Source organism: Apis florea, unplaced genomic scaffold (assembly GCF_048593485.1).
Source record: "Apis florea isolate Af1SG1 unplaced genomic scaffold, ASM4859348v1 contig_3585_pilon, whole genome shotgun sequence".
Taxonomy (NCBI): Eukaryota; Metazoa; Arthropoda; class Insecta; order Hymenoptera; family Apidae; genus Apis; species Apis florea.
In genome coordinates this window covers 85,321-148,737 of record NW_028256788.1, presented here as the reverse complement: position 1 = coordinate 148,737, position 63,417 = coordinate 85,321, and the positions used below count along the sequence as shown (strand labels likewise).

Below are 63,417 nucleotides of genomic sequence, written 5' to 3'. Positions count from 1 at the left end.
ATCAATTTCACATAAGTTTCCACGCACACACAATCCTCGGGTTCATTCTCAAATCAATGGAGGTCTCGAATCAAACCCGCTCAAGCTCGCACAGCCGTGAACATAACGTATAAAACAATAAAAGCGAAACGACATTGTGCCGTAATCGCCACTCTTACACATCCACGCAATCCTTATAATTCCCACAAGGGCCTCCCACGATTCTCGAAGGGAAACAGTTAACGCCGCCGCGTCTCACGGGAGACACGACACGAAATTTCAGCCTTTCTATGCAAATACATACCTGCTCGACTCGGCCTGGCCCGACTTACCACCGTTTTCTTTTTCCCTCGCCAATAAAACGGCGGCCTCCCTATCGCGGGTCCCTCGTGTGTCAGCCACGCGCACCTTCGTAGCGGTCAGGGCCCCATAATGGATGCACGAGGCACGCCTCGTTTTCTTTTCTTCTTTTTCCACCTTCTCCCTTCTTCCTTCCCTCTTCTCCTGCTTCGCTCCTCTTTATTCTCCCCCTCTCCTTCTCTCCGTTCATTTCACCACCGAAATGGAACCCACCCCTCCCCCCTCTTTTTTCCGCGGCATTATGGGGGATATCCACCGACGACGACCAAGGACCAACAGCGACGGAATATAAGGCGAAAAGGGTGAAGCGAAACGCGAATCGCAGAAACGTGGGAACTCGGGCCAGGTGAGCCATCAGGTCTGAGCCGAAGGAGCGGGCCGGCCACGAACTTCTGCGAGCCGGGCTGAGCATTCTCCGGAAAAAGGAGGGAGGGTACCGTAAGAATGGGGTGGCTACGCGCACCTCGAAAGGGGTAAGCGTGTAGATGCAACTGCTAGAAGAGAGACTTTTTCTCCGTGGATGATCTCGTTGAGAACTCGGGATGCTCAGTTGCTTTGAGGTGTGGAAGATAGGTGGGGAAGATATTGGTTGAACGAAGGATTGGGCATACGTGATGATAAATTTCTATAATGTATTTTGGACGTATTGGTTGATTGGTAAATCCGAACAACTTGATGATAATGATAATTTTTCGTCTTTAATGAAAGTTACGAAAATTAATAATAATAATAATCATGTTTTGTTAGATGAGATAAGTATTTTTCGTTTCATAGATACGAAAATGCGAAGGAATTTTTTTTTTTTTTTTAATGTTGTGAAATGAAATCTTTGACACGTGTGGCTGTTCAACATGGGATTGGTTTAATATAAGAATGGCTGTAGCGCGTTTTAAGAGGTACATTACCTGGCCGAATTCGCTATTGTAATCGTTTTCCTTGCGTGTGTCCAGCACACGACCCGATTCCCAGCGGCGCGGCACACTGACCCAATTTGGCTGAATGGGGTTCTTCTCTCGATTTACGATCGGGATTTTTAGCATTGTTCGATGGATCTTCGAATTACTTTCAGGCGAATCGAATGACACCATGCCATCGAAAAAAAAAATCTTCGTAGCATTCATTGTGTTGCGATAAAGGACAAAGAAAGGTATTGGGAAATTACGAGAGAGAAGAAATAATTTTAAAGAATCCAGAAGAGTTTTAGTTGTGAGAAGAAATGTTTGGTAGCATATGTAAAACAAACGGACAGCTGATTTTTTTTTAATGCAAGAGAATTCATGGGAATTTTACCCCAACTCGAAACAAACTTGAAACAAATACCCCCTACCTATTATAAATGGCACCGTATGCTACGCGAACGAGACATTTTTTTCATTGAACTCTCACGGAAACGAGTTATATTTTTCCTGTGTTCCACAATCTAGGCGTTTCCCTGTGACGACAATCCACCACAGATGTCGGCTAAAAACGACCCCACGCGTGCATTTTTCTTTTTTTTTTTTTTTTTTTTTCGAACCGATCTAGCATTTCTGGTAGATAGACATGCCGCTTTCGTGCCACAATTAAAATACGTTTATGCTTATTGTGCGTGCAATGAAATAATTCAACCTGAGTAAAAAGTTCTAATTTAACATAAATAATATATCGAATATACTAATTTTTAACATTTTTTAAATCTTTTCTTTAAAAATTAATCCTTTAAAATTTTTTAAATTTTCAAAAATAATATTTCGCCATTAAATAAATTTCTTTTTAAAAAATTGGAAGGAATAATTTCTATAACTGAGAAAATTAAAAAATTGTTTTTCGATAAAATCTTTGTTCCGCTTGCAGCTACTTAAACTTAAATCAACCTTACTTGCTTACTTTTATTCGCTCGATATTTTTTTATGGAATAAGATTCACAGTATTCTTTACAATTTTCTCATCTTAACATCCTTTCTCACACTACGAAACTGTACACCCTCCGTGCGCAAAAAGCCCTCCTTTTTTCGCAATTCTCGGTTTCACCCAATCTCCATACGTTTCACATCCCGATACTTTCACACCCTTTATACCCAATTTACACCGAGCCCGTAAGACGATCGTAAATAATACGTCCGCAAGATTAATCGTGCGAGACTAAATTAATTTGGGGGCAACCGGTGTGGAATCGAGCCGAGGAAGAAAATCGATTAGCCCGATTCCCTGTCAGACTATTACCACTACTACTACTAAGATTTTAACCAGCGGAAACGAAGATTTCAAGATTCTAGGGGTACGATGTTTCCTTCCTGTCGGATCACCTCGTCGGGTGCAGGTGTATGCCAGGATCGATCCTCGGCAGCAGAGGGTGGGCGTTCCAAATTTAGACTCTCCTTCTCGATCTTCCTCAAGAGGTTTGTGGTCAAGCGAACCACTCGAGCCTCTCTCTCTTTCTATTTTATTAAGCAGCCTCTTGGGGTTAATGAGAAGGTCGTGACATCTGACCGATCTGAACCTCCCGTTATGACAGCTAGTCTGAAATATTTATGGGAAATTGTGGATCATGGGAATGGAAATATCTCGCGAGAGAATTTTCTGATTGGCGGTGCTTGGTCTTGAAAATTCTTGCGATCGTTGTAATTTATATATATATATATTTTTTTTTTTAGATGGGAGATTAAATATTGTTAATATTTTTTTCCTTTCGTTGAAAAGAAAAATGCGGAACATTTGCATCATGGCTATTTCATGTACACGTTTCGAACGATAAGTACAGTCTTCTGATAAGAAATGAGAATGAGAACAGTCAGTACGAACCGTAAACGGTAATTCGTGACTGAAGGAACGATAAAAATTAAAAAGAAAATTCAAGGTCGCGGCCTGTTTCATTGTGGAAGCCAGTCTACCCTCGTCGAAACTTCCGAGTCCGGAGTTTGCAGATGCAGAAGCAAGAAGGGGCCCAACCTCTCTTTGCCTCGGCCCTCTTGTAACTCAGGGGTCCTTCATGGCTATGCAATAATATACCAGTCTCAGGGACAAAGCTGCAGTTTAACGTGGCACATTATGCATTTACTGATGTTAGGTATATATATAAATAAAATCGAAATAAAATTCTTTTTCCTGAATATGACAAATTTGTCAGAGGATCGAATCTTGCTCCAGAAAATTTTGCCTCAAGATAAGATTTTTTGGTAGTGAAATTTATATTTATATATCGGTAGAATAGATTTTTTTCAAAAATTTATCGAATTCATCTAATTTTTAATATCTTAAGACACAAAGTATATTTTTACGATATTTCATATTTTTAATTATATTAGAAAATATTTACAAGGAACAAAGATCAGTCAAATACAAATCCTTTGAACACACATCTCTCAGGATTGATCTCCATTCAATCTAGAATTCTATGTCACGTGAATTCACGTGGCCGAGTCGAGAAAACAAAAATGCACTCGACTTTGGTCGAGTCTAACAATATTCGACCAAGACCAAACTCGATAACAATCGACCTATAGCTATAATACAATAATACAATAATTACCCCACGAAATTCACAAACCATCCAAAGTTTAATGCGCGCACACACCCCTTTTTATCCGTCGATCAGTAAAATAATTCGAGTCGATGAGCGGCAAAGCTAAGAGAAACGAAGGGGCGGACCACCCCTTCCTTCGTTTCTCTTCGAGGAAACGTCATCCTTTATTCGTTCGACGATTCGTTCGCCTGGGTTTGATCTTGATCATTATTCGATTAACAGAGTGAAAAAGATCTCGAATCGCGTGATTTCGTGCATCTGCCACGCACTCACTCGTAGTGGCGTAAAGAGTAATGTTAACACGGAAGTTGGTGGAGCAAGGGCACAGCTGGTTTCAAGAACTCGATTTATCGCGGAGTTATCGCGGCGTGCACGCATATTGTGACGAAATCACGTGACAGAAAATTATTTTAACCGTAATCGTAGCTTGCCTACTTATCGTGTCACGTTTGGAGATTATGATATATATATATATATGGGCTCGATAATTGATTCAAGAAACAATAATAGCTTACAATAACGAATTTCGAGCGATGACAAAGGAAAGAATCACTCGTGCAAAAAAAAAAAAAAATAGATATATATTATTATTATCTACTTAAAGGACACGAATATCGTAAAAATTAGACTATTAATTCAATTGGGCTATCATGAGATCGTAGATCGTGATATTTAATATTTTTTTTTTCTATTTTTTTTTATTTTAGAATTAGAAAATTTTCCTTCGTCGTATATTATCTAATCTTTCTATCGCTATTTATTGTAATTATATGGGTTGTTTTTCAAGATAAAATATTGGAACTTTAATCCAGTTATGTTGGATCGCGATAAACACGGGCGCAATCTGTGAAATTCGGCCAAATATCGAATAATGAAAAGCGTGTTGAGTCCGTGGCGTGCAAATTTAATTTTTCGACAAATATCACGCCGATTAGTGAGCTGGAAATTTGTCCGCTTCCCATTGCCGGTGATCAGTGTCGTGGAAAATTGTGATGCGGGTTCAGTCGAAAATGCTCAACCGCGAGAAAATTTTATTTGAAATATATGTTTTGGTTTTAGCTCAACTCTCGAAACGAAGTTTTTGTTTATTTCGTAGGTAACAGGCTGATTTTACGCGTGAAAATAAAACGCAATTTCTCGATAAAATGGACTTTTAATCTGAAAAATATATACGTATATACGTAAAATATTTATGTCGAAACAATTAAATCTGAATGGTAAAAATTTTATTTTCACGTCACTAGTCTCGATTTCGTACGTTTCAATATGAAACGTGAATAAAGATTCGTCCAGAAGACAGAAATTATTCGATTAAAAAGAAATCTTATTAATTGTGTACAAATACATGAAAGAAACTTGATCTTTTTAAAATTTGTCAAAAGTTCCAAAGTTTTTACAAACTTTTTTTAACATCGACCATTATTATTGTTTAAGGAATGACTAAATCCGTCTTTATTCCAAAATCATGAAGGTCTACCTGACCGGAAGAAAACGAAATAAATCATCGGTCGAAGGGACGTTTACACTGTGTAAAATCGGCACTAGTTAGCCGTCAGTCCTGAGCTCTGTAAAAGTAAAAGTTTTCCGGTACAATAATCGCGGATCATAAAGGTTTATCTGTTTATTGCGGCAGCCATTGCCTCTTGAAATGGTCTGTAACTGATTTTGTCAACAAAACGAACATTCCTCGTTTATTGCGATCTATGGTGTCTACACGTTTTGCCGTTTCATCATAGACGATCCTCGTAAGGCAACGATGTTTCCTTTCCTTTTTGTAGTTTTACAGTTTTTAATTTATTGACGAGATTTAGTGTTTGCATGTTAAATCTCGTAGAGAATTTGTGTAAAAATTTTGCGAACCTTTATTAGAAATAACATGGATTCTATGATATAAATAAATATACAAATATTTGAAAAAAGTTTAATAAAATAAAATTAAAATAAATATTTCACCGAATAAAATTATTTATTTTAAACTGATTAATTTTTTTTTGTTTTTTTTTGTAAACATATTGCGAGCAATTTTATTCTATCTAATATTTTGTGATTATTTATATTTTTATGTTTGCACTCGAGTATAAGAGTTATGAGTCAACGAAATAAATTTTAGTTTATTATTTCTGTATCATATTATCATGTATTATAAAAGATCGAAATTTCAAAAAGGTAGAGAAAAAACGTATTGAGAGGGTTAAGAAAACTTTCCATTTCCCGTATGTAATCAAATTTTACAATCATTTACAATTTATATTTCATAATTTATTTATAATAACTTGATATAACATCTACATCGAAAACATTCTATTCTATTACATTAACATATACAATACTCTCTTGCTTCCAATACCAATGGTTTTGATTTTAAAAAATATTTTTTTTAAAAAACACTAAAAACTCTCACAACTATTTATTCACCATACACCATACTTTGTTTAATTTTTTATTCGAGCACGTCAATTCATGTTTTCAACAATTCTGCAATACACGGTCAAAAAACAAATTACAAAAGAAAGTATTGCGCATAGATATGGAGAACCTGATATTCAAATATTCAAATGATATATAAATTTCCAAACTGAAATCAAATTAAAAAAGAGAGAGAAAGAAAAAGAGAGAGAAAAGTAATATCGTTGTACACAAAAGGATTTGCAAGAAACTATCTCGATCGTGTAATGGCGTGCGCAAGACTATGAAGGAGGGAGGAGGAGGGAGAAAGAGGGAACCGTACCGTGTGCCGGACGTGTGTGTTCGTGCGTCATAAGTGTGGCTGGCGCGCGCAACGCGATACGACGGCAACGATGCATATACGGGACGATGGGGGCCCCTGTGTGGGAATTCTTCTGAAACGTTAAACAGTGTTTACTCGACGGGGCCGTGCACCGCGAATGCTGTTGCACGCCGGCCTCATCAATGAACTCTTTCTTTTACGCAACGACCCTGCGTGGAGGAACGCCGCGGTGTGTGCACGCAACCCCATGGGAAAACGCGATATCGTGCGCGATTACTTCAGGCGGCGGAAACTTGCGTGCAAAAAAAAAAAAAAAAAAATTTGCGTCGGTGGGATCTCGAAGTTTTCGCTGATAAGAATTGAGATTGGACGTGGACGTGTGGAGATCATGGTATATAAATTTATAAAAGATTTAAGAAAAAATTTGGGAATTTTCTGGTTAATTTATTAAAATTTGGAACGAATAAATTGTAAGATTTTTTTTTTTGATATGGTAAAAAATAAGAGAAATCTTTTTTAATTTTTCTGGTAGATTTATATATATATATATATTTTTCTTAGAGATACGAGATAATGGTAGATATTCGCAATTGGCCTTGCTTGTGATAATAAAAGATTTATCAGGATACATTTCATCGATACTATCAACATTATAGTACGTTGTATTTGTTATCTAACTATTATTATTGTCTTATATAAAACGACTATGAAATTACTATACAGTACCGTAACGTTAATTACTTTTAATTATATATTATTGTAATTATGAAACGAGATTTTTTTATGTAGATTATATATACGTTGTTTCAGATTCTTTGTATATTCTATAAAGAAAATAAACAATTCTAATATTCTTCCCTCGATATTTTATACGTACGAAAATTTTATTTATTCTTTCATTATTTAATTTATTTTCAATCTCCATTAAGATTCTTTGTTCTCTCTATCCATTTTAAATTTCTATTTTCTAAAACTAAAAATCACCACGTTTATCCAAGAAAATCCCTTGTCCAATATAAAAGTTCGTGCAGAGTTCACGTAGAACGACACGTAGCACTACTACTCATCTTTCTCCAAATTTTTTTTTCTCCTTCGCGTCTCCCATCGAGGAAAAGAGGTGCGTGTAAGACGATGAAAGGAGCACCAAAGGAGAGAGACTCAAATTTCGAAGGAGACTATATCGCCGTGTCCCAGGGGACGGCGTGAATTCCCACACATCAACAGGTCTCAGGAGGACCCGAGGACCTCCCCTCTACTACGATTCTATCCCGGAACCCCACTCCAGAACGCACTTCACCCCACTCTAGACACGGTGAGTGCATCGGCATGCGGTCTTCGAAATCGAAAACGTCAAACAGTTACCCTCCACACCCCAAGAGGGACGTCGCCGGTAGCCGGCGATCATCCCCTTTCACCGCAAACTTCTACCAAGTTTCGCTCGTTTCAACGATGAGAGGTGGGAATACGTGAAAAATCACTCGTGCGAACGCAACGAACGAAAATTCGAATTCGAAAAGTGCAGCATCGCAACTTTGATTCCCAAAGTTCACGCGGGATTTTGGATTATAGGATCTTGGAGAAGAGAGAAAAAAAAAATAAATAAATAAATAAAAGACGATTCAGACACGTGTTGGAAATCGTTTGTTCGTGTTGTGTGGTGTGATACGTTATAGTGATTCGATCGACTACTCGAAGAGTGCATCAATGGTGGATTATTATAATTACAAGATGTCAGGCAGCGAGGAGGAGCTTGAATCTCATACGCAGTCAGGAATGACCAAGGCGGAGTTGCGCAGGGTAAAAATTAGTTTGGATTTTTTGTTTTTTTTTTTTTTTTTTTTTTCTAAGGCCGTGGAATCGTGGAGGATGGATGCGTAAAACGCGGAGATTTAGTCGATAGTGTCACTGCAGAATTTTTCATCGTTATCTTTTTTCGGATGGATATGTTCAGTGCTAAAAATTCGAGAATAATTGCCCGTTCCTTTTTCAACATTTTTTTTTTTTTTTTATTTATCTAAAAATAGATACGTTTTGCCAATTTATTTAAAACAGATGATATAGCGAGACAAACTGTGTCTATTTTTACAATGTCAAACTATTAACAAAAACTAGCTTTGCAAGTCGACCAAAGCGAACATCCATTTATTTTAAATTTTCATTTTCTCTCATTCTTTCGCCTCGACCAAACAAGCAAATTCTCGCGCCAATCCCAATCAAACAAATCACTCGTATACGCTTCGAAACCGACCGATCGAAGTCTAAAGGAATACGCGTCCCATAACCGAAATAATTCCCCAATTGCAGAGCAACAAGCCGATCATGGAGAAGAGGAGGCGTGCACGGATAAATCAATGCCTGGACGAGCTGAAGAGCCTGATACTCGAGGCGATGAAAAAAGACGTGAGTAGCATAGATTGTCCATCTGTCGTGCCTCATTTATCAGACCCTCGATAACAGTGATTTTCGCGGCATCGATCGAGCCAATTACACGTCGCGTGATCGCGAACACAAAGTGTTTTAATCGCTTAATCTCGAAACGACGAGGAATTCTTCGCCAGGGACGATGAGAGAGGAGGGGGGAGGGAGAGGGGGAGAGCGTCTACACGCGTGATTACAGTCAAATGCTCACGGTATCCACATTGTCACCGGCGTCCGAAACGTGTCGCGCGAAACGTGACCGGTGCACGACTTTATCTGGTGACGTGATACGGGTTTGCAGGAGATAACGCGAAAATATGCGCAACCTCTCTTGTCAACCGGAACGAAACAAGAGATTTTTTTTTTTTTCTCGAGTGATGGAGATTTCATTGATGGATATCGCGATTCTCCCCCCCATGATTTTTGATACGTTTCGGAACGAAATCGTTGACTATTTGCCCTGTCGATGTTATTCTTTGATTTCTTTTGTTATTTCTCCCTCGAATTGCTTGGTTTTCTTTTATGAAACTTATCTCTGAGATAAGTTACGTTTCTGATGAATGAATTCACGAAAATACGAATTATACGAGAGCGGCTAAAAATAGTCGAGGAATATGGTTCGTAAAATATGGAACGTTGAATCAGCAGAATAGGATCAGTGAATATCAGAGCGCAGGGACTCTTATTAATAATTCGTCACGAAATTGAAATTTCTTTGGCCAATTCCGTTTCGTATGACGATTCGCAAACACGGAGCAGTGTTCTCAAGTGACAATTGAAATTGGTCGAAATAATAATCGTCAGATGAGTTATATGGGGCATGAACCGGTCGAGATTGTTTCGGTACTGTTGGCATAAAGGTCAAGAGTCGATCTTCTAATTAAACTGATAGGAAGAGGCCGCAGCAGCGGATGTTGGCTAGAAGTGTTTGATCAGGCCATCTCCTTTTTCTCTCGCCGCCTTCCTCTTGCGCGACATCATTTGATTTTTTAATCGTGGATAGGTATAGAATCGGGGATCTAGCGGTAGCGGGAGGTGGACAGGTTTTGTTTTAGCGTTTTAGATGCCTCGCCGTGGGAACGGATGGTGGATGTCCTCTACCAACACCGTAATCTCCGTTGGAGACTCCAGAATGGCACTCGACGATGTTGGCCCGACCGGTGTTGGCCACATTCCGCTTTAACCAGATTTTAATTATGTCGGTTTCGAATTTTGAACAAGCTCAACTGGACAATTTTAATATATTTGCTAGTATATTTGAGAAGCGAAAAATTCGTTGAGTCAAGAAGATATTGAAAATATTGAAAAAGAAGTCTCGATCCTTCTTTAATGGTCAAAATATGGAAAAATTTTAAAAACTTTCGAATTTCGAATATTAAAGATATAGAAAGTGATGTAGCTTTTAAGATTATATCACTAAATATATTACTAAAAAACATTTGTGCCTTTTTGCTAATTATAATAATCGCTAATTAATAAAGTTTGGATTGATAAGCAAGCGATTATAAATTGACTTCTTTAAGAATTAAAAAAGTCTCAAAAAATCTATACGACTAAAAGATATATTTGAAAAAGCTTCAAATTTTAATTCAATGCGACGAATAAAAAATAATAAGAGTAGTAATAATAATTTGAAAGTGGCAGAAAGATAGATTTTCAATGCAAAATTGCGAGATTTCCTCCGAGCATTCGATGCCTGACCATTCTTCGTCGCGTAACTCGATCCATCGAGATTGATTTCTCAGACAGGGCCATAACGAGAGAGACGCTCTCACCGTTCTCTCCTCCACGTCCAAATGACTTCCGCTACCTGCTCGCTCCAATGTCCGTCCCGTTCGTCCGTACGAAACGCCCCCCGCGTTCGTGGGAACCTCGAAAATAATTATTATGAAGAGGGGGAAAAAAAAAAAAAATCTCATCTCGGGTTGCAGCCTTCCTTTGTTGACCGTATCATCTTTTAAGGATCCCAGCTTCGCGAGGACGGAGGCGATCGGCGTAAAAAAGAAAATCGTGAGGGGAGGAAAAAAGTGAGTGTTCTCGACGCCTTTGCCTTTTCAGTTGCTCTTTTAGCAGGTGTTTCGTCCTTTCTCCGGTGTCGAATTCGTGTACGGGAAAAACCGATTTCCACATCGATTCTCTTCTTCTCCTCATCGATGTTAATAAGATGTTTACCAGGGATGAGATCGAACGAGCAGATCTGAATTTAGTTTGACAGTTTTCGAAACACATCGCGAGCGTTTCAAATTTTTTTATTTGAAAGAATGAATGATTTCTTTGAAATCAGAATATTTTTTATATTTTTAATTTTGATTAAACAAATATTATTTTACTAGAAGAATTAATGCATGTAATTCTAGATGTTAAAAAATTATTCTTTGTGATTATTATAATAATGGAATCTTACATAGTGAAATTTTTGTATGAGAATTTGTTTGAATAGTGAAGGAAACAATAATATATTTTTGCAATAAAAAATAATTGGTGCAATTTGTTGTTTCGAATATAGGCTCGATCTTGTTTGTGAAATTGTTCCCATTCGAATAGTAGCTCGTTCAAGGGAGAATAGGGGAAGAGAAGAGTTTCAATGGGCTGTGTAAGCGATCTCTTCTTCGACTCCCACGCCTATTTTAAAGGTGACCGCTAGTTTACCATAAAAATGCGAGCACTCGGCTGATCCTGGGATGAGGATCGTGGTGCAGAAAGGGCACAATAGAATTTCCAAGTTGTAGAACTGCATCGGTATTGAGCGATCGATCCTTTAAAAGCTGGTGGCAATTCGAGGAATATTGAAAGGGCTGGTGTTGTGCTCTGTAGCATGGAAAAGAAAAAAAAAAAGGTTTTTCGAGACACTTTCACAATTTTTAAGAAATTCCCACGACGGTTTCTTTTCTTTTCTTTTGTTTCCAACTGTTTTGCTTCGAGAAGAAACGCATGCAGTTTCTAATTTATATGAACGTCATTCGCCGTAAGTGGTTTCATCTCGATCGTTTAAAAAACGATTTATATGCGGTAAAAGTGACTGAGGAATTACGCGATAGGAAATAACGAAAAAACTCTCTTAGAATGTAACACACGCGGCCTTAGGCTAACTACAAAATTGTCCTACACTAGCTACCGAAGTTGATAGCCTGTTATTAGGGTAACAGGTTCGTATCAAGTCAATTACATGGGCGTTACTGAAGCATCACGGACTTCTTAGATGAGCAATCGGTACACGTAATACCTTCGGGCAACCAGTTGCTATGATTGCTATGCATTGGACAAGTTGGAAATGATCTTTCCATTCTGTACTTTGTTTCTTCTCTAGTTGTTACCGATATAGCCGGTTGTCGATAGGACAGGCGTCGATAAAACAGATCTCCATTTCTCGTCGAACAACATATATAAATTTCCTGTATTGCCGATAGAGTTCTAGGATCATTTTTTACCCTATCGTATTATACGAAAAAATTAATAAAAATCCGAAATGTAATGATAGGAAATTGAATTTAATTGAAGAAAATATTCACGCGATACGAATAATGAATTATTAACGCGTAATATTCTTTTTTTTACAGCCGGCCAGGCATTCGAAACTCGAGAAGGCCGATATCCTCGAGATGACGGTGAAGCATTTACAGGCGGTACAGCGTCAACAATTGAGCACGGCGGTCGCTACCGATCCGGCGGTGCTAACGAAATTCCGTTCCGGATTTTCTGAATGTGCTACCGAAGTATCGCGGTACGTCAGCCACCTCGAGAACGTCGACCCTGTTGTGAAGCAACGACTGGTATCACATTTGAACAACTGTGTTAGTAATCTGCAGCAAATGGCGCCATTCTACAGCCACTACGTGCCCTACATGCCGGAACGGCTCTATCCGGAGGTGAAGGTCGGTTTCCAGAGCGATTTCCAGAATGGCGACGAGAATAATAATGGAAGTGCGAGGATACAAATACCAAACGGCGTTCAATTGATACCTAGCAGGCTGCCTACCGGAGAATTAGCACTTTTGGTGCCACAATCGGCTACCATCTCGGCGAATTTCCCTTTCTTTCCACCGGCCCCCGAGTCAATTTCAAAAATCACCCGCTCTTCTGCTTTCACGTCCATCCATAGGCCGCAAAGCCCTCTACTGAGCCCATCAACGTCTACGTCCAGTTACGGCGAAGAAAGTCATCAATCTGAGCATTATCCTCAAGCAAACTCGCCTAATCATCAGGAACGTCAGTTTAAAGTTCCCGGTCAGAGTCCAGCTTCGTCTAAGAGTTTCTCTTCCTCCCCAGAGACGCAGAAGCCGCAGATTAGCTCGACCAGCGATAGCAAATCGCCAGTGTCAACTTTCTTGGAAAGCAAATCGGATATTGGTTACAGAAAAGAGATCGCTGACTCTTCCGAGTCGTTGAACAGCAATGGAATGCAGAATTTGAGACAACCTCTTTCTGTGATCACCGATAAGACGTATAATTGTACCGGTTCCTTGCCGCCAAGGAAAGAAGCTATCAAGAGACACAATTCGGATGGTCTTCTAGCAATCTCAGATAAGAAAGCTAGGTATCAAGAAGCTATCAGTTCTACCATGAATTCTTCTAATGGTCATCTAAAATCCGAGGAAGATCAGCCGATTTCCGTGCAGGATTTGTCCGGCAGACCGACTTGTTCCGCTAATAGAAATTCTAATCCTAATCCTATCAAATTTGCAGCTATCGCTGGTTCTTCTGGCACCAATGCCGATATGTGGAGGCCTTGGTGATTTAAACGTTTCTTCTATCTTTTCTTCCTCTTTTTTTCTCTTCTTTTTTTAAGTGAACGCGAATGTATGGAAGAATAAGAAACATTGTTCAGTACAAATAAGTATTACAAATGTAAGTTGTATCTTAGTTTTACAAAAATGGACGATCTCTAACGGTCATTGATCATTCTTTGAATTGAGAAAATTGTGCCTTAGGAAAGATATTGTTCATTTTTAAAAGATAATTAAAATTAATCTTTTATCATGCATGTGTTAAAATTAAGAATCATAAATTGTATTAATTGTAAGTCTTTCGTCAGATATAGTAATTTAATATAGTGTTAAAATTACTTGATATAAGTAATTAAATTAATATAATATTTAACGAAAGAAAACGATAAGATTGAATTCAATGTAAAGTCGTAAAGACTCGGAGAAAATAGGAAACACACAACTCTGTATCCTCGCATACGAAGACTTTCAAGCTTTAACTTGTACCGTTATACAATAAGTTTTCATTGTGAATAATCCTGTAAATAATCCTCGATCTTATTTAATAATTATTATAATTTTCATCCTTAATTATAAGAATCTTTTGTAAGAGTGATGTTTTCCGTTAAAACATGGATGGAAATTCCAATCCCGTCGTTTATAAATTAAGTTAATTGTCGCCAGTTTGTGATAAATTTCATGTTCACCAATAACGAATTTTTTTCTCTCTCATATTTTTTTCCCTCTTCCGTCCCTTGTCTGTCCCGTCTGTCGATGGATAAAGACCGATAAAAATCGCCGCAAGGAAACGAATTTCCGCTGATGATATATAAATTTCATTAGATGCGGAGAAGGTAAAAGGATAAGAAGAAAAAAGGGGAAAAAAAAAATGGTCTGAGGTTGGTCTCACCATCGATATGTCCCGCAGTCTCGTAAAAGGCTGAGCAATTTCCCTCGTTGAAAAAGCCGTCGGGGCAGCTTTATCCTTTTAAGAAGCGTTAAACGCGCTCCGATTCATAAACTGGAACTTATTCTTTCCTTTTTTGCCGATAAAGGAGTAAAAAGGCGCGGCGAATGAGAATTTCAACCACCTGTTACACCGCAAAACCACCCCCTTTCTCATCGACTGAATGCTTAAACTGATTTATCGACAGACACCGTGAAATTTGTTGAATGCCCTTAGCGCTTGCCCGGACGAACGAGCTCGTCTTCCCTTCTAGTCGCTGAAATTCTTAATTTCGGCCTAGATTTATGGCAACGAAATAGGGGAACACGGTAATTTCCTTCGAGTCTATATCGATACGTGGGTCACGTGTTCTGCCTATATCACGGCTTATTTTTCTTATTTCTAAGCAGGGATGAAATTTTTCCAGGTATATCGATTATATGTGGTTAACGGTTGGAAAAGGATGGACGTGTTTTCGAAAAAATTGACGCGATTTTTTTTTTCACGAATGCGAGTTCCATTCCGTCGAACGAGATGGCACCACGGTAGTATCGGGAACAAAATGCACTCCCGTTTATATCCCCGTTTATACTTCTCGAAGAAGTTGATAAACTTCTTCTTATTTCGAAAAATTTCTAATATTCTTTTATTAATGTGAATATATAATTTATTTTAAAATTTATTTTAAAGTCAATATTTATTATTGTTCTTTCGTTAATGAATAACGTAATAAAGTTTGAAGATAGAATTTCTCTAAAATTGATATTTACACATACGCTATAAAATGTTTTAAGATTGCTGGCTGTTCTATACCTGTTTCGCAAGGTAATATATTATAATTATTGCGTTATGAATAATTTTAGTTTTTCAACATTACATATACGGGAATTGAAATCGATAAATAAAAAAATATTTGATTTTATTACATTATTTATTATTATTTATTACAAAAATAGTCTTTTTTTAATTTAAAAAAATATTCTTTTTTATTATTTAAAAGTATCATTTAAAAGTAAAACACAAGAATAAAAAAAATCGATTCTTCCACATAATATACAAACTTTAAACTGACACGATCTAATATTTATTACAATTTTTAGAAACAAAGTGATTATGTAAATCACGCACTAATTTTATCGATATTATAATATAATTTTCTTTAACGAATATGATTAGATCATCGCAAGAATATTATAATAAGAAGAAAAACTCGAATTTTAATATATCTTTTTCCAAAAAGATCCGTTTAAAACGAATCATCATTTCTACTTCAAAAACGCCTCGAGTTTCTTTCCTTCGACATATTCCTACAACAATTTCTTTCTCGCAAGAAGAAACTTTCAATCATATTCAATCAATTTCCATCGACGCATTAAATTCTCCACAAGTCATTTGTTAAACTATCGAAAAAATGGAATAAATCCAACTATCAATTAATTAACATCTAATCTCACATCATCTTCTAACTTCACGATCATCGAGAAATTTTCCATTCCTCACTTGCAACATATAACAAAAATAGAATAACCACCGAGCAGCCACTTTTTCCTTTCGCGCACCGGATTCCGTCTTGTCTGTGGCGCGAGGCATCGAAGTCGCCGATTCGTCGGCGCGCTGCACCGAGATTAATATCGCGAGACGTAGCCCCCTCCCCCTCTCGATATTCACGCTTCACAATTATAGCATCCGAGATACAGATACCCCGTGGTTGGAATAACCATCCTCGAAGAAGAGAGACGCGTGTATGCGAAAGAGGGAAAGAGAATGGGGGAGCGGAAGAGAGAGAGAGAGAGAGAGAGAGAGAGAGAGAGAGAGAGAGAGAGAGTGAATGAGAGAGAGAGTAAAAGATGGTATAACATCTATACGGCGTATCACGTGTATAAATAATTACTACGGCGCGGAGCAATTACTATAAGTTATGGGCTAGCCGGCACAATTTGCAATGTCAAGACATAAACACTGCTACCGCTTACATTTGAATACATTAAACGATGGGAACGGAGCTGATTGGGTGATTGGGAGTGTGGCGCGGCGGCGTGGTATCGGTGCGTGAGCTACGATCTGGTTGACGATTTTTATTACGGAAACGATCAGCTCCGATGGCTAACCGATACCTTTTCTCTCCTCCACTTGCCCACTCCCCACCCTAATCGGCCGTTTTACTATTGGCCGCGCATTGATGGATGCCCATTCCCATTCCCATCGGTCGGTAAACTGGATTTGCGATTTCCGATCGATCTTTGAAGTATTTACGAGGCTATCGATCGCGATAATCTCTCCCGGCCAATTGTTTTATGACAATCGAAGGAGGACGAGATGGAGGACGAGATGGATCGTTCGTTGCAACCTCCATCTCCAGTTTCTCGAGTTTCTCCCCGATTTGGCGGTTTCCCCTCTTCCCGGAGAAGGTTAAAAATGGTGTTCCTTTGGACGAGGAACGATGAGAATGTGGGTATAAACGTCGAGGAACGAGTTTCGAGTAAATTTCTCCAATTATTGAAAGTTATCGAGGGAGAAGGAAAGGATTTATTTTTTGCTTCTTTTTTTTTTTTTTTATCGGGGAACGGGAGTGAATAATTAACTGCGACGTTAGAGCTTGAGGAACGGGAGGAATACCGTGGATGACTCTGTGAAGGAGAGACTCTAAATTTTATCGTTGTTTAAGAGATAGTCCGTGTGATTTATTCAGGCGGTTGTCGATACTGCAATCTACAAGTTGCCAACTGGAAGAAGCTGAAGAACGTAATAAGAAAGGGTGCACGATCCATTTTCAACGATCGAAATCGATTCTTCAAACTCGATCGTCGATAGGACTCGATAAGCTCGCTTCGGTGGAGCAATTACTCTCTGTAAGTAAACTAATTTCAGAGCAACAGAAAATAGTTACGCGAGCCTGTAATATGAGACGAAAATGAGAAGAAAAGAGAAACGAGGACACGTTCCTTATCCCGATACTCCTCATCATCGCGATCTTCTTAACAAATTTTCTTCACTTTGAACACCGAGTAATCGACAATCGTATGAAAAAAATCTCCAAAATTATAATTATAAACATTAGAAATTTAAAGACCTCTCAATATGATCCCTTCTTACCTGTGAATCTTTAATAATCAAGACATCATCGATCAAGACACGAAAATCTCGCAAAGCGCAAAAATTAAAGCAAGTAAACACTTACCAACTCTCTCTCTCTCTCTCTCTCGCAAATTCATCAATCCAAAAACCCCCTTTATCATCTTTTTCGCCCAACCCCCCAAAAAAAGGATTCAAGAAAATACCATAAATTGTCACATCACACTTTTCCATCAAGAGGGAAAAAAAAAAAAAAGAAAAAAAAAACAAAACTTGTAGCAAAACCCGCTGTGAACGATTCATCTACGGGGCATGCACGGTATAGCGAGAGAGAGCGAGAGAGAGGGGGATAGCAGATCGAGGAATCACGAGTGAAAATCATCGGTGCAAGTTGTTTCCGTTACACAGTGGTCAACCGAGGGCGAGTGTCTCGGCCGGGCCGGTATATAGCAATCGCGGAGTGTTTTTCGCGTTGTTATATTTCGTCCTGGCCATAACGGATCCCGATGATCGGGGGTCAGAGAGACGCGGCCGATCCGGAGGAGGAAGAAGAGGGGCAGAGGAAAGCGGTTTAGTCCGCGCGTATGTGCGGCTGCCAGGCCATTTGCCTCTGCGGTCTCTTGATTCCTAGCGACTAAATTTTCATCTGTACTCATTCAAGTTTTAATGTGTTTTTGCGGCATCAGTCATTCAAACTTAATCAACAACCAGTTACGCGCCGAGTCCGCGCGCGAGGCAGAACGCGCGACCGCGCTTCACGTATAAATCGGTGTATGCGCGTTCCCAGCTCGATCTTTCTCTCTTCCATTCGTACAAACGAACCGGGTACACGTAACGTGTTTGTGTGCGCGTTGTACACGTGTGTGTGTGTGTGTGTATATATATATATACACGCGCTCGCGCGCGGGCGGCACAAGGTTGTGTGGGCGCGACGGAATATTGGTCGGCCGCTCTGTGACGAGAGCGTATTAATTATAACTCTGGTCAGAGGAACGTCAAGAGATGCTTTTGCAGATACCTACGATAAATTGTCGGTTTACCAGCAAATCTCATTTCCAAACCCCGCCATTTTTCCGCTCGTTTGTCCACGCCCATCGGCCGAGAACAACGTAGCCGCGGCACTCCTCTTGCACCAGCGCCGTGCTATACCCTTTCCTTTCCTCCGTGTGTACACACGGCCGTGAGCACACCGGCGACTGTCGCGTGCATGCAACGCCCCGCTATGACAGCGAAAGGGAGAACGATTTTATTGAATAAAGTTGATACGGCTAATGGGAACGTCGCCGTCCGCTGTCTTCTTGCCGGAATTAACGGCGTCGCTTTTTCGTTTCTGTTCCCACGTTTTCGTTTTCGATCGAATCGCGCGATTTCCGATGATTTTAAACGTTTTGGAGATTTTTTAGAGCGCGCTTTTCGAGACGAGACAACGATATTCTTCGTCGAATAAGATCGATCGATCGAAACGAGTCGAGGAAGGGAAAGGAGGAAAGAAGAAACGGGTAACAAACTGTCCTCGATCGTAACCCATATTCCGGTTTGAAACGGTACAACAGATTTTCACGCGAGAAGAATTTCAATTATTCGAATGGCAAGAGTCACCTCGAAGGGGTTGTCCGAGGTGTGTGTGTGCGACGAGCGTGATCCCACCCCTTAGAAACGAAAGAGAAACGGAAATAAAATCCGAACCAATTGTCCAATCTCCAAACATTCCCCAACGGGGGTGGCCGTTTACGAAGTTTTACCGGTGTACGCGTGCCGAATTAGCCGAGTGTAGCGAGCGAGGGCGAAGTGTCGGGGAGCAAGGAGTAGGAGTAGGACATTTATTTGGCTGTCGCTGGAGCAGTTGGAAACTTTTGCATCGTGGCACGGTGGGCAAGAGGGTGGCAAGAGCCTTGGTACGGTGGCGCACGGTAGATGGGAAGAGGAGGAGAGCGATCTACGGAAACAACCCTTCCTCCCTCCTCTTTTTTTTGCGAAGAACGAGGACAGAGCGTGTACGTACGAGGGGAGGGGAAGAAGGAAAGGAAGATAAAGAGACTGGTTCCCGATGCGGTGCAAAAACTCGAAAGAGAGAGGAGAAGAGGGCGGTGGAAAGGTGTTGAAGCGTGACCAAGGGAAAAAGAAGAGGGAAAGGGAAAGGAAAACAGAAGCCGTGTAAAACGTGAATTTGTGTTAAATACGTGTTACACGTACGTGTTATGCTCGATTTAGGAGTGTGTTCGATTCGAGAGTGTGCGTGTGAGAGAGGAGCCGAGAAAGGGAGGTTGCGGAGGATGAGCGAGGTCCGAAGGGCGGGAGGAGCGCGAGCATGTTTTATTAAGTGCGTCGCGCGTGGAAAAAGCGCGAGGCAATTTTCAGGTGCTAAAGGGAGGGCTGATAACGCGAGACCGCATTTGAAACAGTCCGTTACACTTTTCGACTCGTTATTTTCTGCCGTATACAACCACGGATCTCTACTTAACGCGTATGTCTCGAATAACACGAAGCTACCGGTGGCCTTCGAGTGTGCCGTTTGATTTTTCCCTCGTTCTCGTTTTCTTTTCCACTGTTCGAGCGAAAATAATTGTCCGTTTGCTCGCTTGCTTACCACGTACCGCCTTTTGTTCCCACCTTCTTTTTTTCTCTTGCTCTTTTGAACGCGCTTCAAGCGATCGTCACGACTCGTTTCGTTCACGTTTGAAGATAGAGTATTCCCGGACTCGAAAGAGACTTTTTAAAAAACTTTTTCGAAAGTTCAGTTAATTCGATTCTCATCTCATTCGAAAAAATATATCAAATTCGTTAATCCATCGAGTTTAAGATTCTGTTACCTTAAAAAATCGAAAACCGAAAACTGAAGTCAAAAAAAAAAAAAAATAAAATAAAAGAAATCGACAACTTTGCGAATTAATACAAAGTTTTAAAACAGTCCAAATATTAGTTTGAAACACACTACGTACTCGATACGTTTTATGCGCGAGCGGGATTATTATTTCACCCTTAAATCTTCCCAGCCATACGATCACATTTTTCACCAAACAGGACCGCATATTTCTCCGACGAGGGGCCGTAATATTTCACGACAAATCGCACGTTAGATTCTTCTCCACCGCCCACGCTCGCCCACCGCCGCGCGAAAATCCGCGACGAAACGTACAAGTTTATCTTCCATCGGTTCATCCGGATCCATCCACCCCTCTCTCCTCCCTATCGCCGCCTCTTGATCATCATCGTATCAAACATTTTCTCGCGGGTCCTTAGCGCGGGTATTAACGTTTTTCGATAGACAAAAAAGGATTGCATACATCGTTAACGCGAGGCTATAGCGATCCGAGGAAGCGAGCCATCTATTATTTCAGCCGTCAATGAGATGTGTCAGCGGTGACGGGTATACGTCATCCGCGGTGTTCGTCCGGCGGCGGACGAGTCCGCATCGCGTGCAGAAAGCAGGGAAAGGGAGGATCGAACAGAGACGAACCGAGTGAAAGAGAGATAGAGAGAGGGAGAGAGACAGAGAGAAAGGGAAACGTCGAGGAAAGGTGTAAGAGAGAGGAGAAGAAGGGAGGAGGACGACAGATCGACGTGCGATCCCGAGAAAGGAAGAAAGAAAGGAAGAAAGGAAGAAGGAAAACAAAAAAAAAAAAAAAAGAACGAAAGAAAGGAAGAAAAAAGAAGGAAACGAAAAAAAAAAAAAGAAAATAACCGGGAAAAGTGGAGAGGCGTCGACAAAGTGAGAATTAATATTCAATCGCATTAACGAATCGTCGCTGACGACGCCATCGTTATACCAGGAACGTACGTGTACGAGGCTCGAGGATGGCGAGCGAGAAGGGGGCCACGGAAAACGGGCTAGCTGAAACAACCAACCGACCGAGACCCCCTTTGCCCCACGTCGAAACTTCGACCCCCCTCTGCCCATCGAGTGTCCCCCCTCTTCGTTTATCCCGCGCGCCATCGCCCTCGTTTCGTCTCGCTCGAAGCGCGACGCCAAATGAAAATACCGAAGGACAATGGAAATACTAATGATTGATTGGATACGAAAAAGAATTATAATTGAAAAAAACGCGGAGTGCTGACCAAAAAAAAGAGAGAGGGAGAGAGAGAGAGAGAGAGAGAGGCGAAGGGAGGGCGGATGAATTGGTCGAAGGAAGAGGGGTTGGATTGGAAGAGGAGGGCGCGTGGCCGAGTGCAAGGAGAGGAAGGGAGAAGGAGCGCCAACTATTGGGAATAATATATCAATACCCATCGAAGCCACGCATACGAATGCGACGCTTTCGTGGAGCCATTTCGGGGGCAAGGGGCGAGGGGGCTAAACCTCCCTTCTCCCATCCGTGACTCGGGCTAACGGCGAGCGGCGAAGGGGGTCCGGGTGTAGGGGTGGCTGTTCGGAAAGAGTAAAAAATATTACACCCTCACACACCAGCGCCGACTCGCGGATGAAACGGACACTAACCAATACCAATAACGGGCGGCACAAAAGAACGCGGACGGTCGCTGCGCGAAAAACAGACCTACACACAACCGAACCGAACTGAACCGCCACGATGCCTCGCTGGCATTATAGCTTTCTACGTACCCGGTGGCTTCTCGATACGCCGATCCACGCTCTTTCCTACCCGATTCTTCGTCTCTTCGATGGCGCTTGTACGAGGTCGAAGGCAGGAAAATAGCGTATCGGTAATATTCGCCATATCGAGGAGGAGGAAGGGAGGGTGGAAGAAGAAGAACGCGTTTTGGGATGGTGCTCGGAAGGTATTCGGTAAAGTATTTCTTGGCAAATTGTTGATGGTGTTACCGTTTGTTGGAAGTTTCGATTTCATTAAGATCGGTTAATATTTGGGATCTGAAGATTCCTGCGAGATTCGATGCACTTGACTATATTATATGTACATTGACTATATTATATATATATAATATATAACGAACGTTTAAGTTAACGATGCCCATACTTTGTGGAATAACTGTACGAAGAGATATTCTTGCTTTCTCTCGACTAATCACTTATCTTCCAATTTTAACAATTTTCCAATATTTTTATCTCAAGATTCTATTCGATCGCGAGACGATATCTCATCGTCACTGCGTTTTCCCGAATCTAAAAGTGAAAAAGATCGACCCAACAAATCCGCGTAACGAATCTATCGATCTGAAGAGTAAGAAGAAGAGCAGTAGGATCGGCAGTGTCCCGGGCCGGTGTGTCGCGACGCGTCACGCCGACGGTCAACTTTCTCGTTCGGTACGACCCTGTAGATGCCACACGTAGTTGATGGCACACATGGAGACGGGTGGGCACGAAGCGCGCGTTTAGCATTTGAAAAAAGTCCTCGCCGGCCGGTCGCCTCGCCCGAATCTCCCATACACCCGTGCAAACAAAAGGCTACATTTAGCATTAAAAAAGCACGCGGAGGGAGGGAGAGAGAGAGAGAGAGAGAGAGAGAGAGAGAGAGAGAGAGAGAGAGAGAGAGAGAGAGAGAGAGTGAGACGGAGCTATGGCAGAGGACAGAGGAGGGAAGAGTAGGGAAATCCAGGGAGGGATGAGGTTGAAGGAGGTGGAGGAACGATGCAGCCCGATGCCAGTTACTCTCATCTCCGCGGCCGGACACGCGGCCCTCTTCCACTATTGTACCACTATGCTCGTGCCGGGAAAACAAGTCGGCTGGTCGGACGAGGATGAACGAGAGAAGGTAGAGGAGGGAATGAAGAGAAGCGGGTATGGCGAGGATGGATCGGTGGACAGAAGTGGTTGATGCATCGGGACAAACGCATTTGCCGTTAAAACAGGCGACACGCGTGGAAACGGTGTTCTTGCAGCAACAGCCTGCGAGGGGCGTGTGAATTTGAGCGAAAGAAAGCGATACCGTAGGGGGTTGAATCGTTTCGCGTGGACGCGCGCGGACACCGCCGCTTTATGTCTTTTCCTGAAACTTCTGTTTCCAACGTTAACGACTTCTATTTTTCTTTCCGTTCCCCCCTCCCCCTCCCTGTCTTTTTGGCCTTTCTCCGTACGCACCTGTACGCGAGAGAATGGATCCGTGACAGACGTTCCCCGGCGAGAAAGGTTTTCACCGCCACCGGTGATCGATGATTCGAACGGGTTCATCGACTTGCTTGTTTTTCCACGAGAAAAGGAAATTGGAGGAATATCTTTCTCTATTTGCCGTCCGTTGTTCGCGACGTGGATGTAACGGACAAGTGTCGCCGAGTGATTGGTATCAATTTTATTGAATGTTAGATGGACCGAATTCGTAGAACAACACTTTAACCCTTTCGCTGCTACGGCCGACTATAATCCCTCTGCACAAGATGCCGCGTGTCGTACGACATGACGAGTTACGATTCGAGTTACCGAGCATCTTTCTCCGGAAACGTAGCATCGATATTTTGCTTTTCTCATCAATTCTTTTTTTTCGATAAATACCGTCAAAGCAACTCGAATTGTGCGAGGCGTAAACCATCTTTCTCGAGCACACGCGGCGGAGAGGTCGCCCGTACCTTCTCCTCAAATTTTTTCGCGCAACAACTTCTTAGAGATCAACGATCAACGCGTTAAGAAGTTGGCGCGAAAATAGGAGGGCGAAGCATAGGTAACCCGCATCCGCTCTCACCTCCAGCGTTCTCCTCGCCTCGTCACCACACCCGTCCTCCCGCTCGTCCAAATGCCGGCGCACGGCCCCGGGCTTCCATCATTTTTTTGTCGGCGTTACTGCACTTCTATTTTCATTCCGCCTCACGTTCCGGAGGTCCGCCCGTGGTGGAGGAGAAAAAAATGCGTCCTCCTCCTCCCCCCCCGAAACACGATTGATAGGTACGGCCAACGCACGCGTGTGCGTGCGTGCGTGTGCGGCGTGTAGAAGGCGGCGGAGGAGAGGGTGACGGAGGAAGCGAGAGGAGGATTGCAAAATAGTGTCGGGGAAAAAGGAAGGGGTTGGCCGCGCACGTAGTACGTGTTCCGTTTCTGCGACGTTATTGCCCGCCAGATGTGGAAATAGTTATTAGGTATAGTATATTAGTCGCCGCGACGTGTGCGTTGTAACAGAGGAGATTTCTCTGCGGAGAGGTTTGCGGAGAAAAAGGGTGGGCGATGGAGAGGGGAGGGGGGTTAGAACGGAACTCGGTAACCGTATTTTTCTTTCGGAACCGTTTCCGTCATACGTGTCGCTCGTTGCCGGGCTTGAACAACGAGGAGGGGTTAGGGGGAGGGATATTTGGCGGGTTCTCATGTTTGTTTCGATATTCGAAATTCGAAGATTTATTAGGGCGGGATGGATCGTTGTTAGATCGTTGTTATTAATATCGTGGGAGTGGGAGAGGGTTTGAGGTATCGGTGTTCGGTGGATGGATTGATATTTTTCTAGGGGAAAATATTTATCGCGAGAGATCTTGAAACGGATATCGTGATCGATAATCTTCAATATGATTATTATTCGATAATTTGTTTTCTTAATGTTTTCTTTTTCCTCTTTCTCTCGTGAACGGTAAGGATATTTTTCTGTTTTTTTTTCTTTTTTCTTTTTAAACGATCACGGTAAACGAGACATGTCTGTATATAGTTTAATAAAATGCAGGAATAATGTGCAAATTTTAACGCGTTCATTGCATACGTCTCTGACCCGAGATACTTTTATGATAGACACGTACTTTTATGATATGCGTGTAATTCCGAGTCTGGATGCGGGACGCAAATTAAACATCACGAATTTTCGGGAAAAAAACATGCGCGCGCGCGCGCATGTTTCACTATGTAGAGATATATTTATATTGCTCGAAAATTAATTGTTAATATAATACGTAAAACGGGTAATGAAAATCCAATCATCGGTGAACGTGTTGACCCCCTTACGTGATCGATTGAATTCGAAATATTTAATATCGCTTTTCCTTCTCTGTGAATCGTGATAAGTTTTCATTTCAATCGTACGCCAATATCTTCGATATTTTTTTTGACAAATTGTACTTCGCCAATTCTTCAATTTTCATCGATTCGAAGATTAATCGATTTCGCGCGCGCGCAAAAAAAAAAAAGAAATATGTTATCATTGTTATTTTTCTGATTTGTTTTTCATTTTCCTTTTATATTTACCGTTCCAAACAAACAATTTTCTTTCTTAACAATAGAGATGTTATAAAACACCCAACCAAACACCCAGAAAATGAATCAATGAAACCGTTGCTCGTTCGTTGTTTGTCGCGTTAGTCTCAACGTGAACTTTTGCGTGGCAATCGTCGACGAAAACGAAATTCGAAAACTCGAGAAAAATATAATTTTCCAAATTTCCACGTGAAAAAAAAGAAAATAGAAAAGAATCTCTTCCCTTCGAAGTTGAAAATATTTGCACGCACTTTCAACTCGCGCCAACATTTAACTCGCGCAGTTACATTCGCCAGGATCGTAAGAACGATCCGTGACAGGTGTGCGTTGGCCGGGGATGGTTTAACGGGAAAAGAGAATTCATAATGCGCGCGCGGTATTTACCCTTTACGCTGTGCAGGGAATTTGCACGCTTGTTTTTTCATCACGCCTTGCAAACGGCGACTTTAAATATGTCGGGTGGCGCCAAGTCAAACAGGTAGGAATGCTCGTGGGGATCGAAGGCGGATGGATCCCCGCTGTTCGATAAACATGGCGAAAATTCACGCGAATCGAAATTTAACGCGCGCGCAAATTCGAATTCAACGGGGGGAGGGGGAGGAACAAACGCAAACGCACGGAGAAAGATCCCTCGTCGATTCGGTCAATCGAAGCGGGAAAAATGGGAGCCCCGTATAACGATCCCCGGCTTTTATCCGAGCATGCCATCAAGATTAATCCCTTATCTCGCTATTTACGGCACGGCGGAATCCGTGTGCGTTGAAATTTATCGGCGAATTTTAAAGATCGAGAGAAGAAGAATTGGAAAGGGGTTTGTTCGTTCTTTGGAAAAAAAACTGTGTGGGGGATTTAATATTTTGAATTTTAAATGTGAATTGTTATGTGTTTGTTATATATACGTGTAATTATTAAACAATAATTTCTTCTCCTTCTTTTTCTTCTTTAATTATAAATATCGTAATATTGTGATAGAATAAAATTCTTAATAATTAAAAATATTTATCGTTTTGCTCGTAGAAAAATATATTTAATAATTTTATTGGAGAAAGTTTTTTAATTGTAATAAATTACCTTGATTCGCAAATTATTATATTTAATAAATAAATTGTTGGAAGAGTGAATTAACAAATTAGAATAATAAAAATTGATAAATCACGTGTCGTTATAATAGTAAAGTATTTTCTTATAACATATAAGTAATAATTACAAAGCGCGACACGATTTTCGAAAGTGTGTATATAAGGAAGGTCGAGTCGAAAACGGAGCTCATTTATTGTTTGGATTTCGAGGCGAACGGATCGAGAATTTAATTAAGGCGATTTTCGGTGGTGAATAAAGTGGAGGGGGACTATCGGCTAACACCCACAGGTACTTGATAACCCTTTTCCCTATTCATTTATTATTAAGCCTTTTATAACTTAAAATAAAATTTCTGTTGATTTATTCAAATTTTATTGATTAGTTATTGGAAATATTATTATGATAATTAAACTATTATTATCTCTATTAAGAAACCAAACATTTTTCCAATATTAAAATGAAATTATATTTGATTTATTGCCATTATATTTATTTAATATTAACTGTTAATAGATGGATGGATAATTTGGATATTTTTACAACGAGTAAATTGTTTTTCCTTTTTTTTACAAGCTTTTTGAATATTAAGTAACTTTTAACCAGCTTTATTAACTTTACAGATAATAAAACAAAATCTTATGATTTTTATAAAACATAATTTTGTCGATTTTGTTATTTATAAATCAGGATTGCAGATATAAATAAATTGTATCCATTTCTTCTCGTATTCTTTACCTCTTTCACAAGAGGTTTATTCCATTATAATTCTATTGCAATATCATAATCTTTTATAAATTTCGTATTAATTCATGAATTGTAAACGTTACGTAAATACTGCATTATCTATTAATCTACCACTCCATCAAAATTTAAAATCACCCATCAATCGTTAAATCTTTGTTTCGTCCTCGAAACATTCCTTCGCGCGATTCGTATCAAACATATCAATCTTCTCGCTTCTCTTATCCCCCTTCCAGCGAAAAGAAGGTGAAAAGAAACTCGAGACGAAAAGAACTGCACCCAGCAGCCCGGTAATAAAGTATCGTCGATCGAGGAGGAGGTCGCGAAAGAGTCGAAGAAGGATAAAAAACCGTGCAGCATTGGAAGCTCCGAGGACGGGAAGGGGGAGAGCGAGAGAAGGAGAGGAGGGAATGGTGATCGGGAGTCCCGCCCCTCTCTCGTCCGCCGGATAATTAAAAATAGTCCCCGCGGCCCTTTACTCCTTTTTCGCGGCTCATTAAATCGACTATAAATTATGCATCGAAAATTACGGTCAGACCATCCGAATATCGGCATAGGAGCGCGCGGGGGCCCACCACTCCTCGCCGCCACGGCATAATAAGCAATTTGTAATCAAGAGGCGTCGTACGGGTGTTATAGTTGGTAAGAAATCCAATGGATGGCCCTCCCCATCCGTGGACCAGGCCACGGAGACGTTGGTTTTCAAGGGGCTCGTGTATCGGTGGTGGTTGCGACGGTGGGTGGGGTGGCGTAAAAAGAATTGCAAATTGCGAATTAGCATTATGTCCCGACTACTCAAATCGTTATTATCCTCGAAGCTCTCCTCTCTCTCTCTCTCTCTCTCTCTCTTACTAACCGTGGGCTCGACCCTGCCCCCGGGGATGCGCTTTGTCGTGATACTCGGCGCAAATCGGATTCACGTCGCTTCGAGTACTGACGCAACCGGTTATTACGCAGGAACAGGACGAAAATTAAATATCGTGCGTGCACCACTCCGCGCCCCCTCGTCCGCGGCTCATCCCCTCGAAAAATAGCTGATAAACTGGGAAAGAACCGCATTGTTTCGGCCGGCGCTGTCGAGGACACCCACCTGTTCTTCCTTCCCACCGGTTTTTTGCCACGAATTCGCCAAACTCGCGGAGTTGCGTCGCTTTTCCATCGATGCGTTTTAATTTTGTTACTGTTCATTTATTTTTCCTTCTTTCTCGAATAATTTTCGAAAAGATCCGAGAAGAAGTGTAGGAAGAACGAGAGAGATAGAGGATCGAGCTTTCGATTAGCACGAGCGGCAAGAAATGCACACACGGGACACACGGCCAATTAACAGGACAACGATCGCGTACTCGCGTACCACTTCCTCCATAAACCGTCCTTGTACCTTGTCGACGAAGACCGAAGCCATCCCCATCTCTGACGAGCGACAGAGCCACGTAGGCGCGACCAATTAAATTACCCATACGCATCGCGTGCACGCGTCGCGGTTAAGCGAGCAACGTTGTATCATCCGCATTATTCCATCTATTCGATCGATCAGACGTATCCGGTTGATAAACGCGCGAAACGCGCGATGAAAGCACTTCCACTCCCTCCGCTAACCGTCGATGTACCACCGGCGATGAAACGAGAGAGACAGACAAACAGAGAGAGAGGAAGGAGAGGGGATTAAAAAGACAGAGCGGAATTCGGTCGTGGGACGGAAGTCTTGCGTGGAAATCGCGGGGAGCGCATCAACCCTCTCCCTCCCTCCCCCTCGTGTACCGGCCGCGAAAATTTAAATAGCGGCCCGTTGGTCACATATTATTGCATTAATAAATGGAATTAGCGAAACAGTAAAGTGCTTTTAACGGGGCTGTGTCTATCCTGACTTCTCTCTAATATGACAAATACACTATGCCGCTTTACCGGTTTCGGCGTTCTTGCATTCATTAAATGACGCCCGGCAATGCGAAGCTGGGAGGGGAGGGGGAAGGGTTATTAATGGCACCGCATCAAAATCAATTTTCATTTGTTGAATACTTATGTACGTTGCAATCCAATTTGCACGGCCGCGGATCGGCGATCCCTCTCGTCCGCTCATTCGCCCGTTCCACCCCCTACAATTTTACTGCTACGGTTGAAAGTCCTCGAACTAGGTAGGAGGTGGAAGATGTTACATCTTCGAAGATATTTTTCGTAAAATAATTACGGTACGTCTCGAATATGCATGTGTGATTCTTGAGTGAATTGATTTCTAATTTCTCTTCAAATATAAGATAATGGCTGTGCAATATAAGATATCGTTGAAGTGAATCGGTGAAGCGATCTTAATAATCTTTTTTCTTTTTTTTTGGTCGCAAACGAAATTTATTTATTTCTTTTTTTTTTTTTTTATCTTTTACAGATATTAAATTTATATCGATACGAAAAAGTGTTGCGCGAAAGTATATATATTTCCTGGAATTATTTTATTAAATAGAAGTGAATCGATACGATATAAAAATATTGGATATTTAGAATTCTGAAAGTCTTTTTAAAAAAGACCGTTTGATTAGCAAGTAGATAGGATATATTATAATCGTTGGAGGTATAATACAATTTATCCTCGATTCGAGAAATTTCAATTAATATTAATAATTGCTTGACCCAGTATCCGTTCAACTTTGTTCAACTTTTATATCTTCCTATTTTGGAACAGATGGTGGTATAAATTAATCGAATAAAGAAATTCGAATCTGATATTCGAAATTGATTAGAACACAATTTTTGCATTATGAAGTTGAAATAATAATTAATTATTCCAAGCAGGGAATAATTAATCCTCGACGGATAACCGAACATCTAATATCTATAAGATATTTTCCTTTAACTTCGTCGCTTCTTCGCACAATTTTATTCGTCATTCCAAAATATGTACACTCGATATTTTTACACGCAATCGCGACATCCTCTAACGAGGCGAATTGCACAAAGTTGGGCCACAATATCCAGAATCGTTTCCGCGCAACACGATCGACGAGGGTCGCCGCGAAATTAACAAACATCGATCGATCGACGAGCAATCGATAGGAGCCGGTAGTTAAGGATAAGAAAAAGAACTCTGAAAAGATTTCCTCGGGTAGAAATGCATCTTGAATCTTTTCATCCGTCAAAGTTGGTCATCGAAGCGATCTCGAAGGAGAACCTAATTAACTTGGCGCATTCGAATGAAATTATTTTTGCGCGATCGTCGTAAGAAAGAAAAAAAAGAGAGAGAGAGAGAGAAGAAGAGGAACATCATACCACCATTAGACGACCAAAGAGCGAAGGAAGGAAAGAGAGAAGGAAGGGAGAAGAGGGAAAGGGACGAAAGAGAGCGAAAGTCCGAGCGAAGAATGTTGGTAGACGGAGAGAAGGACGGGAGAAGGACAAGGAGGAGTGGAAAGGTAGTCGTAAAAAGGAGAAAGTAACAAGGTGGGCCGTGAGGAGGAGGGAGAGGGTAGAGAGGGTGCAAGTAGATGGAAGGGCGAGCGCGCCGGTCTCGAAACTACCAAACTACTTTTCAACCTGCCCCCGCGGCCCTGGCAAGATTATAATTAAAACGTCGCGCTGCGCTGGATAATAAATTAATGCATAATTAACATAGCTAATTATAATACCGGCTGAAATTTTTCTCGTAACTCGCAACACACTGGTACACCTCGCATGCGGGGCCAGGCGCAGCCCGGTAATTTATGATCGGACATGAAAAATTACCGTCTCGGGGGGGTTTAATCATCCTCGAACCAACATCCCCCCTTCTCCTCCCTTTCTTCTGTATCGTCGACCTTTTGCCAACGTCGTTGGGTATCTCGTTGCCACCACCTCGTCTCGACCCACCCTAAGATTCCTCAGGCCGGACTTAATAACTTATTATAATTCGGACCGACCATCGCTTGCCGTAGACGTTCGCCATTTTCGGGCGAAATCGACTCGAAAGCGTATAGTTTGGAAAACTTTCGACACGAACGAAGCGAAGGTTTGAGATCTCTAGATCGGAATCGCGAACATGAGTCGGTGTGCAGGTGGAACGTTTTACGCTATGTAACAACGTGGATACATTGTGACACGTTGCGAAACGAAGAGTAACGCGCCGCTTTTTCTTGTTTAATTAATGCGATCGTCGGCCCGATACAGAGTTGGGTACACAGAGTGTGTGTAAAAAAGTTTTGCGGAAGGACGGATATGACTCGTGATAAATAAGTGGTAAATAAGGGGAAGACGGGGTAAAGACGGGGATGGGGAGAAATGGGATGAGAGAGAACGGAGGGAAAATGCGAAGGGGAACTGACAGCGAGAGGCAAATCAAGTTAACGAGTGATGAATTTTACGAGTGGCGAATTTGTAGATAATATTTAAAATTCCTGTATCCGTAATATGAAGGAAGTCTGGGGGATTGAACATCGAATTAAATTTTATTATAGAGATAAGAATCGATCGCGTTCGTCGACGAAGAAACGTCTTTTTCGATCGGGAGACGTAGACAGCGGGAAATCGAACGTTCTCCTCCACGCTTTTTACATTCCACATTTTAATAATCGAAACTTATTTCCGTAAACGAATTTTCGCAACTTTAACGCAGCAATTCGATAACGAGCCTAATCCGTTTATTCCCATCGCGTTTGAAGCTTTCACATTCGCCCGATCAAATTCAACCGGAAGTCGTAACAATTCCCGATCGGGGAAGAACTTTTCAAGAACTTTCCCCTGAATTACCATTTCATAGACGTCCCTTTCTCTGTCTACACACACGCGCGGTATCGGTAATCGGTAAACACGGCCGCGGTTTAAAATCGAAACGTGGAAAGATGAAAAGTTGGCCCGGCCACGTCGTCCAACGTGACGCGATAATACAACACGGGCCACGTCCGTTAATTGACTTATAAAAAGCTTAAATAATTAAATTAGCATTAAAAGCCGCTCTCCTGCCATCCTATAATTCAACATCGCGCTTTATTTTGTACAGCGGTGCGGCGGCGGCGGCAACGTGAAAGTCGCCGCCTCCGCCGCCTCCTATTGCCTCAGCTGCTCTTTTTCAAAGCGGACACACCACACGCGCGTTAATTCATTAGTCGGTCGGCTATACACGTCGTTCTCGCGGAGAACTTGCCCGGTTTTTAGATTCTCTCTGTCACGGTTTTTCGAGCGATACACCCCCCTCCCCGGATCGTCCCAACCCCTCCCCGCTTCAACACGAACCGTCCGTCCGCCCGTTTCCTACGTAATAATTTACACTCCACACGGGCCGCTACTTTCCGCGCTCTTTGATGTTATTTAGGCGCGGCGATATCGGTAAACCCGTGGAAGTAATAAGCGCGGCCTTTTTATTCTATAAATATTTAGGCGGTCGCCGGCCACCCGATCGCCTCTATAAATCGATACCGTGGATCGATGCAAGGGAGACGGGTGGAGGGAAGGCCCGCCGTGGCCTCCACTATCAACGGCGTTGCCTCGAAAACCGGCGATTTCTATGAAAATTTATAGAAAACTTCCACGTCCCCTATTATCGTACCTTGTGTACTCTATACATGTACATATATATATATATATAAAAATCCGCGAAATCGAACGAAACGAGGATGGCGGTATGCGCGCTACGTAACAAAATACTCCCCCAGCGAGGGATATAACTTTCCTGGGACAACGGGGTCGCATCGTTTGTTGGAAAAAATCTGCAAAATCGCCGGCCGTTAGTCGGCTAAAATCGGGCAACACGACGATCGCTTAGGCACGACACGCCACGAATGCACTAGCGTCGTAGTAATTTGTCCGCGTTATTCGAACCGGTCGCGGTGCCGATCCTCTCCTCGTCGACCGCCGCCCCCTCCTATCTCTCCAACCCCCGCCGATGATCCCGTCCTCATCCTGTGTCTGTATCCGTGTGTTCATACACGCGCGCTCGCGCGCGTGTGTGCACGGACATCGAAAAGGGGAGGAGGGGGCAGGCGGAGGGGCTGGAGGCGACGGGCGGATACGGCGAAAATGCAGACAAATGAGTTAAAAAACGCAGGTTGCATCGCCGTAGTCGGCGTCGGCAGAGCGGCGTTGCCGGCGATTTGACATTGTCGAAAGTTAATCAATGCCCCCGTGGCGGGACGCGGAGAGTGGCGAGGAGAGACCGCGAGAGCGGGACGGAAAGGAGAAACGGGAGGAGGAGAGAGAGAGAGAGAGAGGAAGAGCGAGAGAGGGAAAACCGGCTGTGTTGGAGCCCCGCCCGTGTGCCGTTTCGTCAATTTTTTAAAATTAAATCACTATCTGTCCTTGTTAAATGCATTTCCCGAAACCACCCCCCTCAACCTGCCGCGCGCCCTCTGCGCGTCCACCACCGGCACTGACCCCCTCCTCCCCCTTCTCCTCCTCCCATTCCTCGCGCGCGCCGTTGATGCCGCTGGTCGCGCGTTCGCGCGCGCTATTGTGCCACTCTTTCCCCACGTCGATCCACGTGCTGCGCCTAATGACAGACAGTTGGCCGCGAAAAAAAGTGTGTAAATCTGGTGGAACGAGGCAGACAGAGATACACGGATCGAAGTGCGCGGCGATCGTCCATATACACGAGTGAAGGGAACCGGTTGGAAACGGGACGAGAGAAGGGAAAGAGGGGGGAGAGAGAGAGAGAGAGAGAGAGAGGGAGGGAGAGAGACGAAAAGAGGAAGCAACGAGCGGACGATGGGGTGCGAGTGGCAATGGTAAGAGAGAGGAGCCAGCACGTTGGTGGCGATGGTGAGGATGGAGGGATACGAAAGAGATAGAACCGCGCCATCGCGGTAGATATAGATGGCGGTGTTGGTAGGTGGTGGATAGGTAGGTGGCTAGTCTGGTGGAGCGCGCGCGGCCATTCCGGTAAAACGCACCGGAATAAAAATAATGGCTGGAAATGGACACGGGGGGGTACACCCGGCACCTCGTCATTTTTTTCTATTAGCCGAAACTTACAAACACCCGGGGCTTCCGGCCATTTCGGAACGCCGCGTCCACCGCCAAACTGCTCCGCCAACCGTGTCCCCGCGCCCCGTGTCCCGAAACGTCGAAATTCGAAACGCGCGGCTTGTTCCTCCTCCGCCTGCAAAAATCGTCGCCATATTTTTGTTCCATCTCTCTCTTTGTCTTTTCCCTTCCGTCCCAATGCCCGCGCTTTTCTTTTATTCCCTTCGAAACCCCGTTATTTTTGTTTCTCTGCCATCCCTGCCTGCGTCCCTTGCTCTCATACTCCCCCTCCCTCCCCTCCGCCCTTGTTCAATTTTTTTCTTCTTTTCCTTTTTTTTTCTTTTTTTAAGTTTTCGCGTTAAATCCCCCTCCCCCTCCCTCTCTTTTTTTTTCGACGAATACAGAGAAAGAGGTTGAAAACTCGGATCCGAGAGTCGCGCGCGATTAAAACGTCATCCGCGCGGTGCAAATGACGACACTTTTTTTCCACGGTGCGGCGCGACCGGCCGCGAATAATTCAGTCCCTTCATTGTGGTTATTAATTTCGCGCGTGACCGCCAGGAAAAAATGTGGCCGTGCCGTGTTTCGAATGGTCCAACTTATGCTCGCCTCGCCCTCTTCCTCTCCCCCTCCCCGGCCAGCGCCGTTACGCGCAATCGTCCTGTCACCCTCGATTTTCCACCGTTCAAGAGGAAACCGGCAAGATGAATGGCAGGATAGTCGACGATTTCGGATGGCGCCGGAGACGAATTGCGTTGCGTGAATCCACGCAAACGTTCCGCCGAGGGAAATGGGAAGAAAGGATTGGGACGATGAACCGCAGAACGCAAGATAGGGGAGACTATTAATTCCCAAACAGATGAAACGTTGGAATAATTTTTCTTTTTATCCGATTTATGATAATATATAAACGGATATAGACTTTACATAAACTTTGAATCCATAGTCGAAGCGATTTTCTTCTTTATTCAAATTTAAATCGAATCGCGAACATTTCTAAATACATTTGAATTTTAATTTCGAGCCGCTCGAACGATTAAGAGTAGGTATAATAGAAAACGAGCACGTATACTTATCGTATACTTCGTATAAGTTTAGAAGAACACGACCCGAAAGAAACTTCACAGAATGTTTGACGAACGGACACGCGAAGCAATGGTAAAAAGGAGAAGAAGGAAATAAAGAAATACACAAGTCTTGCCAGGCTTTTCAATTAATTCTGTTCCGTCTATCTCGATTTATTTGATATTGAAAACTATTTAAAAAAATATCCACAGTTCCATTAAAATTCCTACGATTCCTTTCCAAGATAGAAGTATCCAACGAAATAACCATGAAACGAGCAAGACGTTGTGACGGCGCGATCCAGGACGAATTGTCGGATACGACGAAACGGTTATTATGCCGGTTGATTGGATTCACGGCGTACGATATTAACGAGGATTCGAACGTAAGAGGTCGGGTGCATCGATGCACCCCGATTTCCTACCTACGATGAGTCACTTTAACCCGATGCACGAAACGGTTTGATGCATGCCGGCAGTTAATCGCCGTTATGCACAGGTCGAATTACAATGGAACAACCGGGATACGAATGGTCAATAATCGGAAGGGTATATATACATCGGATCGAGAGATCCATCACGTTCCCGGGTAGCCGTCGTTAATTTCGTCCCAAGGATTCTCCTATCCTCCGCTCGGCCAACGTTTAAAAGCCAACGTCGTCGTATATGATTATGGAAGATGTATATACCGTGTACGATAAAATTCGTGGAATTCACTACGGTGTATATAAAGTATCGGGCGACGCGACGGTAACATAAGTATAGTTGACTGACGTTAATTGTGCATAATTCCCTCGGTGCCCCTCGCCCGTACCGCTTTAACGAAACGCGTACGTTACGTCTTACGGCTTTTCGGCCCGCATACGAATGAGTTTGAAACCGATTCTCCACGGGGAACGATCCAAGCCTTCCTTTGTTCTCCTTTTATATCATTGTTGTTCGGTCCGGTCGTTTTCAGTTCGATTAGGAAAATCGAAATACTTTTTTTCGAATTCTCTACTTCCTTTGTTTCTTTTTTCTTTTTTTTTTTATCTTCGATATTTTCGTGTCATTATTCCTCGAGTGGAAATATTTTTATTAAATCGAGATTACTTTCCTTTAACGAGAACGTTTCGTTCCGTTCTTTTCTTTTTTTTTTTTTTTATTCGAATCGAATTGAAAAGTGGAAATATTTTTATAACAATAATGACAAATTGAGGTTTCCTCCCATCCTTTCGTAATTTATTGTCCCTCCTCGGATTGTAATACTATTAAAGGATCACTTTCTTTTTTTCTCAAGTTCTTCTTTCTTTTTTATCGTACAAAAAAGTTTTATAACGCCCTCTTTAAAAATGATAAGACAATGAACAAAATCTCCGCAACAATCCAGCGTAAGCAAATTACTTATGAAGCTCCTCGACGAATTTAAATCTCTCTCTCTCTCTCTCTCTATTCTATTTTCCCACGTTTCTTATAATTCTACTATAATTCTACCGCATGGAAAAAAAAATTTAACCTCATCTTTTAAATTCCTCCTCTTTATGAGAAAATCCTTTATTTCCGCCAAGTTTTTTCCCAGTATAAAAATTTCTCAACGAATTCATCAAACACTTTTACTTCGTAATTACAAAAATCATCCATTCATCGCGATTAGAAGCGAGAAGAAAATTGGAAAATTTGGGGCACGGAGGAAGCATATTTATATAGACGACCTTCGTGCGTGTCGCAACGGTACGTGTGCAACAATGAATCTCAGAAAAGGGCCCGCGGAGGTTGCGAGAATCCCGTCGAGAGTAAATCTGATTGGCTCATGAATATTAAGTTCGGCTCGCAATTATTATCTGCGTTATAAATCGGGCGACCTGCCTCGCCAGCCTTCTCGAGCCAGGCGTTATTATCCGCGTTCGCACACTCGGACGAACCAGCCACCACGCCATACACGGAGCCCTACAAAGAGAAGCGGGAGAGACAAACGGACAGAGACATAGAGAGAGAAAGAGAGACGAACACACACAGACGTATAAACACGATTGCTGTATCTTCACGCAACGTTCGCGATTACCCCCAAGTGTTAATTACTAATCTCGCCTCTGCTAATTATAATTAACGCCTTTCGGCTTGGAATGGCCTCGACAGAGGGCCGAGAACGATGCAAAACGAAAGGACAGATCGAGAAGGAACGGTGGTCTTAAAGGAGATCGCGAGGAGATTTGTTCGAGTGTCGGAGCGAGTAGAGGCATTTTCGACCTGTTTCCAACAGGAAAATAGCATTTCTCTCGCGTGATGCGCGAGTTTTCACGCGTTTAATAAACGGTGACCGAGCACGGATCATAATTAATAGGACGAGGAAAGGGAGAACGCAGTGTTTCTTTGATCACTGTGACGAATAAACCGTCGTTTACGAGTTTTCCTCAGCCTCGAAATCCGATAATGCTTGTCCATGTTGCTCGAGAAGAATATCGCTTTATCTCGCGTCGGTTAAGTCTCTCTCTTGTTTACGGCAATAATTTTTTCCTTTTTTTTTTTTTTTTCGAAACGGAGAAACTTTTCAACGCGCGTCGCGAGATAAATTGATTCGCGCGGGTGTTGCGGAGATCGATCGTGTTTTGAAATATGTCAAAGTAATTTAGGAAATATCGAAACTTTGAATTTTGTCAACCTTTCGAACGGAATTTTTATTCTAAACCTATTATCGAGGAAACGGGACGACAAACATTGTAAATTTTACGAAATCTCGTATAGATAAATAGAACTTTAGATGGAAAAATAGCGAATTAATCGATTATTCTATAAAGGATAAATGAATCCAAACGCTTCGATTCGTATTATCACGAATGAGAAAAAAGAAGAGAGATTAAAAGAAAGAAAAAGAGAGAAGCTCGTCTCCCGATAAATCAAGTCGAGGAGAGAAACAAAGCGAAATCACGCGTAAAAGAAGGGAAAGGATACATTTTCCAGCGTGGTTGTTTGAAGCACCGACAGGAGCGCATTTTCGCCGTTAGGCCTCCCCATGTCGCATTATCATCGGCATTTGAGGCTGACGTTAGCCAGAGTAAACTGAGGGCTACCTGCTCCGTCCAGCTCCCGCGGCACTCGAACGGCTCATTAAAATATGCAAATACACAGCTCTCGGCTTGTCCAGCTTCTCTCTGTTTCCTTCCTTCCTTCCTTCCTTCCTTCCTTCCTTCCTTCCTTCCTTCCTTCCTTCCTTCCCTCGCGCGTGTGAGCCGTTTCGCGCCAGTCGAAGTGTTTACGATCAAGGCGAAATTAAAAGTACCGCTAAAATATTGCTCCTAATATACGTATGTACTCCCTCCCCCCCCTCCCCATCAACACTTTTTCGTTTTCTCAGTGCGCCAGGGTTAACACGCGGAAACGATTACATTGGATACGGAGCGAGCGTGAACATCTCACGGACGGTTCACTCAAGGGACTTTGAAACCGTTTAACTTTGTTACAACGTCGCTCGATTTGCCTCGTTTACTCTGCATTCACCGGCAAGGAATCGGTCTATGCACGTCGAATCATTTCTTGCCAGAGGAATTCTTGGCAATGGTGATGGTTCGCCTTGCTGCTGATTCCAGGCGAACGTTTCGATTTTGTTTGTTTCGAAGTTTGCTTGTTTGTTGATTGTTCCTCTTTGATACTTTTTTGAAAAGTTTCTTTTCATTGTATTCTCGTGTAGTACAAGTATATTCTTTAGAGAGGAATTTTCGTGTAAGCCTGTTGGTTGTAGATAGATTTTCACATTTGAATTTGGACGAAGATTTTTCTTCTTCTTTAGATTGAGTAGTGTCTTTTTGTAGAAATTCTTCATGGATATCAGTGCTCGAGTTGCCAAGTCTGCTAGTTCTTAGGTTACGCACATGTGATGCTTAATTTGATATATAAAATTGTAAAAGAAAATTTTACGTGAAACGTATTTATGAGGTCTTGTAATAAAGATATAGCGAATAAGAATTATTTATCACGGTATAGCAACGATTATTTTGATTCGAAAAACAAAAAAAAAAAAATAGCGAATTGATAGAATTCCATCCGAAGAATTTTAAACATTTCGACAAATTCAATCGCATAGTTCACATACAATTCCACACATTCCAGATCCAAATAAATCTAATAAAATCTACTTTCATAGAGGAGCGTATAGGAAAAATACGGATAAGGCATATTTTTTTCTTTTTTATACAGTAGTAATTTTGAAATTCACTTCAACAAACAATCCTGTATTATTCAAATTTTTTTCTTTCATTTATCTTTTTGAACTCGAATTAAATTCTAAAGAATTGATTGGTAATGTCATTGAACTTTTTCTAAAACCTCATGAATTGGACCCTCTTGTTAAGAGCAAAACATTTGCACTTGACAAACATCTCCCTGCAAAATTTTTTCTTTCACTAATTTTAAAGCACAAGAATGTTTCCATCCTGAAAAATCATAACTTTCAAAATTTCCAAAATTTCCCTCTAAATCACATCAAATATCGTGGCAAAAATCAAGAATAAATTGAATAAATATTCAAAGAAAAACCTCATCCTCATTTTTCGTCTCGCGATCGAAGGACGATCGATATTTCGGAGTCATCAGCAGCATCCGATCGACGTCACTTTATCCTCCGAGTAATCCGCGGCAACGAGGACTTAGCCTGACGGCCGATCGCGATAAACAAGTTCGTATGGATTTACGGAAGGAAAAGGTATGGGTCCCTCGAGTCCTGGTGCTGCTCGACCTCCCCTTGACGAGCAAAACGAGCTTCTTTCGGACAACTCGGGCGGAGCTTCGAGTATCTCCTCTCCTCGCGATACCGATTGGCCGAGCCCGCGTGTATGCGGTTTCGCGCTTAACCACGATGATTTTTACGATCCCGATCCGCTAACGAGTCGCCCATCGCCTATTCGAGTCTTATACGGCGATAATTCTTCATTATCGTACATTGTTGCAGCCCGGCCCGTCACACCGCTCTCGCATCGTTCATCTAAGCTATCGGTGAGATATTTTCAGGATGATGCATTTTAATTGCCGATTCCTAATTTTTCGCTACCTTTTCTTACGCTACGTTCTTTTACTTTTTTTTCAGAAATCATAAATGGATAATTTTGTTGACGTTTACGAGAGGGGGTGATTTAATCGGGATGCTAAGCGTCGGTGGGCCGTGCATTTTTCGGTTGCTCGTTAATCGCGTGTTACGCACAAGTCGTGGAGGAGATGAAAATTAAGGTGGGATAGGAGGAGGAACGCGACTCGCGGTATGGATGTGGCAAACGTGGAAGTCTCTCGAGCGATCGTTCGAAGAGATAGCGTCTTCCAATTGCCGTAATCGCGGAAAGGCTGTCCCGATTGGCGGCGCGGTTATTAACCTTTCGCTTCTGCGTTCGATTTTTTCGCGATGATGGAAGAAATCGTGGTTCTTTTTATAATTCGACAAAACGGTTAATTATATTATTAATTTCAACGTTCCGTTTTAGATGTTAAACAGCAATTTTAATTCAATCTCGACACAATGAATTTGCGAATACCGTTATCGAAATTAAATTTGAAATTGTACTTTTTTTTTTTTTTTATTTTAGAAACAATTTGAGTTTCGTTGCAGTTATTAAAAGAATTCGATATTCGGCCCCAACTTTTTGAAATATCGTCGTCCTAAATAATACAACGATGATGAAAAAAGAAAACAATTCTTCTTCGCACAATTTACTTTTTATTTAATCCACAATAAAAGTAAAAACGAAGACACTCGTCTACTATCGTTTGGAAGAAGGGAAAGGAAGACTCTCACTCGTCATAATGCGAACAATGTTGCAAAAAATCGAGACGCGCAACGTGGAGAATTAATTAGCCGGGTCGAGTACACGGCCTACTTCGAGCCCTGGCGTTTCACTTATTAATGGACACGGAACGTATTTCTGAAGGTGTGGTCCGAGGACAGCTGGCCGTACTTTTCGCGTTACCTTTTTACGAGCATGATTTATTACAGCGCGCGACTTCTATGTCCGCATGCGCATAATTTTATTCGTGGTAATGGTATATCTGTTTGGTGGCCAGGAGATGTGGGATATCATCGTGCACCTTGCCAGAAAGAGAGAGAGAGAGAGAGAGAAAGAGAGAGGGGGGAGGGCAACAAAGAGCAGGGGTACCGATTATGCGAGTCGAGGGCAACCTTCTTCGTGTTACGTCGAAATTGGTTCACTTGGACGGGTTCCCAATTGCGGAGCTGTTATTACACGAACGAGGATAGAAGTGTAGCTTTCCACGCTCGTTGATGCGCGATTTTATTGCCGCGTAACATTTTTAATCGTACTTTTAATGAGCGGGATTCATTTCTACGAATCGTTTCTATTTGCTTTCCTCGGCTGGTATAAAATTATGTTAGACTTTCTTGCGCTCCTTGCTTCTCGTTGGTTCGGTTTTATATATGTATATATATATGTATAGATAAGAGAGAGAGAGAGAGAGAGAGAGAGAGACTATTTAATTAATGTCACTGAGTTTTTATGGGATTTCTGGTTGTAGACATTTTTTTTACAGTTTTATTTCCTTTTTTCTTTTTTTCGTATTTAATTTATGGTTGTTCTGATGTAATTTCTGACTCGACGTGGAAATTCTAATGGAAATTTAGTTACAAGCTTCTTGGATACTTGTTGTTCGTTTCTTCGATAGAATGAAACGAATTATTAAAATTATTAACGAAGAGACGACGATTATTATTACTGATATACAGATCGCGCAATGTTTCAACGCGTTGAATCGATTTCTGGAAATTAATTTAAAATATCGGTGAATTGTATTTGCGGTATCCTTATTCTGTCATTCCATGTTTAATTTCAATATATTGGTAAAAGTAGAGTTGTAATCTCGTTGAATCTATACGAAAATGGAAAATGAAATATTATTTATTAACCACTACCCTATAGATAAAATTAGAAATATCCGAATCTTTTTGCTTTTGATGTTAAAAAAAAGTAGGGTTGTTCAAACATGGTTTCTTTGATCTTCGATCTAATTCTCTCGTAATCACAGAGTATGATATATCTCGTACAACCCCCAAGAATAAATATACATTATAGGATACTTCTTTCATCATTTCATTTGCGTGGAAGTAATTATACGGGTAGAGGTAAGATTGACGTAAGTATGATACGCGCAACTAAGCAAATATTCATACCCAGACGTTAATTTCCATCCACGGTACATAATATAATGATGATTTATAAGCAGTCTCATTAATCAGGACTCGTAATTAGCCGCGTACACGGATACTCGGAAGATTCTCGAACTCGATTTCCTTGGAATCAGCGTGAAACTATCCCTCTGCCCAAAATTTTTCTCTCTCCATGCCATAAATTATCCGACCGATCTGAATAAATGCGATTTAACAAACAAGATTTATTAAACAAGCTCTCGCACCAAACAACTTAGTTAACGTTTATTAAGCAAATATTTCGATTATGATCTTGTAAAAATTTATCTCTAATTTACATGTTTCTTATCCGTGGTTCGGTAAATTCACGAATTATGTTAATTCATCGTTATTTAAAAATACCGTTATTCGAAAGTATGAAGACAACCTGACAGATAAATTATAGCGATAAATTCGAGGAGGTATTTAACGCGTTGCGTCATTCGTTCGAACACGCATTTTCGTTCGTCGAACGTACGAACAAGCTGGTGAAAACGTATGAGAAATTGTATAAAGATTATCGAAAAATCGAAGATAACTCGTGTCCATCGCTTGGGTCTTTGCTCGTTGCAATATTCTGGAAGAATATGAATACACGAGTTATGTATCGAAACCTGAACACCATTTTCCCTATTAAATAATTTTATTAAAGAAAGTTTTTTTTTTTTTAGAAAGAATCGAGATCGATAAATTAGTAAGAAAGATCTCGATTAATCGGAATCTTAATCGACTACAATTTCAATTAAGATTTTTTTCAAAAGACGAGAAAAAACGAAAAGACGATTTTACATTAAATTAAAAACAAAAATTAAACAACTCTACAGATTTTATGTTTTCAATTTAATTAATTAAGAAATTAATTCTTCGCGTTCGAAATCAATCGATGATCCATAATACGCGAGAGTATAAAGGAGTTCAGAGAACGTAGAATAAAGTATTCAATTTGGATTCCGATAAAATTCATCCACGCCGTGCAGCGCCTCCTACAGATTTATACAGAAATCTATCCCTTTACGCTAGGAACTTGGATAACACCCTGTATAAATGTCGGTGGCGGTTGCAACGTTGCTAGGTGTCTTGTACAGCCTCAAAAGCACTTAATCACAGTTAGCCTTATTGAGCTTACAGATTTATCCACGCCCAGTAGCCTCACTCCTATCATGCCAAGCGGATGATTACCCAGCTGCGCGGCGAGTGACGCGAAAAACCGGCCAGGAAGGCGCGTACGAATAAAATGCCGGCAGCCACTTCATTATGCGTTCTCGTAACGCATTCAAATAACGTGTAATAGCTGTATAAGCCTCCTGGCGTCTGCTATCATGTATCCCTTAGTGAAAATTATATCAATCGCGGTGTATCACTTGTGTGCGGTTCATGCGCTGCGAGGAGGATGGGCCGTGCTTGAAGATAATCGCCTCCGATTTTATACGGAATTCGAGGGCAATTTTGTTACGGTGATGATGTTTTTGAATTATCGTTCAACCGCTGGATATAATTATCGACGAGAGAAATGATTTTTATACAACGATTGCAATTTTTCAGCAGAACGTGATTTATCCTTTACATTCGTCTTGCGAATTTAATTCTTCCCTCCCCTCCCCCCCCCCCGGCAATTAAGTTTTGAACAAACGTAATATAAAAAATTCTAAATATTCGAATAAAATCGATCGATATCGACAAATTGGATATCGAATTGGAATTTCTTCAATTTAATCACCCTCTCTCTCTCTCTCTCTCTCTCTCTCTCTCTCTCTATTAAATCGAATCGTTACAATCTACATATCATTATTGCGACTATACATCATATTATTTACAAAATCATACATATATATATACACACACATACACACACACACTCGAATGGGATGGAATCAATTAAAAAAGAATTTTCACAAACGGTTATCTACCACGTGCGAAATAACATTTTTTTATCAATTTCTTCGACGTATCGGCAAAATGATCTCACATTGTACCGTAAGAATCGTATCGTTCATTTAGCCACCACCCGATCGGGATTAAGAATCCGGGTTGAAAATCGGAATTAATACCGCGTCACTATTCATCTTATCTTCGCGAGCGAGCAATTTATCCCCCCCCCTCCCCTCCCCCCACTACTTGCTCCCCTGAAGTTGAATAGCGGCGGGCTCGGATTTTTGTTAATGCGTAATTGAATTTACGAACCGTGTCTACTAGATTGTATCTCTGCCCTATAGATTTCAACCGGGCGATAACCTTGGGAAGAGGCGTGGACGGTGGTTCGATTCAATTCCCATTTATAACACCGTCACATCGAAAGTGGCCGGCGTAAGTATGCCGCCGGCTCGACTCTAAAATACACGCACACGCGCGCGAATTCCGGCCTTCTCCATCGCGAAATACGAGCGCACCGATACACCCTTGGACCCCTTCCGCGCACACGATAGGAAGCACCCACGTGTGTATACGGAGGAGGGGGAGGGGATATACACGAGGCCGCGGTGAAATTCAATCAACTTCTTGCTTTCTTTTTCTCCTCCTCTTCTCCTCCTTCCCTTCTCTTTCTCTTTCACAGAGTCGCCCATCCCCTCCCCCCAACTTCAGGAGGACACTTCTAGATCCCTCGTCAAATACCTCGCGGATACCTGTTCGCTTTCTCGATCGCACGCTTGCGCCCGCTGCGTTGCTTCGCCGCTCATTAATATTCGTCCTCTCTAATTGATACGCGATAATCGATACCGATCTCTCGCGCGAACACACGGTTGTCGACGTGTGATATAATTTCTCGAATAATTCGTCCGACTTATTCGTCCAACTTTCTGGCCGGTAATGAGAATCGAGGGAGAGGGAGAACGATTTTTCTACGAAGGAGATGAAATGTGCACACAAATGTGCATTATAGTATATATATATATATATGGTGCATTTCGTTGGAAAGTTAATTTAAATTGGGGGATTAACAACGAATCAACATGGCGGGCGAAGAAAGAAGAAAGAAACAAAAAAAGAAACGAATTCGCTCTAATCGTTATCGGTGGCTCGTAACCGAGTTTTTTCGTCGGGCGCCATCGAGAGAGCACGATATGCATTATTAATACGCGAGTGTATCATTATGCAATTTAGTTGCCATCATAGTTGCAATAATTTATCGGCGTATCCGGAATGTGAGAATTAATCTTCCCCACCGCTTGGCCGATATATTCAATTCGTTCGCTCGGGTATGATTGCGATCGTATAAGTAACGCGATCGACATAAATCCCCTCCCCATTCCTGACTTCTTGTAATTTCGATCGAGACCGGGTTGCTCCTTCCGACGGTTCATTTTGTTTAAGTACTTGGGAAACCCCCCTCTCCCCCCCCCCCTTCACCCCTCCTCTCTCCCTTTCCACTTTAATGACCACTTTATTCCATAAGCGTTCCATAAATTTCTCGGCTACCACGTTTTCGGTTATGCAGAAGTGCAACGATCTTTAAATTAAATTGTTTCTTTGTGATAACCAGGAGGGGGGGGGGGGAAGGAGGAGAAAATTTTAGATATGAATCGTTCGAGGTTTCATCTCATCGAGCACTCGAACGGAAAATTAATAATAATTTTACACTTTACACTGATTCTTCGAATTTTCTTTTTAGATACGATCGATCGATGGACGCGAGATCTCTTCGCGTTAATATCGCATCATCGAGGGACATCATTTGAGGCAGGCCGGTACCTCGAGTCGACGCCTTCGATTGCCGTTTAACGAGATAACAGCCCTTAGGCAAATTGTTAGAGGCGATCGGACGAGTTAAGCAGTCGGTGGTAACGCGATATCGCGTGGGCAGCGCAACACGAATGTTAATTGTTTACCGATGATAGTTTATGAAGGCCATGATTCAAAGGTAGCATGGTAGAGCGCGTGTAGGAACATCGATTCGACATTTTCTAACGAGTACCCGTTGCGTTCGGTTGCACAGGGATCCTCGTAGCCCGCGGACGCTTTACTTCAAAATCTCAGGTGATCAGATTAGTTGGATCGAGGCTACCGATCTATTTGTCTTTCGAAGAGAGCGAAACATGAACGCGATCAGCGTTATGCTCTAGGATGGCTCATTTGACGTGAGTTATTATGATTCTTCGAATGTGGTAATGGCGCTTGGTATTTTTCTTCTCTTTTTTTGAAACTAATTGGTTCGACTGCCGGAGGATGTTGGTGTGATCGTTAGAAGACGCGTGAGAGATGTAGAATGGAACAAGATTCTCAAGGTAATCTCATTGGATCGGTCGAGTTGTGCATCGTGAGTTTGTTATTTTACAAAACGATAAGAACCGATAAGAATTGATGAAAATTTTGAAAGATCTATTTTATCTATGGCATCTTACAAAGAATTACGTGGAATAAAGCGAGAATAAAAATACAAAGATCTTTCGAGTTCCTTAAAATACAGAAACTAACGTACTCCCGTCCATTATACTATTTTACTTATTAATAGTATAATTCATTCGTAATAATTTTAGGTTATTCGCCGACTCGACAAACTTTCTCGAAGATATCGACTTTACGAATTCGAAAATTACCAATCATCCACATACCGTGCCATACAAATTCTTGAATACCAGATACCATACCCGAGTGGATACCTACACCCACGTCGAAGAAATTCGTTCCGACGCACCGGCCAATTTACCAGCCAGTATCACCAAGACATATCGAAGTTCTAAATTCACGATTTGCACCAAAGTTCGACACTGTTTGTGCAGCATACGCCACGGTTAGTTTGCCAGTGGTCACGTGAGACCTGGTCTCACGTCTTGTACCGGTGCTATAGCTCACATTCTGTTGGCCGGACACTTGGCGACGACCCATCCCTCATCCCTGTCGTAGCTGTCCGAGCTTCTAGGCGCTGTCCAGTCACTGAACTCTCGAGCAACTTCTGTTATTATAAGTTAACCCCAACCCCCGCGCGGCCAACTCAGCCACCGGCCCGCCCAGATTATGGCCATCAGCCAGCGACCCGAGGATCTGGGTAACGCCGTACCCTCAACTTCGCTTCGTTTGTATAAGGAAGTGTTTCAGGTCATCCGAAGAATAACACGTTCGACCTCTTGTCCCTTCTTCGCCGGCGCCTCCGCTCCGTGCATTTCCGCCCGATTCTCGACAAGGGGCGGGGGGAGGGGGCAATGCAACTTGCAAAGTATAATCGTCACCTATTAAGGGGCCGCTTTGCCGACACAACTTGTCCACAATAAGCAGTGTTTGATTAATCGTAGAATACTTGGGATTGGGACGAAGAAACGGATGTTAGGTTGTCGGATTTACGTATTACGGAATTTGTAGGTTGGGGTTAGCTCTATTGCGGCAATATCTCTTCGCGCGTGTTTCCTGATACATTGAAATCGCGTTAATAATTTTATGGTTATGGTTATGCGAGTGATATATATACGTTTTCATCGTGTATAATTTCATTGTAATATTTCACAAATGTTTAATAATCCTAACATTGAATTGGATAAAAAATTAAATCGGGGGTGAACGACGGGGCGAGATGATAAAAGTTAAAATAACGCGCGCGTCATGAAAGTAAAATCATCGAATGACGCTATATATATATATATATATATATATATATATATATGTATCTATATATTTATATATTTACATACATACATACATACATATATTAACCGCATCAACGTTGTTATTTTCATTTCATTATTAATATACATGCATACATAAATCCGTCGACACCGTTCAAATATTTGCCAATATTTCACTTTCACCTCGCATTTTCAGAATCCCATGTACAACGACCGGCCCGTAACTCGATATATCTCCCATTGAAAATTCATAACACCGTTCCCGTTCACGATTGAAAAAGCTACTATCACAAAACACCACCCCCCACCCCCTCTCCCCCGACCCCTCTTTTGTATCGCGCTTTTCTCCCACGTCTTCGTGGGGGAGGAGGAGGGGACAGTAGTCGAAAGCCACCATCGTTTCCACCATCGTTTATTCTACTACCACTACGGGTTTCACTACTGGCAGAAGAAATCTCATTATCCGTTCAACGAGTTTTATTCACCTTGTAATTACGTTGACGCTAACGATGTTTTGTTTGAGGGAGGGGGGGGGCGGGGGGTATACGCGAGGGGGGATATACACAAGGCGAATGTACAAGGATCAGAAGGAATTATTCCAAGTAATCTACACAGCGTTAAAAACCGGCGACGTGTTCAGGCCTTGAAGGACGGCCACCGTTTTTCGAGGGGGTGAAAGGGACGGGAGGCGAAGCAACTTTACGAGAGCAGAAAGTTGCTCCGCGGATATAAAGCAACCGGCGTCGCATATAACTTACAATCAGCCACGTTCCACCGCCTTGGCTGCCTTTTCGCCTCGCTTCTAGGTCTCTCTCTCTCTCTCTCTCTCTCTCTCTTCCCCGGCTACCGAGTCGAGGATTTCCTTTTTTTCTCTCTCTCTCTTTCTCTCCCCTCCCCCCTCTCTCTGTCTCTCTCTCAGAGAGGAATCCGCGTGGCATCGCGCGAGACCTCTGTTCGACTTAGCGAACGAATTTACGACCCCACGAACGCTCGCCTAATTTAATGGATCCGCAATTTACCGTGAGCGAGACGAGATTTCGATAAACCCTGAAAAATATCTCACGAGAAGACTTTGTCGTTGAACGATGGATCCGGCGGGATCGGTATTGTTATCTCGCTCTCGTTTCTCGGATTTTTCGTACACGGTTACTCTTGATGAACCTTTATCATTGTTTCCAATTTAATTCTTAACGTCTGATGAACGATCATTTTTTTCTTTCTCTCTCTCTCTCTCTCCTTTTTTTTTTTTAAGAGAAATATCTGAGACGAGGTGATTCTTTTGCTCGAAAAATCGTACGCAATTTTAACTTTGCATACTTTGAATATTTCCCATATTTTTTCAACAGATGTTAAAAATCTTAAACAAGTTAAAAATTTCTAATCGAGATTCAAAAATTCTTCAAAAAGGAAACCAATTTCTAAACCTAAACTAACGAAAACTCGTCTCTGTGTATAATATAAAAGCGAAAAATTCCAATTCCGGGTAAATCTGCTTAACCCTGTCGAAAAAATTCCACAGGGAAAAAAAAAGGAAAGAAGAAATTTCGCGGTCGCGAGCTAACCTTTAATAAATGCGTTCCTTTGTACCCAGGTCCCTCGATTTAAATATCCAACGCTCCCTATGAATAATCATCGCGCCACCGAGAAGACGCTAATTAATACGAATCAAAGTTCCCTTAACGGGCACCTAAGGCGCCTCCGCCGACCAATCGCCTCGTCGTTCCTTCGCGTGAACCCGTATCCGTGATTTAAATAAGGGGAGGAGGAGAAAAAGAGACCCTCCCCACCCCCTCTCCCCCCTCGTACGTAACGTCCGTATCGAGATTCCACGGTATACCGCGCTCGTCTCTCGATCTCATCAGCATCGTTTTCCCGTCGACGTTGAGTTAAACCTTCCTCCTCCACGTCCACGCTCGAACGTGACGAGCTACATAAACGTTTACTTACCCTCACGACGTAGCAACGGTCCCTGGCTTCACGGTTGGACAATGTATAGAAAATAAATCGATAACTTAATTAAGCCGGTTTTGGTCCGGCGAGAATCGCGGTTAATCAATTCGGGCACCGTATTGCACCGTGCACGTACAGTGAGAGCCGAAAGTATTTTGCTCAGTGTCTCGTAAGGAGAATCGTCTCGTCTTCAAAGTTTCAAAATTCTGATCGAACGTTTGCACACGCGTGCATGGGGATTGTATACGGGTGTCTCGCGTTGATATCATAATTTTGCTTTCGAATATTTTTTAAGACAAAGTTAAGGGTGGAAGGTTAAAATTATTTGTAATTTAAAATTTACACCACGGAATTACCAAATTGAATAATCAAATTGATCGTTTCAAATTTTTTTTGCTTTTATCCGGAGTTTATGTGTATACATGCTTTTAATAAAATTGATGCTGCTTTTTATTCAGAAATACAATTATGCGATTGTTTTTTATGCGATATTATTAGTATATTAAAATACTAACTAATACTACTTTGCGTATAAAAAAACTTAAACACATTATGTAAACACGTTATGTAAATCCAGTAGTTACGGTAATGTTAAAGAAGCATAAAAATTATGAAGATTAATCTTTCGTCTTCTCTGTATATTTTATATGCACGCAAAGTTTCATTAAACACAGGATTCTCCTTAATTTGATAAGTCGAGAATCACGTAGGAAGACTTTTATCTCATACTGTACGTATGTATGTGTATCACAATCTCTCAGATCATAAAGCAAACTATATCGCCTTCGATTTCATTAAACCGTCTTCCTTCGTTCCATTGGGCGACGGTGCGTGACTACGACGAGTAAAATCGGCCAATTACAGAAGCCAGTGTGCATACATATATGAACGCGGATGACTTTTTACTTTCGGACCAAGAGTGGTGGATACGTCGAACTCAAGGGCGTCGTTATTATTCCATTCTCGATATAGACCTCGATGTATATTTCCTCGATGGTTCGAGATCCGGTAGGCAACGTTTGAAGGGAGAGAGAGAGAGAAAAGAAAAAAAAAGAAAAGAAAAAAAAAGGAAAAGAAGAAGAAGAAGAAGAAGAAGAGAAAAAGAAAAGAACAAAGAGCGAGAGAAGGTTTCCGAAGGTTTTGTTCGGGCACGGTTTAATCGCCGTCTCGAATGTTTTCGTGGTAAATTGCAGTGTTGCGACGTTTTATTACAAATGTTGGATTGATGTAATGATACCTCGGTTAAATTGCTACCCTCTCGATACTCTCGAGTGTCCCCTGGATTCTTTGTTTGCTCGACTTTGTATACTCGATTCTGATCGGATAAATGGAAAGTCGAGCTCTGGATATAAGTATCAACGATCGAGGAGTCGTCGGTTAAATGATGATTATTGGTTTCGTTTCTTATGTTGTAATTTGAGAAATTTTCGTGGAATTGTTGCAAAGTTTGTCCAGTATGTTGAAGCACTTAGTGGCATGGATAGGGATCGTTTTAAATGTTTTTTTATAATAATGTTTAAACAGTCAGGAATTATGGATCGAGTCTGGTGACAAGCGATCCGAATCTACTTAAACTTTTCCGTAAATCTTTTTCTTTAAAACGTTTTCTCTAAAAATTGATTTTACGTGTCGAGATATAGGATACTGTTTAAATGTATAGGCCGATAACAAAAGAACTCTTATTAGAAAATTATTTTAAATTAAATTTCTTTCTTACAATTTTTTCACTCTTGCAAAACTTCCTAATATCCCTAAATTATTTGTTCTCCCCCCAAAACTTGCAATTAAAAAAAAAGAAAAACTACACGATTCAAAGAAATCGTATAAAAGTAATAATCATCTTTTCATCTTTAATCCAACGAGGAATCCTCTTCTCGCGGCAAGCATATCGTGTTCGCGTATTTCCACAAGAGCGATCGAACTCCCTCTCTTATCTCTGCAAGATCTCTTCCCAGAAACGGTCTCAAACTGGGCGAGCACGTGACGTAGTTAGGGGATCCTTTCGCGTAAGGTGCACGTAAGGTACCTTACAACCACAAGTTGGACAGAGATGGTCGGGTATATCGGTTGGCAGGGGCGCGACAATAGATATGCGGCGGACAGTACAATGGTCATTGTAAATCAGGGCATTTTAAAAATCTGACAGGATATATGTTGACTCGGCCTCGTATATCGTGTCACACACGGGCTGCACCGCCGCCCATTAAATACAGCATTATGCTACCCAGGCCACCGGACCAACTTCAGCCAGGGTAATGGTAATTGCCAGGATGTATTCCCAACGCCATTTTCGGCAACTTGTCATTCACGGATACCAAACGTGCGCGTATCCTCCTCCTACACACTCTCTGCCCATCCCATCCCCCCTATATAACCTCTTCCGTTCGATGCTTTTGGCATTTTTCTGAAAGGCTAGTTGAGAGAGCCGCTCGCTCGATCGGCCGTTGCTCCAATGATCAATGGGGATTGGTGCGCGAGACGAGACCACCGCTTTTCGAGACGTTTTATGGGGCCTTCGTTAGAGGGCGTTCGAGAGTTATGGGTTCGTTCCAATTGTCTCCAATTGAAAGCTTGTTTGGTAAGAGGAATAGGATATAGGAAAAATTTAGATTTGAGAAAAGATCGATGGATTTTGGTTTTGATTCATATCTATAGGGGATATAGATAGATTTCGAGGAATAAACGGACATTCATTTCTGGTTATTATATTTTATGGAATTATTAAATTTGCGTGAATGTGTATAATAAAGATACATTCGAGAGTAAACGTGGATATTTCTCACGAGTAGACATACTGTTCTCGAGAACGACGAATATTTATTATTAATAGAATTATAATTAGATTACGATTGCAAATTATTCTTCTTCAAGTTTTCGCGAGTAAAATTTATTTCTAGCATTTCGGCATTTGCGTTCGTCTTCGAAAAGAGGATTTACGTGAAGGAGGAATTAGGAAGGTGAAAGGTTGTAGCGGAAGAGATAAAGAATAAGGAAAGAAAGAAAAAGATCTAGATGAGACGTGGGTTAGGTCAAACGGTGTAGACTAACTGCGGTTAAACACGCGACAGACGCGCCATAATTTCTTCCAAATATGAAATAGAGCCTGTTGTAGCCCGGCTTTCAGCACCCCTTTTCTATATGTTCTTCGCGCTAAACTTTCCTTAATTGCTGGTTTTTCTCTTTAACCAAGAAACCCGTTAATTTACAATCGTAAAACTTCGGATTTTACGAAAATCAACCCAGAAGATATTTGTGTCATGTACTAAGATTCATTTTCTTATAAGAAAATATTTATAATAAAAATTCATTCAAGAAAATGATTCTTATATTCATCGTAAGATTATTCATCGAACGTTAAAGATCAAGATGTATAGCGCAGGATCTAAAAAGTTATTAAAAAGAAAAATGCAGACAATAAGACAAAAATTCCAAGATATTCAAATTGGTAACAAAAAAAAAAAAACCTCAATTAATTTTTATATCTCCGCAGAACCAATCGGACAATGGCACGGCACGTGAAATCATTCTCCGGTTTTCGTCGTCGAGCCGATTAAGCACGCAGTTGTCGCCAACCGTGATTGACCGGGCAATAATTTTCTCGCGATTTGACCGGTTTTTATCGGCCATTACGCGAAAGAAGCGAGGCCTTTCTCCATGCTGTTGCATAAACCAGTTATCAGGGAATGCTCGACCCGAAAAGGATATGCCTCGTGCTGATTTCTAACACGTAGCCCGAGCCCGTAAATTTTCACCCGTTGACAGGCCAGCCAGTCTATATCGCGATCACAAGGACGTTAATTAACGGACGACTAATATATCGATTACTTACTCCGATTGCGATTACCGCTTAATGCGAAATTATGGCTTCCCGCTCTACGGGGTTTCATGTTCCGTGCCCGTTTCGCACGAAGAACGTTAAGTTTGTTGATAAGCAGCAATCATAAACAGGCAATACGAGCTACATGCTACGGGACAACTTTAAGGATTAATTCTCTCGCTCATTATACTTTGGTGTTGCTCGAATCGTGGTTTCTTTCAAGCGTGAGGAAAGAGAGAAACTAATGTTTTTTGTCTTTTTCTTTTCAGATTTGATTTGTGCAAATTTGGAATTACGATTAACGATCGTGCAAATTGCGAGTGTCGAGAATTCGAATCGAATAATACTTTTTGCGAGTTATAAAATATAATTTATCAATCGAAAGTTATAAAATTATTTCACTTGTTGAGAAAATCGTAGGAAATCGAGGAGTCTGATTTAGGAAATATATCCTGATGTATCTATTGTACTCATCGGATATAGTTTCTTTTTTTTTTTTTTTTTTATTATTATAAAGGTTTTTTAAACTCGTGAGAAATGAAAATTAAACATGTAGAATCTTTAATTTTAATTTTATAATTTTATATTATTACTTCCTTCATCTGTTATAAGGAATTAAATATCGTAGCGGCTCTTTCTCATTTTCGTCACCAGAGGGAGACGCATCTAACTTAACCTCTATCATTCTTACCATCTTCGTATCGTCGCACGGAAACGTAAATAAAATTCTTTGCCTATGAATAAATTTCTTTAAATTCCACACAAATTCTACCGATCTAATCTCATTTAGAAACATCTACACGTTGAAAAAGAAGGAACGAAATTACATTCCTGTAATATATTACATTGCGATAACAACATGGGTAAAACCGATCGAGCTTCGTTCCCCTTCTACAAAGTTGCATCGCTCGATTTACCCATGCTTCCCGCTTCGTCCTTAATAATCATTCGCACATTCGCGCGCACGATTCCCTCGTTCTCGCGATAAACGGGGGCTTTGCAAATTTAACGAAACACAGAGTCCCCTTTTATTCGCGACGATGGTAAAAAGAAAAAAAAAAACAAAAAAAAAAAAACGAAGGAACCAAGGATAAGGGAATAGAGAGAATGGAACAGAGAAATCTGGTTGGCGCGATCTGAAAGCGAAACGCGGAGAGAAAGAAAGAGAAACAGAGAGAGAGAAAGAGAGAGAGAACCACTGTGTTAAATACTGTGCAAGCTAGAAATCCAAACGATAACAAGAGGTTAACGTTTAGGGGTAGTGAACGGTAATGTATTCCGTCCAGAGAAGTGAAGCATGCATATTCTAGATATATTATAAATAATTACTCAATTATATCTTTGGAACGGCGATGAATAAAGATGTCTGTTGCCCGTGGCGCGCGCGCGAGCGGGGAAAGGGGTGAGAGGACACAGGAAAGGTAATAAAAAAAGAGAGAGAGAGAGAGAGAGAGAAAAGAAAGGGGGAAGGAGAGGAAGAAGGAGAAGGAGAGACAAAAAAAAAGGAAGAAACAAACGCGGGGAGGAAGAAAGAAGGAGAGGAGAGAGAGAGAAAAAAAAATTCTTGCGTTGAATATTCAAACGCAACAAACTAGGTACACTGGGAGGGTGCTAGGAGGGAACCAGGGGTTGAGCTTATTTCAAATGGAGATCCATATTATACCCTCTTCTTACGGGAACGTACTTTTGTTTCCAGATTTCGCGATTTTCGCTGTGCCTCGAGTGCGCCAAACGAAGGGAAAGAGACACTTGAATTTCCAAACGGTCCTTTATCCGCCTATAAATGTTGCAATGAAAATCGACCCTCCATCGATGACTAATTATAACCATCGATGTATACGAAAACACGCGACAGGATGGGTTTTACGACCCCGTATCGGACTCGTATCGACGATGCTTCTTCGATTCTCTGCGCGATCTTCCCGTATCATCGAACGTTTCAATTAAAAACAATGGAAAAGAAAAAAAAAATACTTAAAAGAGGGAAATACTTAAAAACTTTCGATATCCGTCCGCTTTGTGCGAAGTTAATAGTTTCCATATGTCGTCGATGAAGAAGTTGCAGTTGCTCTCTTGCTTCTGGTATGGTAATTCTTGTTTATAGCATATACGATTTCGTTATTTTTCTGTAGTAATGCAATTTTTCCCTGTCTATATATATATATATTTTATAATTAGAAAAAAATAATAATTCATTTTTAGTAACCTTATATTCTACATCTAAAAATTCTTTTCACTCACAGCAATATTCTAATTCTCGCGCCTCTATCATAACATGTAAATATTTTTAGAACTAGAAATTTAAAAAATAGTTTTCGTCTATATATTTTCTATATTTCCGGAACTGTTTCTATTTCTTTGAGAAAAAAATCTTCGAAACTATCTTCTCACCACACTCTTCCACAAACAAAAAAAAAAAACCCAAAGTACCGTTCCGCTTCCGAATCCAAACGACGAACACGCGTTACAGGTACAGGACAGAAAACTCGGCAAAAAAGAAAAAAGAAAGAAAAAAAAACAAGAGCGAGGAAACTGATCGGAATAAGAGCAAAGCGTTTAACGATTCATTAACATCGGATTCGTAAATCCGATTTATCTCTTTGTACGCGCACACACTTCGGTCCACACTCTTTGCGTCTCGTTGGCTGCTTTCGCGAGCCTAGGAAGGGAGAGGGGGGGAGGGGAAGGGGAGTGAAAAAAACTTTATTGGGGCATAAATTTGCAGCCCATGCGGGGCCCACGATAACTTTAAAATATTACGGAAACGAAAAGCTTTCGCCGACGCGTGCAATGTTTGCCTCCTTTTCCGCGAAAGATAATGCGACTATGAGGGGAGGGGGGGAGCGGGGCAGAAGGGGAGGGGGGTTGGAAGGGTCCCGGATTTACGGGACGTTGTTTTGTAAGTGGACCTTTCTCGTGCGCGAAAGATACCGTGAATTTAAAGCCCGTTAAGCTACTTTTTCTCACTTGTTCCGCGGCCGACGTATACGCGCGTACTTTTCTCATATTACACAAGAAGGGTGGGGGGAGGAAGGGGTTTTTAAGCGACGAGGAGGCCTGACATTTGATAACGAAGGATAAGACGGTGGCAAAGAAGCTTACACCCCCTCGCGGACGACGTCGCACGTTCGCGTATACGAACTGATTTCCACGGAAACCGAGACGATAATGTCTCTCTCTCTCTCTCTCTCTCTCTTTCTCTCCTCTTTTCCTCGGAATTAAGGGTATTTCTCGGAGATCCCTGAAATCGTAGAACGTGTATAATAATAATGATATCGTGTAATAAATCGAATTTTCTTTTTTATTAGAAAGTGTGGGAGAATTTGGACGATGATGAATTTCGTTGAATTTTTCTTTTTTTTTTTTTTTCTCGATTCTGCAATATTTGAAATTTCGTTACTTTATCTAATAAAGTGGATAAATTCTATGGATTAAATGTCAATTGCTTATCGATTTTGCTAGTTGTTGTATCTTTTTCTTTTTTTAACAATTGAATAATGATAGTATATTGAGTATATTTCTCCTTCAATTTCTAATTTTTCAACAAACTTTCCTTTAATCCTTTCCCTTTTTCATATCTATTTCGTTTCCTTCACACAACCATGCAAATACGTTTATGATAAGTCGTGTTTCTTTTCCAGAATCGAAGAAATGATTCGTTCGGAATCAAGATGAAAAGACTTGACCCCACGAAGTTTGCAGCATGCCATTAGGCGAGGTTTTACTCACAGACGTTTCCACTTTCTCACCCCTTAGAAAACGGGACAATATTTTCATAAGACACGAGGCCGAGGAATCGACGATTTTCCGCATGCATGGATACAAGGAAGGAACCACCCTCTTTCTGCCGGACGTGATTGGCTTCTGATAGAATTACGAAGGGTGAACGTGCAGGGTAGCAAGAGCTCCTTGTGCGCGATCCTTGTTGCGTCCGTACAAGCATAGGAACCGCGTGGGGCATAGGCAGGAACCACAAACGACCCTCCCTTAAAACAAAGGACGTTGCATCTTCCTGTAGTCGAAATCACATTAAGCCCGTTTTTTACCCCTACCCACGGAAATTGATGAGGTCCTTTCTACGGGGGGAAAGAGGACCGAAGGAGGATGCTACATCGTTTTCTTTTCTCTTAAACGGTGCACTCTGTTGCATTGAATTTTAAAAGATTCTCGAGGCAAGAGTTACGGGTTGATGTGATTCGTGAAATTAGGTTCGTGTTGTTAATGGTTATTTTTTGGATCGAATTTATTAATTCTATTCCGACTATTTTTTAGATAAAGTGAAAAACATGTAGCGAAATAGTAATAAGAAAATATTTCATAGAAAGACGAAGAATATGAAAATATAATAAGATAGGTGTTATACGATTTTTTAAATAAGAATTTAAAGATCATCAGTATTAAAATATGGAGATTTTAACCATATCTATAGTGGATGAATGTTTATTTATAATTTTCTCAAGTTAGTCTTTATTAACAATTAAAAATGTTTTGAAATGTGTCTTTTGATTTTCAGATTTCATGTACATCTTTATTGTCAATTTTAAAAAAATTTTTAAAACACGGACAAGCATTGGCGCGTTTATCATAATTTTTGCAACAAAAGGGCCGTTATCTCGTCAAATAAACAAGCAAAAAGGAAAGTTCGGCTTTCATCGAATGTACCCTGATTATTTCAATCGATTGGAGATTCCCTTGCGTGCAGGTGCGCGCGATTTAATTGAAATTAATATGGTCAATAATTAGCAATTACTTGCGACCCGTTTTCATTCTACGCAATTCATTTTAACTATATCCCCTCTATCACATTTATCAGACTATCATTATTTAAAATTTTCTCTCACTTCGACCGATATCCTTTCGATCAATTCACACGAATATTAATTACACATCGATAAACAGTTTATTAGCATTACATTTAACCTCTTAATCCTTTAATATCATTAATATCAACAGTAGGAATTTGACGGATTTTATTACAAAAATTCAATTTACACAAGGTAATAATAGAAAATAAGTAGAAAAAGAAATCTTAAAAAATTTCTCGAAAGCTAAAGGAATAGTTATTCAAAAAAAAAAAAAAAAAAAAGAATATCCACTTCTCGTCCAAGGCTATGGAAGAAGCACGATCAGATTCAAGATCTTTGCTAATGGCCGGATATGGTAGGGCAAGGGCGCGAATAGGGGTGCCGAGATTGAAAGATTCGAATGACATTCATGCCAATTTCCTTTCGAAGCAATTCCATAATTTTATTGGCACTTTGCGATCCATCATCATCCACGCAAGGGTGGCAAATGCCGTTCACTCACAGAAATTTCGATCCTCGATCGAATCTTCTTCCTCCGTTCACGATGCCAACTCTTTGGGGGACGAAATTCAGTTCGAACGAAATCTCTGCTCCAAACAAGTCGATTCGGATGATTCGATCGTGAGAGGAAAATCGACGCGCGATCAAGCGATTTTTCGAAGGAAAACGAGTGTATTGCCGAAACCTCGGTGGCGAATTTAATTCGAAAATCTTTTTTTCTGGCCCACGATCGAACGCAGGTGAGTGCAGGCGGAAATATTTTTTTCAACAACGACAATCAAATCCTGGCGGAGTAGTAACACGAATGAATTTTGAATAGGATGAATGGGTTATTATCGTCGTGTTCCGGAGTTTATAATGCACTTTATCACGAAACGAGGATTTTATCGAACGCCGATGGGATCGATGAATCATTATTTCGAGATTTTTTTCGGCGAATGAATTATAATTAACCCTTTTCATCGGGAAATTCGTTCAGAGGGTCTCTATTTAGCAAGGGGAAAAAAGAAATTGGCAGTTTTTTTTTATGGTTTTTAACGCGACAATGGGATGGAACGGAATTTTTAACATGGATGGTAATGTTTCTTCTTTTTTTTCGAAAAATCGATTCGCGAATAATAATTCGCTTTCGTATAATTAGCTCGATGTAATCGCTATTGAAAAATTGGATTAAACAGTCGATGTCGGTCGGTTTCGTTCAAATTTTCATGCGAAATTAAAATTTTAAACTTCGATCCGAAAAATTCAAATTTAAAAACTCAAATTCTGAATATCGAATTCAAACGTTCGAATTTTTCACGCGGCGCGCACAGAATGCAAAAATCGAATCGCGAAGCTCTTCAGAATCGAGACTTCACATTCCGAAACTTTTCAATATTTCCAAGATCAATTAATTTTCGAAACCATACCATAAGTAGTTTCCCGATGCGAGCATCGCAAAGCAACGCGATCCTGTCATCGATAGATTTACTTTCCGCAAGATAGATCTCGGCCGGAAGGCATACCAGCCAAAGACACGTTACGTGCTCGCCCTCGCGATTTCAATTACGCGCTCTTCGCGCACCCCACCCTAATAGCCCAAGTTATCGGGACTCACTTTCACACGTGTCTCTCGTCGCAGTCAACCCTCTTAACGGTCCGCGCCATTCCCTCCATCCTCCTTGTTCCAGCTACTTTGCTCCGTTAGGGGTTGCCACGAGGACCTATCCCCCCTCCCCAATCGAATATCCAACCGTACCTGCACGCCAACAACGTCGGTCGCCTGAAAGTCGAGCACATCATTTTATCTCCATGATAAATACGCTACATTTTATGCGCATTATTTTGCGCCCCCTCTCCAACCGGTGGACGCGCGAGAGAGGTCTCTCTACCCAAACCCCCAGGATCCACGCCGGCCCACCCCATCTTTACTCCACCGCCGTTCCTCACCCTCCCCCCCCCTCCCCCCTCCGAAACGACACATACGTGGAACGCAGTTGTATCTCACCGTTCGTGCTCGTCGTTCGCAACCCAACCACCTACCTCCCTCCTCCTCTAGCTCTAGTTTCTCCACCTCCTCGCGCAACCATCTCCTCCTCGCCTTCCTCCTCCAACCCCTTCCTATATCCTCCTCTCTCTCTCTCTCTCTCTCTCTGACGCGCGCGTCCGTCCGTCCGTCCGTCCGTCCGGCCACCGCCACCCCGGTACACAGCCCATCTTTTTTAATGTTAGGCAGTTATAGCCGGTGCGCGGAGCGAGCGAGCGGACCGTTTCACTCGCTCGGGCTCGCGCGCGCCTCGTACAAGGCCTCGCCTTCCCTCTCTCTCCCTCTCTCTCTCTCTCTCTCTCTCTCTCCCTCATACCCGTTCCGGCAACGCGACTCTTCCATCTCTCGAGCGGGAGGGGTGGCCACGCGTCTCTGTCCGTTGGCCGTGTACCCGGTGTAACGGTGTCCTCGTCGGGGCGGTGGAGGGGGCGGCGAAAAAAAAAGAAGAGGACTTAGGTCAATTTTTATCACACAAACCGGCCGACCGAGCGGCACCCATAAAAAATGCCTCTTTACGTATGGCGATTGGTCCGCAACGGGGCTCCGGGGGTAATGCCGAACCGCGCGCTCTTTTTCTACGCCCTCCCCCCCTGCGCCACGGCCGCCGCCGCCGCCACCACCGGCGTGTATCGGTATCCTCTTTCCCTCTTCCGCGGCGCCTCCCCACCCCTCACCCCCGCCCGCCCGACTTTCTCGCCCCGTCTCGCTCCCACCCTCGCTCCTTCGCCTCGCCGCGTTTTTTTTCCCCGAGCGGGGAAAAAATGCGCGCCGCCCGTCGATTGGTCGAGGGGACAGATGACGTAGTGAGCGACGTGCCACCCCCCGGCACGCTTGGGGGTGGGGATGCACGGATGCGAGACGATGGTGAGAGGGCGCGCGGCCGAGTGCGAGCTCCGCCACCCCGAACGGGGGGGCTGCATATATCGAGGGGGAGGACGGGGGTGTGCTGCTCTGGATACCGAAGGGGGGAGGGGGGATGAAGGGCCGAGCCTCGAATTGGATGGAAATATTATTACATCGGAGAGAAGCCTTCGCGAGACTTAACGCGCGCGTTCAACCGGCTGCCCCGCGCCTCTTGCGGACTTTCGCCACTTCGAGCCTCCCTTCCCCCCCCCTCGGATAGGGAACCGGAGGATACGGAGGGTTGGCGGCCCAGGCCGCCAGGGATTTCAAGGGGGATGATTCTCGGTCGTTCTCGGTCACTTAGTTTCTTCTTGGGAGAAGTCGTGAATCGATTCGAATCGATTCGTATCGTATCGTGGGGAATGGTGGATCTCGTTTTCTTTCTTTCTTTCTTTTTTTTTTTTTTTTTTTTTATTTTGAATTATAGCGTGGATTTTCGGATTATTTTGTTTTTTTGGATCCTTTTATTTTTTTTTTTTTTTTTCGACGAATTTCTCCGCTTCATAAATATTTTGTTTGTCATCGGGATAATTATTAAAGGATCCTGTTTACCGCATTATTTTCGATAGCCGTAGAATATTTTTCGGCGCGTATCGATATCAAAGATAATATATATATTTCCAACAACATGGAATGGACGAATCGAAACTTCGATATTCGGATTTCGATTCTAATACAGGTATCTCTCGCGTTACGTAAATTCGCTCGTGCGAATCGATCCTTTTTAATGCATTGTTGCGATTAAGAAAGAAAATCTCGAACCCTCTTTATTACTCCACGATAGATACTTATCGAGTTATCCACGACGTGCAATTGCCACGAAATAAAAGTTGGTGGAGGCAGGGAAAGTGGAGCGTCGCCGAAGGAGATGGCCGATTTCACCCCTCACCCCCTTGGCAAGGGGATGTAACGTCGATCACACGGGGATCGGCGAGTGTCGACACATTCGTACATCGACGTCGTGTCCCCGTCGACGTCCGGGGTATTTGTTTAGCGAGCGCCTCGATATGACATGATCAGCGCATTAACCCCGCTCGCATTTTTTTCATCCGCGCGGTCCTCTTCTGGCTGGCGCCTGCCTGGGATGCGTTTTTATCGATTCGTAGACCCCTGCCCCGATGTGCCGTGTATCTGTATGTCCACCACCACACACGGCCGCGTACAAAGCATCGATAGAGAAGCGTATATATAGATGGGACCGGGCGTCCCTCTTTTTCGAATGCAGCCCGGGGAGAGCGTCGCGAAACTTCCGAACCGGCCAATAATAAGACTCGCCTGTTTCTCGCCATCTTCTCCATCAACAACACCCGTTTTCGACACCCTTCTTCGATTGTGATCGTGATCGATCAATTCGATTTATTCGAAGGGGAGTAAGAAGAGTCAAGATTTCGAATTTTTTTCTTATTCTTTTTGAAGGATCGACGACGATTTTCTTAAGGATTCTTAAACGGGGGTGAAATTGAGTTAGTTGAGGAGAGATTTCTTGGGATTCGATCGAGGGAGAAGGAATTTTAGGATAGGATTTTTGTTTTTTTTTTTTTCGGAGGATGGAAGGTAGTCAATTTTTCCAGATTTTTTTTTTTTTTTTTTTTTTTAGTACATGTGTACGACATGTTTAGTCTAGTCTAG

The 63,417-nt window shown here is 41.9% G+C and overlaps 1 protein-coding gene and 1 long non-coding RNA gene across 2 annotated transcripts; both read left to right on the top strand.

Annotated features, from left to right (window-relative positions):
* Positions 1-6,678: 6,678 nt before the first annotated feature.
* On the top strand, positions 6,679-7,225 carry LOC147656592 (uncharacterized). Its single transcript, XR_015294099.1, has 2 exons — positions 6,679-7,039; positions 7,131-7,225. It is a non-coding gene; the product is annotated as an uncharacterized LOC147656592 (long non-coding RNA).
* A 700-nt stretch (positions 7,226-7,925) lies between these two features.
* Positions 7,926-14,400, top strand: dpn (bHLH protein deadpan). Its single transcript, XM_012487749.3, has 3 exons — positions 7,926-8,366; positions 8,874-8,969; positions 12,545-14,400. Exons 1-3 carry the CDS (start codon positions 8,274-8,276, stop codon positions 13,718-13,720), a joined length of 1,365 nt encoding a protein of 454 aa, XP_012343203.2. The 5' UTR covers positions 7,926-8,273; the 3' UTR covers positions 13,721-14,400.
* The last annotated feature ends 49,017 nt before the right edge of the window (positions 14,401-63,417 follow it).

Bases quoted from the DNA above. Each gene is read 5' to 3' on its own strand.
- dpn (XM_012487749.3), top strand. From the start codon at position 8,274: ATGGTGGATTATTATAATTACAAGATGTCAGGCAGCGAGGAGGAGCTT. The intron at 8,367-8,873 runs GTAAAAATTAGT...CCCCAATTGCAG, and splicing joins CCAAGGCGGAGTTGCGCAGG to AGCAACAAGCCGATCATGGA. The intron at 8,970-12,544 runs GTGAGTAGCATA...TTTTTTTTACAG, and splicing joins TCGAGGCGATGAAAAAAGAC to CCGGCCAGGCATTCGAAACT.